This window comes from Miscanthus floridulus, chromosome 8 (genome assembly GCF_019320115.1).
Source record: "Miscanthus floridulus cultivar M001 chromosome 8, ASM1932011v1, whole genome shotgun sequence".
NCBI classification, from domain to species: domain Eukaryota; kingdom Viridiplantae; phylum Streptophyta; class Magnoliopsida; order Poales; family Poaceae; genus Miscanthus; species Miscanthus floridulus.
In genome coordinates, this window is record NC_089587.1 from 206,948,446 (window position 1) to 207,007,214 (window position 58,769).

General features: G+C 49.1%; 4 protein-coding genes across 7 annotated transcripts in view; 2 read left to right on the plus strand and 2 right to left on the minus strand.

The window, feature by feature from the left end:
• LOC136474717 (microtubule-associated protein 70-2-like) overlaps positions 1–111 on the plus strand; it is a 5,926-nt gene extending 5,815 nt beyond the window's left edge. The window contains exon 11 of the mRNA XM_066472279.1: positions 1–111. This exon is cut by the window's left edge and continues 413 nt beyond it. The gene's annotated coding sequence lies outside the window, so the exon portion shown is untranslated.
• A 27,223-nt stretch (positions 112–27,334) lies between these two features.
• LOC136478037 (probable RNA-dependent RNA polymerase 1) lies at positions 27,335–33,284 on the plus strand. 4 transcript variants are annotated; one of them, XM_066476356.1, is made up of 5 exons: positions 27,335–27,437; positions 28,332–28,879; positions 29,568–31,414; positions 31,608–31,758; positions 32,032–33,284. In XM_066476356.1, the coding sequence occupies exons 1-5, from the start codon at positions 27,350–27,352 to the stop codon at positions 32,857–32,859; spliced, it is 3,462 nt and encodes a 1,153-aa protein (XP_066332453.1). In that variant the 5' UTR covers positions 27,335–27,349; the 3' UTR covers positions 32,860–33,284. The 4 variants fall into 4 exon arrangements, with proteins under 4 accessions (XP_066332453.1, XP_066332454.1, XP_066332455.1 ...); XM_066476357.1 differs by having other exon boundaries at positions 27,391–27,523; XM_066476358.1 differs by having other exon boundaries at positions 27,435–27,566.
• Positions 33,285–33,734: 450 nt separating this feature from the next.
• On the minus strand, positions 33,735–47,163 carry LOC136478038 (MACPF domain-containing protein At1g14780-like). Its single transcript, XM_066476360.1, has 8 exons — positions 46,068–47,163; positions 44,994–45,235; positions 38,405–38,603; positions 38,242–38,328; positions 37,958–38,141; positions 37,644–37,813; positions 37,490–37,554; positions 33,735–34,578 (listed from the first exon to the last, which is right to left on the minus strand). Exons 1-8 carry the CDS (start codon positions 46,305–46,307, stop codon positions 33,885–33,887), a joined length of 1,881 nt encoding a protein of 626 aa, XP_066332457.1. The 5' UTR covers positions 46,308–47,163; the 3' UTR covers positions 33,735–33,884.
• A 218-nt stretch (positions 47,164–47,381) lies between these two features.
• On the minus strand, positions 47,382–57,236 carry LOC136478039 (dihydropyrimidine dehydrogenase (NADP(+)), chloroplastic-like). The gene is made up of 7 exons (XM_066476361.1): positions 56,930–57,236; positions 55,701–55,964; positions 55,441–55,611; positions 54,720–54,832; positions 54,459–54,642; positions 54,159–54,268; positions 47,382–47,751 (listed from the first exon to the last, which is right to left on the minus strand). The coding sequence occupies exons 1-7, from the start codon at positions 57,194–57,196 to the stop codon at positions 47,595–47,597; spliced, it is 1,266 nt and encodes a 421-aa protein (XP_066332458.1). The 5' UTR covers positions 57,197–57,236; the 3' UTR covers positions 47,382–47,594.
• Between the last annotated feature and the right edge of the window lie 1,533 nt (positions 57,237–58,769).

Here is a 58,769-nt window from a genome sequence, read left to right on the forward strand (position 1 = left end):
CCTGGTGGTTGGGCTGGACTTGGTTCTTGGGACACCGTGTGTGCTACTGTCTTGTTCAACACCGAGCTGAATCAGAATGGAGTTTCAGTCTGTGCGGTTGGCTGTTTCGTATCGTCGCTGGTTCGTTTACGTGAGAGAGAAGTATTGCGTGCTGGTTTGTGTGAACAGTGTTTATGTGAGAGGGCTATCATTTGACCCGACCATGTGTTACGTACGTATCATTCCTGCCGTGGACGCATTTGTTACTGCAAGCTGTTCGTCAGGCATTTTCTGTGGCTGCAGCTGCAGCTGCAGCTGCAATTGCATCTCACACAGCACTCGTGCTTAGGTTCATGTTTCGGAGGTGGCAGGTTTTGGATGAAATGGTTTGAATATCTTTGAGGTGCAGGCCAGGTTACTGTTGTGCTGGTGATGTCCCAAAGCATAATGGTATTTAGTTCGATCACATGCCTTGCAAAAGCGCGAACTGCAAAATGGATGTGCATCATTTTATCACGTTGACCGCCGATGAGGTCTCCATGGAACCACTCGATTGCACCGTGCCCTGCAAGCATCCTCAAAATATGTCGTCTTTAAGGGAGAATTCCTTGTTATTAAAAGAGATCGTAATGCCATGTGAGTCTTTGAAAAAGTTTAACTTTTTTTTTTGCCTTCCATGCCACTGTCGTTAGTTTAGGCTTTAACAGGATATGAAAAGTCAAAAATACCTTTAAGTCTAAATATGCCATTAATTTTTTTTTAGCATTTTAACGACTTCAAATAAAAAACTCAAAACTAGAAAGTTGCAGATCTCGTCGAGATCTATAATTTTCATATAAAAATTATCTTCATTTAATTCCGCAAAAAAAGATATAATTTTTCTAAGATATATTAATCATATCAAATCATTTTTTAGAATTAAATAAAGATAATTTTTATATGAAAATTATAGATCTCGACGAAATCTACAACTTTCTAGTTTGAGTTTTTTTATTTGAAGTCGTTAAGATGCTAAAAAAAATTAATGACATATTTAGACTTAAGGATATTTTCAATTTTTCACACCTGCAGTTTGACACCGCTAGAGCCCAAACTGACGGCAGTGGCATGGAGGGCACAAAAAAGTTAAAGCAGTGGCGCTGAAGACCGCTGACCTTTTTTAGAAGCTCACAGGGCATTACGATCTTTTTTAATGGCACACAAAGAATTCCCCCAATCTTTAACGCTGGTTCCTTGCGACAAATCTTTGACGATCTTATCACTTGTACAACATATGTGTGTACTCCCTCCGTCTCAAAAGAATGCAATTCTTAATTCCTGAAAAGTCGATTAATTTCAATTTTGATCGAAATTATAAAAAAATACTAACATTTATAATAAAAAATAAGTATCAATAAATTAATGATGAAATATATTTTTGTAATAAATCTTGTTTGAGACATAACTGTTAATATTAATCACTATAAACTTAGTCAAATTTGATCAAATTTAATCAGCACGGATCCTATAACTATGTTCTTTTTTTACAGAGGGAGTAGTATTGTTACAGAGTGTAGTGTAGGGGACGGATGGGGAGCAGGAGGCATCTTCTTCCGTTGAATTTCTTTGTCCAGGTCTCTTTGCGACCATTTTCTCCTCTTTCCCTGGCTTTCCACGGTGGCTTCGTGTCCTTTTCTGCTTTGTTTCCATTATTACACAGCGCACAGAGCGAATCGGCAGCGGTTGCTTCGCATGGAAACCCCAGGGATGTCACGAGCCAAAAGCCACCATACCAAGCCACTCGTACAGTCGTAGTACTAGCATATCATTTCATCTCGCTGAGGTGGGGCTAGGGCCTAGGGGGCGTTAACAATTGCTTCTTTCTGTGGCCCCTTCGTCCCTGCTCTATGCAGAGAGGTTTCGTTGTCGGTCAGGGACTGCTGGGTGCTGACCGTTGCCTTTTCGTTGTCGGTCTTGGATCGGTGGAAACACGCTTAAGCCCTTGTTTTATTTTCACCTTAAAACTTTACGTCCCGTCAGATCAAATATTTACATAAAGTATTAAATATAGATTAAAAATTAACTAATTACATAGATTATAATTAATTTGCGAAACGAATCTTTTAAACCTAACTAGTCCATGATTTGATAAAAAAAAAGTGCTACAGTAACATATATGCTAATGATAGATTAATTAGGCTTAATAAATTCGTCTTGCGGTTTACTGACGGATTCTGTAATTTGTTTTTTTATTAATATCCGAATACCCCATGCGACATCCTCATATAACACCTGATGTGACACTCCAAAACTTTACACCCCAAAACTAAACAAGGCCTAAATAACATGGCAATCAACTCATTGTTCTGTCTTCAGTTGCAAATGGGCGATAAAAGCGTTCCTCTAGTGGGTTGCATTCTCCTTGTTTTCCTTTTGGAATAAGATGCGACTACTTGCCAAGAATTTATGTTTAGTCTACTAAGAATATCTTCCAATGAGAGAATATGTGGGGTAAAATGCTACAATCTTAGGCTATGTTTGTTACAGAGATTAGGATAATCATACTCTATACTTGCACTCTCAGGATGTGTTTCACGACTCCAGTTTCACCATCTTGCCTTAGAGATCTAAAAATGACTCTTTACAAGGAGCCTGAATGAGCCGGAGCCATTTTTGTAACGAAGAGTTGGAGCCACCAAAACATGGCTTCCTCCTTGTTCCTTCTCATAAACTTAACATCTATTATTACTAATTTACCATTGAAGTCATTTTGCTAAAAGATTTCCAAAACAATTTCATCTCCACCAGATAAGCCACTCCACGAGTAGAGCCAAAAGCCGCATCCTAAGAGGGCCGCCAAACTGGCCCTATGAGCACCATCAACTTTGATCAAAATTCTAAAAAAATACTAACACTTATAATACAAAGTAAGTATCAATAGATTAATGATGAAATATATTTTCGTAATAAATCTTGTTTGAGACGTAATTGTTAATACTAATTAATATAAACTTGGTCAAACTTTAGCCGACCGGCACGAATCCCATAATTATGTTTTTTTACGGAGAGAGTAGTATTATTATAGGTCTCGTTTGGCTCGTTGAATCTTGACTGAAATTAACTGAAAAATATTATTCTGACTAAAATATTACGAGAGAAAAACACAATTCTAGCTTAAAAAAAAGTGTAAGTCGGATATAAAGTGCAGTGTAGGGGACGGACGGGGAGCAGGAGGCATCTTCTTCCGTTGCATTTCTCTGTCCAGGTCTGTTTGCGACCATTTTCTCCTCTTTCCCTGGCTTTCCACGGTGGCTTCGTGTCCTTTTCTGCTTTGTTTACATTATTACACAGCGCACAGAGCGAATCGGCAGCGGTTGCTTCGCATGGAAACCCCAGGGATGTCACGAGCCAAAGGCCACCATGCCAAGCTACTCGTACAGTCGTAGTACTAGCATATAATTTCATTTCGCTGAGGTGGGGCTAGGGCCTAGGGGGCGTTAACAATTGCTTCTTTGTGTGGCCCCTTCATCCGTGCTCTATGGAGAGAGGTTTCGGCTTGGGATCAGGGACTGCTGGGTGCTGGCCGTTGCCTTTTCGTTGTCGGTCTTGGATCGGTGGAAACACGCTTAAGCCCTTGTTAAGTTTTCACACTAAAATTTTACATCATGTCATATTGAATATTTAACACATGAACAAAGTATTAAATATAAACTAAAAAATAACTAATTACACATATTGTGACCACTTTGCGAGACAAATCTTTTAAGTCTAATTAGTTCATAATTTAACAATAAAGTGCTACAGTACACACATGTGCTAATGACGAATTAATTAGTCTTAATAAATTCGTCTCGCAGTTTACTGATGGATTCTATAATTTATTTTTTTATTAGTATCCGAACACCACATATGACACCTCCATATAACACCTGATGTGACACCTCAAAACTTTACACCCCGAAACTAAACAAGGCCTACATAACATGGCTATCAACTCATTGTTCTGTCTTCGGTTGCAAATGGGCGATAAAAGCGTTCCTCTAGTGGGTTGCATTCTCCTTGTTTTCCTTTTGGAATAAGATGCGCTACTTGCCAAGAATTTATGTTTAGTCTACTAAGAATATCTTCCAATGAGAGAATATGTGGGGTAAAATGCTACAATCTTAGGCTATGTTTGTTACAGAGATTAGGATAATCATACTCTATACTTGCACTCTTACGATATGTTTCACTACTCCAGTTTCACCATCTTGCCTTAGAGATCTAAAAAACGACTCTTTGCAAGGAGCCTGAATGAGCCGGAGCCATTTTTGTAACAAAGAGTTGGAGCCACGAAAACATGGCTTCCTCCTTGTTTCTTCTCATAAACTTAACACAAATTATTACTAATTTACCATTGAAGTCATTTTGCCAAAAGGTTTCCAAAACAATTTCATCTCCACCAGATAAGCCACTCCACGAGTAGAGCCAAAAGCCGCATCCTAAGAGGGCTGTCAAACTGGCCCTATGAGCTGCGGCGAATCTAGACTAAACTGCTGCCGGGGTCGCACAGATTCATGAACTCAATTTGATGGGGTCATAGCTGGCCGGAATACACGGGGTTCCACTGATTCGTACAAAGTTATCGGGGTCGCATGACCCCGACACATGCACTGTGGCTTCGCCGCTGCCTATGAGCACCATCAACTCAGAAACTAGGATGATTTATATGTTGATTAATTAGGATGCCAACTAAGCAAAACGGTGATGTGATATTTGTCGGGGACCAATATTAGGGTATCCGAAGAGGAGGAGCTAATGACCGTCAATGTTGATTCATCCGCGCGATCAGAGGCGTGACTACACCGCTTGATGGATCACTCCTCGTCCGTCCACCAAGACCATGGGCCCCGCCTCAAGCTGACTCCAGAGGGCTGGCTCCGCCTCATCTGATGTCTAAGGACAGACTTCGTCTCGCCCGACCCTCGGGGGCTGGCTCCGCCTCGCCCGACGTCTGAGAGCAGACTCCACCTCGCCCGACGTTCGGGGGCAGATTCCACCTCGCTCGATGTCCGGGGGGTGGCTCCGCCTCGCGCGACGTCTATGGGTAGACTCCGCCTCGCTCGATGTCTGAGGGCAGATTCTGCCTCGCCCGACGTCCGGGGGCTGACTCCGCCTCTCCCGACGTTCAGGGGTGGCTCTGCCTCGCCCAACGTCTGAGGGCAGACTTCGCCTCACCCGACGTCCGGGGGCTGGCTCCTCCTCATCTGACGTCCGTGGGCAGACTCCGCCTCGCCCGATGTCTGGGGGCTGGCTCCGCCTCGCCCGATGTCTCGGGTAGACTCCGCCTCGCCCGACATCTAAGTGCTGCTCCTTTATAACTATGCGCGCAGATAAGGCAGGACGCTCAAGTCAACCGCAATACCGAGTACCATACCCCACGCGCCTGTAGGAAAGTACCATCAGGATATGACCAGACGGGCGCTTTAAAGCCCTTTTCGGGAATGTTAGAGCCCGAACAGTGTTGTAGGCGCTGACATTTGTCTTATAGTGTTGTGGGTGCCGCTATTTGCCCTCTGTTGCGGATCCTAACGGAAGAATATGACAACCACTAAGGTCCAGGAGGAGACTCGCATCATCTACAACAACGGTCATGCGGTCACTGCGTCGTCTGCTCCCTGTAGGGTCACGGATCAATACCCTGGTCCGTCGCACCGCCCGCCAGGGTAGGATGGGACATGACCACTTGCTGACAAAGCCAGAACATGGCATCATCAGTGGATGGACGCCCAGCGCGGCCCTATCAGGATCAGCGAACATGCGCCCAGCATAAAGTTATCCCTGGCAGTGTTTGCCGTGTTAGGGAGGGCTCACCCAGAGGAAAAGGAAGATCTGGCATCTCTGAAGGACCTCCTAGGCCTCTGGTTTTTCTTCTCTCTCCCATATGTAATCCCTACTTCCCCTTGGTCTATAAAAGGGAAGGCCGAACACCCCACGAGAATCGCACGCTGCTCGAGCATGCGGCGGCACAGCAAGCTGAAAGCTCGTTGTCTCGACGACACGAGTTCGATGCTAGCCAGCGCACGCCCTCAGAGTGTCCCAGTAGGGACGCGTCGGTCCATCAAGAACCACAAGGAAGTAGGCAGCACACCGCGGTCCCATTGCGTCAGTGTCTCGGACGCAACCGTGACGCGCGCAACACCCTCGACGCCCGTAGACGCACCTACGACGACCCGAGAGAGGGAGCCAAACACTGCTATCACCCTCATCATGGTGGACGCTATGATAGTGGTGAGGACTGAAGCCAGAGCCCTAGCCTACCAAGGCCTTAGGCCTTCGGTCGACACATCCTCAACGCTGTCTTCCCGCCAAGGTATCGACCACCAACCAATATCCTAAAGTATTTTGGGGAAACAAACCCTGGACTATGGCTCAAAGACTATCAGCTTGCCTACCAAGCTAGTGGTGCGGATAATGATGACTTCATTATTCGCAACCTTCCACTATTCTTGGCCGATTCGACATGAGCGTGGTTGGAACACCTGCCGTCCAATATAATCCAGAGTTAGGCGGACCTGAAGGAGATCTTTGTGGAGAACTTCTAGGGCACATACAAGTGCCCTAGGAACCCATGGGACCTCAAGAACTATTGATAGAAGGCCGATGAAACCCTCCATGGGTACATCCGATGTTTCTCCCGATAGTGCAACGAGGTACCTAACATCGCCGACGCCGACGTTATAGGAGCTTTCCTGTCCAAGACCATCTGCGAGTCTCTAGTTCATAATCTAGGATGCAAGGGCCCGCGAATCACCAAAGAACTCCTAGACATCGCCACTAGCCACGCTTCTAGAGAAGAAATGGTTGGAGCGATCTTAGGCGGGATGAGGACGCCGACGAAGGCACCTTTAATCGTTCTGCCAAAAGGAAGAACAAGAAGCAACGGCGCGAGGGCTCGCTCATGGCCGCCACTGACCCTAGGGGTGGTCAGAAGCCCACGGAGGGCACTCTAAACCATTTCGAAAAACTACTTGAGGGGCTATGCCCAAACCATACCTTCTCGGTCAAGCATCTGTACAAGGACTGCAGCCTCATAAGGCTCCAACAAAGGGGAGCACGGGAAGGACCCTGACCCCACCACGAACGACACCGAGGGAAAGGACAATGGCTTTCCAACACCGGATGACTGCCTCATGATCTTCGAAGGATCGGCGACCTATGACTCTAAACGCTATCAGAAGGTCGCACACCGCGAGGTCTATACAACCGAATTGGCCACACCTACCTTCCTCCGGTGGTTAGAGTCCACCATAACCTTCGATCAGACTGACCACCCGGAGAGCGTCCCGCATCTGGGGAGATATTCGCTCATGGTCGATCCAATCATTGGCACAAAGTGGCTCACCAAAATACTGATGTATGGAGACAGTGGCCTCAACATCATGTATGCTAAGATGCTCAATGAAATGGGCATCGACCGAACTTGCATCTACCCAACCGGAGCACCTTTCCACGGCGTCGTGCCCGGAAAGCATGTCGCGCCACTTGGGAAGATCGATCTATCCGTTACCTTCAGGGATCTATCCAATTATAGGATGAAAACCCTTACCTTCGAGATGGTCGGGTTTCCTAGAACCTACCATGCTATCTTAGGACGTCCATGCTACACGAAGTTCATGGCTGTCCCCAACTATACCTACCTCAAACTAAAGATATCGGGCCCCGGCAGGGTCATCACCACCGACACCTCCTTCTAGCGCACCTATGAGTCTGAGGTCGAGTGCTACGATCACGCCGCGACAATCGTCACCTCCAAAAAGCTCGCTGCCATCAAGAAGGAGGTCACCGAAGAAGCGCCCGACCCCAAGAAGTCAAACGGGTCTTTTGAGCCTATGGAGGGCTCCAAAGAGGTCCTCATAGATCCCGGTAGCCCCGACGGCAAGGTGGTGCACATTGGCACCACACTTTTCTCTAAATAGGAAAGCGTGCTCATCAACTTCCTCTGCGCCAACAAAGACATCTTTGCGTGGAAACCCTCAGACATGCTGGGCATCCCGTGGGAAGTCATCGAGCACACCTTGAAAATTCGTCCAGGATCCAAGCCAGTGAAACAGCGCCTGTGTCGCTTCGATGAGGGGAAATACAGGACCATCAACGAAGAGATCACAAAGCTTTTGGCGGCTAGATTCATCAAGGAATTATACCACCCAGAGTGGTTAGCCAATTCCGTCCTTGTACGAAAAAGAATGAGAAATGGAGGATGTGTGTTGACTACACAGGTCTCAACAAGGCGTGCCCAAAGGATCCATTTCCTTTGCCACGCATTGACCAAATAGTCGACTCGACCTCAGGGTATGGAACCCTCTGCTTCCTTGATGCGTACTTCGGGTACCATCAGATCGCGATGAAAGAGTCTGACCGGCTCACGACATCTTTCATCACCCCCTTTGGATAGTTCTGCTACATCACAATACCATTTGGTCTGAAGAACATTGGGGCCACATACCAGCTGTAGGGTTGAGATGGCAGACTAGAGGGGGCAGTGAATAGTCCTTTTTAAAAATAATCACATCGGCTAACCAAAACGAGTGTGGAATTAAAACTATCGGTCTAGCCAAGACTACACCCCTCTAACTATGTTCTCTAGCACCTTCTAAAGATACTAATTAAGCAACAAAGGTGCCAAGCTAGCTAGAGCTCACTTAACCAAATCTAGAAGCAAGGTCACACAAACCTATGCCACTAGTACTTCAAGCAACAAGGGAGCTCCTACACATGCTAGTAAGCAAAAGCGCAAAGCCATCTAATGCTCGCTAACAATGCTCAATAACAAGGCAACCAATGCCAAATTAGAGAGCGCAATTACTTAGCTACACAAACTAAGCAATATGACTAACAAGGTTACACATAACCAAATTAGCCACACAAGAGAGCTACTTCTATGCTACACAAGCAAGAAGGTAACTAGTAAGCTACACAAGCTAACTAATTACAAGAGCAACTACACAAGCACAATGTATATAAAAGTAATCACAAGCTTGTGTAAAGGGATTACAAACCAACGGGAAGAATAAGGTTGACACGGTGATTTTCTCCTGAGGTTCACGTGCTTGCCAATACGTTATGTCCCCGTTGTGTGACCGCTCACTTGGTGGTTCGGCGGCTAATTGGCATCACCCGCCAAGCCCGCATGTTGGGCACCGCAAGAACCTACCCCAAAAGTGAGGGTAGCTCAATGACACACTCAACTAGAGTTGCTCTTTGCGGCTCCTATGGGGCGAGCACAATACCTCTCACAAAGCTCTTCTCCAGAGTACCGCACAAGCTTCTTGCAGGCTTCGATGGAGACCACCACTAAGCCATCTAGGAGGTGGCAACCTCCAAGAGTAACAAGCACAACCGGCTTACAACTCAATTACCTAGTGCCCCTCGATGCAACCTCACGATGCAATCGCGCTAGAATCGCTCTCTCACACAATCGAATGATCACTATCAAGCATATGTGAGATGGAGGGCTCCCAAGCACTCTCAAGCATGGACACAAAAGTCCCTCGAGGTGCTCAGCCCCAGCCATGGCTGATACCCCCTTCTATTTATAGCCCCACGGGCTAAACTAGTTGTTACCCCTTCATTGGACGTTTTTTGGGTTGACCAGAATCGCCGGTCATATCGACCAGACGCTGGACCTCAGCGTCCGGTCAATAGATGCTCGCCACGTGTGGCCTCTGTTCAACCTCAGTCGCTTGATCTCAATGGTCAAGTGATGACCGGACGCAATTGCTCAAAGTGACCGGACATAGGACCCCAGCATCCGGTCGTTTCAAGTAAGGTTCCAATTGCGTCTGGTCCTTCTCCAACTTCTCTGCGTCGCCTATGTCACCGTACGTCAGCCTGACCGGATGCACCCTGCCATCGTCCAATCAAAGACTGATGCCTGCGTTCTCTCTGCTGCCACTAATTGAACGCAGGACCCCAGTGTCCGGTCACCACATGACCAGCGTTCGATCCACTCTATGAGACCCTGTCTTCTCTGTATAAGGCGCCGGTGGAGTTTTGAACCCTTGCCTCCGTTCCGTCACCGAGTTGATCCACATCAACTCTAACTTCTTCTCCTTTGCAAATATGCCAACACCACCAAGTGTATACCACCATGTGTATGTGTGTTAGCATTTTCACAATCATTTTCCAAAGGATTAGCCACTCGACTTGCCACGCCACTCAATCCTAGCGATGATGCAAAGTTAGATCACTTGAGTGGCACTATTTAACCGATATGCAAACAAGTTTGCCCCTCTTGATAGTACGGCCATCTATCCTAAACCCGGTCATAAACTTCTCTACACAGCTATAACCGGTAAAATAAAATACCCTATATTATACCTTTGCCTTGCGCATTCTATTCTATCTCCTCTAATGTCGATGCAACACATGCACCAACACAATCAACAATGATATGATCCACTTTATATCATCACGTAATCATATTAGTTCATCGATCTTGACTTCACTTGCTTTTCACTGTTGCCTTCGTCCATGGGCGCCAAGTCTTGCTTAAGCTTCACCACCATGCGGTCCATCGCTCCAAAGCCTCCAACTTGCCCTTCACGCTTGCAACCGGTCCATCAAGTCAAGTCATGTCTTGATCTTCTCCACCTTGATCACATGACTCAATGTCATGTCTCATTTTCAATGTGCTCCTTCATCATCATATGTGTGAGCTTTGCAACATCTCCAAGCCATTTTCACCTTCATGGCATATGTTGCTCACACACATGTACCTGTGGACTAATCACCTATGTATCTCACAAAAACACAATTAGTCCACTTAGGTTGTCACTCAATTACCAAAACCACACAAGTACCTTTCACTAGCATTGTATGCTCAAGTGTTTCAAGGACCTCATCGGATGGACCATTGAGGCCTACATTGATGACATCGTGGTCAAGTCCAAACCGGCTGACCACCTCGTAGCCGATCTTGAGCAGACTTTTGCAAAACTCCGAGCAAATGACATCAAACTCAATCCCGAGAAATGTATTTTCAGGGTTTCGAGGGGCATGCTGCTTGGTTTCATCATTTTCAAGCGTGGCATTGAGGCCAACCCAAAGAAAATCTCAGCCATCACTAGGATGGGCCCAATTCAAAACATAAAAGGAGTACATCGAGTTACAGGGTGATGAGGACATGACACCCATGCATATGACCATGTTTGGCGCATGGTATGGAGGGGTAGGAGGCCAGAAAGGGTGTCCAAGTCAAGAAGGAGGTCTGAGGCTAATTCGGTTTGAGTCCTCGAGGTGGAGGCCCAAAGCAACTCAAGTTCGAGTCTGTCTCGGCCTACAGGACCAGTCTTCCTTAAACTGGTTACCCAGGATGCATCCGGACTCCATTTTCGATGATCCACATATGGATGGAAAGCTAATGGGATAAGGAAGCTAACCCAATTGGTTTCACATCAAAAGACCTTCGGAATCAATAGGAATTGTCGAAACAAGTTAGCGTCTAGAATCTATCAGGGTTCTGCGACACCGTCTTTTGGTCCGTTGGATCGTGTATCGTGTTTGGGCCCATTAGGGGGTGCGTCCAGGGGGGTGACGCCCAAGACTCTATAAATACCAACCGTCGCTCTCCTTAGGGTTTGGGTTTTGTTTAGTTCTTGATTTCTTCATGAAACAGACATCGTTTTGCTACAACTGTCGCCGCCAAGGCCGCTTGCTATGAACCAGGGCCCCAGTTCTTGATCTTGTTCGCCTATGGCGATTAGTTCTTTCGAATAAAGATGTGAACTCTTTCTCATTATCATAAGCCTCATATTTATTTGCAATTTCAGATTGCGTTTATCTCGTTCTTGCTTGTGTTCTCGATTCGCTTGTAGGAAAGCCTTCTCAGCAAGGTCAATCGCGTTCGCGTGATTGATAACCAATGAAGTAGTGGTGTAATGGTTGCGGGGGTCTGAATCAGTCTTGGTTCGAAGCCTAGATCATGAACGTCGAGTCTCTACCAATCAACGCTATCATACCTTTCGGAAGATCGAGCCTTGTCTACATCACAGGGTGCCTTGCCACACTCAGTCGCTTCATCTCACGCCTCGATGAACGAGGTCTCCTTCTTTATCGACTTTTGAAGAAGGTCGACCACTTCAAATGGACGTCTGAGGCCCAGGAGGCACTTGACATGGTCAGGAGGCTTTTGACAAAGGCCCCGATCCTGGTTCCTCCTACTGATGGAAAACCCCTCCTACTCTACATTGCGGCCACCATGTAAGTGGTCAGCGCCGCCCTAGTAGTGGAGCGGGAAGAAGAGGGGCACACCCTCAAAGTACAGTGCCCTATGTACTTCATCAGCGAGGTCCTATCTAACTCAAAGACTCACTACCACCAAATCCTAAAGCTTCTGTACGCTATCCTCATCACCAAGAGGAAGTTACACCACTACTTTGAGTCACATCCGATGACGGTCGTGACGTCCTTCCCCCTCGATGAGGTCGTCCAAAGCCAGGATGCCACTAGAAGGACCACGAAATGGGCACTTGAGCTGATGGGTCAGGGCATTATGTATGCCTCCTGGATGGCCACCAAGTCCCAGGTGTTGGCTGATTTCGTCGTGGAATGGACTGGGGTCCAAATGCCACCAGCGCTCTTCATCCAGAGTGCTGGACGATGTACTTTGATGGATCGCTGATGAAGAAGGGCACTGGCATGGGGCTGGTCTTCATGTCGCTCCTCAGGATATGCATGACGTACATGGTCTGTCTCCATTTCCCCTCCTCCGACAACGTAGCCGAATACGAGGTGCTCATCAATGGCCTATGCATTGCTATCGAATTGGGCATCCGACGCCTCGACGTTCGAGGAGATTTCCAGCTGGTCTTCGACCAAGTCATGAAGGAGTCAAACTACTGTGACACCAAGATGGCAGCATACTACCGAGAAGTCGGTCGGTTGGAGGACAAGTTCGACAGCCTCGAGCTCAAATCATATCCCTAGGCGCCTCAACGAGGCGGCCAACGCGCTTACAAAAGCAGCATTTGGCCAAGAGCCAGTACCAACGGGTGTCTTCGCCAGTGACAAACACAAGCCCTCAATTCACTATAACGGGTTAGAACAAGGTGGTGATGGTCTGTCTAATCCTGTCCCGAGGGCTGACCAACCATCGGCTACATCCAGCGCCAAAGTCATGGAGCTCGAAGAGGACCAACGACAAAGCCTGACCCTCTGGTCGACTGGAGGACGCTCTACCTCGACTACCTCCTCCATGACACACTACCGATGGATAGGATGGAGGCTTGATGTCTCGCACATCATGCCAAGTCCTTTGTTCTTGTGAAGGGCAAACTCTACAAGCAAAGCCACACCGGGGTCCTACAGCGCTACATCCCCTTCGAATAGGGGAAGCATTTGCTGAGCGATATCCACGATGGGGTCTGCTGTCACCATACTATGCCCAGAACCCTGGTCAGAAATACGTTCTGACAGGGCTTCTACTAGCCTACCATGGTAGCCAATGCTGAGCAAATGTACGCACCTATGAAGGGTGCCAGTACTACACTCGGCAGACTCACCTACCAGCCCAAGCACTCCAGACAATCCCCATCACCTGGCCGTTCATAGTCTGGGGACTCGATTTGGTTGGACCACTCAAAAAGGCACCTAGGGGCTACACCCACTTGCTTGTCACCATAGACAAGTTTACAAAGTGGATGGAAGCTCGACCAATTTCCACCATCAAATCCAAGCAGGTCGTACTGTTCTTCCTCAACATCGTTCATCATTTTGGAGTCCCAAACTCCATCATCACGGACAACAGCACATAGTTCACTAGCAAGAAATTCCTCTGATTTTGCAATGAACATCACATTCGTGTCGACTGGGCCTCCGTAGCGCACCCCTAGACGAACGTGCAGGTATAACGCACAAACGACGTGGTCCTATAGGGCCTCAAGCATAGGATCTTTAACCGGTTGAACAAATTCAACGCACGCTGGGTCACTGAACTTCCTTCAGTACTCTAGAGCCTGAGAATGACCCCCAGTCAAGCCACCGGCTACATGCCCTTCTTCATGGTCTACGGTTCTGAGGCCGTCCTCCCAACTGACCTCGACTATGGGGCACCAAGAATCAAGGCATACGATGAACAGGGAGCCGAGGCATCCCACGAGGATGCCATAGACTAGCTAGACAAAGCTCACGACATCACCCTTCTCCACTCAGCCAAGTACCAATAGGCGTTGCAATGGTACCATAGCCAACGAGTGAGGGGCCCAGCCTTCAATGTCGGGGACCTAGTCCTCCGCCTTGTACAGAGCAACAAGGACCGCCACAAGCTTTCCCCACCGTGGGAGGGACCATACGTGGTTGCGGAGGTGCTCCATCCAGGCGCCTACAAGCTCAAGAACATCGATGGTGAAATCTTCACCAATGCCTAGAACATCGAGCAGCTACGTTGCTTTTCCCTTAATAAACACATATTTTCTCTTATCAGTTTTGTTATCCAACTCCTTGATTTTTTCAGTGACATCCGACCCTAGCAACGGTGAGGGGTCGGATCTCACTTAGGGGCTGACATGAGCATATCTATACGGCAAACATTTTTCGTAGGAAAAACTTATCTCAACAGGTAACATGAGTCGATCAGACGGCTTGGCCACTAACGAGAAATGAGTGCGAGCAGGCTAGGTCATGCTCATATCCGATAAACCCATCACACTTACCACCAAGGTAATACCGGTGCCTAGGTTGATCGAACGACTCCAAGCCGCCACCGAGAGACAAGCATCCTTACTTACTTTACGTATTAATTTTGATACCGGGGATACGACCCTAGCAATGATAGGGGATTAGGCATCGCTCGAGGGCTGGCGGGAGTGACTATTCGCTAGACATTTCTCTTTGCCTGACCCCTCCTTACGTTTAAAAACTAGAGGCAAGGTGTGTGGGTGCAAACTTTGAGTAAACCTGGTCAGACCTCTAGGACCCTACGCCCAAGTGGCTACGACGTTTTTACCCACCAGCGCGATCAAAATCTTTGTCACCGCGCTCCAAACCTTAACCTCCACCTTCTTGACCAGGGTATGGAGGGGCATACCTATAGAATCTCCATCAAGGAGAGGCTATCAGGTCACCCAAGTCGATCGAACGGCTCAGGCCGCTACCGAATGACCGATATGGAAGAATGGGAGGCTCGTGCAGGTTACACCGGCTCTGTCACGAACATCAGACCCGAACCCCGCATAGACATATCCAGTAAGAACTCCCAGAACCTATCACTTGTGCCATCAAGGTAACATTACTGACCCCCATAATTTCTTTATATAATCATTCATACACTTATTTCATACATCCAAGCATCGCATATGCGATTGCTATATCACAACGCTTCGTGTCGTGTCACGAAGCGGTAGTCATCTCATTCGATATGAGCGGCAACCAACCGAGGTTCGAAGGCTGACCCACGAAGGGCTCAAGGCCGCCTCATGTCAAACAGAGCCAGGGGAGAAAAACTGAGATGAGCCCCAACAGCCTTTCTCGACCCCGCTCAGAAGCAGACAGGGACATCTCGACCTTTCTTATTCGATTCTAACCTTGAGCCAAGCCCACAAAATCTCCATTGAGGAGAGGCCAATGGGCCACCCGAGCCTATCGAATGGCTCGGGCATCTATCGAGAGGTGGGTTAAGAAGTAGTGGAATGCCACATGAGGGCTCTACCAACCCCATCAGTAGATGATGGACCCGGATTCCACTCGAACATGCCTGTTAGCGAGCCTGCCGAGTGTGACACTTGAGCCATCAAGGCAAGTGTTGTTAGCTCAGCCCCTCTAGTCGAGAAAACCGAGGATGAGGTGATGCATGAATCACGGCCGACCCCTACCAAACCCCACAGGGCTTGGGGGCTCGAGCCGCCCAATCCTAGATTGAAAGATCGAGGGTCAAAGGCCAGAGGGCCCAAGACTGCCTCATGTTGAACAAAGAGCCAGGAGAGAAAACACAAATGAGCCTCAGAGGCTTATGCCCGTCCCACTTAGAAGCGAATAAGGTCATCTCAACCTTCTCGTTTGATCCTAGCCTCTAGCCGAGCCCATAGAATCCCCATTGAGGTGGACTCTGTTGGAAGGTGGGGTAAGGAGCAACAGAATGCCACACAAGGGCTTTGCCAACCCTGTCACAAGTGATGGAACTAGATTTTGTTCGAATGTGCCCGTTAGCGAGCTCACCGAGCATGTCATTGGAGCCACCGATGCAAGTAACGTTAACTAAGCCCTTTTAGTTGCAGAAACCGTGGATGGGGCGACAGTCACAAAAATGAGCCGACCCTTGACCGAATTCCTACCACACATAGGGGCTCAAGGAAGGTTGAACTTGCAAGGATACCTGACGCACGGTCGTAGAATGATAGCTAAGATCCTAGGAAGAGGGTATGTGCGAATACAAGAGACACATTCTCCTAAGTTTTGCTATCCTCCCCTTGATTTTCAGTGACATCCACAACCCCAGCAACAACAAGGGGTCAGATATCACTCAAGGGCTGATAAAAGTATAAGTATACCTTTTCTAAAAGAGTCGCTGCATCAGACCTCTTCTTCATGCTAAGCCTAGTGGCAAGGTTTGTGGAAACAAATAATTGATCATGTCTGGTTGGACTACAAAACACCTCCACCTCAGCGGCTATGGTGTCTTTGTTCACCAGCATGATAGAAGTTCTCCCCTTACACCTCGAGCCCTATGGTCTTAATGAATGGAAGGGTCAGAATACATGAGCCTTCTCTTTTCGCATACAAAAAGGGAAGGAAACAAATTCAATCAAACAAAACAAAATAATGAAGTTACGAATTTGTTCTTGTGATACATAAGGATTGGCAATTGTCCATAGAGTACAATGACGTTCATCCAAATTCACCCAACCTATTTGACTAACTATCCCCCCTGGGGGAGAACTATGTCTTCAACTTTATCTGCCAGGTTCTGCGCGAGAGTAGCCACCGCTGTCTCTATATCATCCAGCTTAGAGGCTTCGTAGCCAAGCGCGAAGCCAAGGCTCATTGTCTCCAAGTCTATACTATCTACATAGTGAGACTGGGCGATGGCGAAGGCTTGGGTGACCCCGGAGCAAAGAGCTTCCCTCTCAAGCTAGCACACCTGCGACGTGATATCTACGGCACGGGCCACAAGCGAGCTAGACCCCTCCGGCCGCGCCATCTCTAGGTCATCATAGACCACTCCGAGGGTAGCACGTAGGAGATTGTGCTTGTCACTCTCCGCCTGAAGGCTCCTTCGCGCCTCGGCGAGCTCTGTGGCCAGCCCGGTGGAGACGCTCTTGGCCTCTAGCCTTCGGGTTGCCATGGTTCCGAGCTTGGCCTAGAAGGAGCCAATTCTCTACAGTGCCTTGTCACACTCGCGGATGGCCTGGTCATGCTCCCTATGGGCCATGCCACGCTCTGAGCAGAGCTTCTCCGTAGTCCGGCGTAGCTCATCTCGCTCCTTGTGCAGCCAAGCAACCGCCTCGGTGTCTAGGTTCGCCCTCTGCTATAGGGATACAAACCTCTCCTCGGCTTCTAGCTTGAGCTCCCACTCCTTCTCCACCTCGGCTAGGAGGTCGAGGATCCGCTGGTGGGCCTCGGCGTCCCTCTAGAGCAGCTCATCCTGCTCCTTCTGGACTCTGGTAGCCTTCTCATCCTATCACACCCTCGCTGATAGTTCCTCAAATGCCTTCTCCACCTCCTCTGCGTCACAATGGGCCTCAGCCTCTCTTAGCCGGAGACTAGCCACCTCCTTAGTCAGGGGAGTCAGCTCGGCCATCCTCTAATGGGCAGTGATGAGCTAGGCGGACACATCCCCATGCAGCCAAGCCTTGTCGATGAGGCAGTCCTAGCTCTCCTTCTACTCGCAAAGGAACCAGGATTTCTCTCGACTGTGGGCGATAAGAGACTGAAAAAAGATGATGGTTAGAACACAAAAATACATGAAGAAATAAGAGGCAGAAAGGCAATATTAAATGATTACCCAGCCAGTGGGAACAACAATGTTGCGTAGGACGCCCCTGGCCTAGTTCAGAGCTTCTAGCACAGCTGAGATCCCCTCATTGAGACTCCCCACTCTATGCTCTCGGTAGCATCATCAAGTGAGAAGAGTGTCGACGTCGGGTCTTGCGGATCTATCCACTGGAGCAGAGGTTCGCCCTACGCTGGCGAGTGGCTGCCTCCCGATGCCAAGGCCAAGGGTGACCCCCTGATGGTCCTCTCCACGACCACCATGACACCCATGAAACCCTTGGCTATGTCTCCCTCCGTCCGGCCCATATCAAGAGCTATCATTTGGGCCACCGGAGGTGCGGGTCCCGCCGCTGCCTCAGGCGCCACCATAGTGGTGTCTGGTTGTGACCCACCTATCATGACCACCACCACTTCTGCCTACCTTGGTAGGGCCTCATCCGGCTGTGTCGCGCCCGATAGGGTCAACACCACGAGCATGGTTGGAAGCTCCGACTAACCCATCATCGGCAGCGGCAGCGGCACCGCCTCCGTCACCGGTTCTTCAGCGACCTCCGAGGGCATCCTGCGAGCCCCAGCATCTACTTGTCCCACCGAGGGCATGGGCACCACCACGGGTGGTGCCTGACCGATCGACGAGGCAGTGACACTAGAGCCACTCCCACCTAAAGTGGGTACGACATCAACCGATGGCTGTCGCCTTGCCTGAATGACGACGCTCTTCTTGGGCGCCAGCGCCAAAGAGTTGCCCCATCTCAGGACGCTGCAATAAACAAAAGGCGTAAGTCACACTGAAAACAGAGAAAAACAGAGAAAGACAAAGGAGTCAATAACCTATATCGGCACTGTTGGGCGGAGGATACATTTGGGGGATGAACCCCCAAGTACTTGCTCCACCTCATCGGGATGGAGCCATTTTGAGCCCACCCCCTTCTCTTGGGCAGAGGGGCTCGCCTCCCTTGCATCTCGGGGCCTGGTGGTAGAGCCACCCCCTCCATCAGGGTCTTGGATGTAGCGGCAGGCTTGCTCACCCCTGTTGTCTATTGGGCATGGCGGCGGAGCCGCTTCCCTCCATCGGCGCCTCGGGCGTGGCAGTAGATCCGCCCGCCCCTATAGACTCTTGAGGCACGACGGCGGGGCCAGCCCCTTCCGCTAGAACCTCGAGCGCGACAGCAGATCTGCCCGCTCCTCCTGGTTCTAAAGACTGTTCGACGATCTGGCCCACCTCCTTCGGCCTCACGGACTCACCTCCCCCTGTATGGAACAGGAAGGGTCTCTACATGGATGAGTGGATACTTGTCAGTGTATCCTCGCTCTCCAGGTCATCCCACTCGATGTCGAAAACTACCTCATTGCCTTCCTCATTGTCGTCGTCATCACTGTCTATGTCCTTCCCTCGCTCCCGTGCCCACAGCTTCTACTGCTTCTTCCTCCTCTTGTCCTCCTTCGCCTTCTGCTATCGCTCAGCCATGGCATGGTTGGCCCCTGTCATGGACGGGTCCTTCGACAGTGGAACTGGGTGATCCATAAGAACGAGTTTCTTTGGCTGGTCCCCCTATCTCAATATCAGTATCAAGGGGTCGGGAGTTCGATTAAAAAGGGGGCACGAGGAAAGAAAACTTATGAAGACGATGCACCCCAGTTCTGACCGCATTGGAAGGTGCCCCGGCACTGGATACACAAAATCAAGGACAACGTCGGTGTCGTCCCATAGAGGCTCCATCGCCACCTTGATGCGCTATGCCACTTTGGAGGGGGAGAGCGCTCCCTCGACGAGCGCTGTCCCGTCGAGCGACGCCCTGGGCACCATCGTGTGCAGGGGAAGCCCGCGCCTCATCAACGGCGTCACCCTCCACGTGTGGTAGGCATCGATGATGCCTGACCCCTCCAAGCCCATCTCCTTTAGGATTTGGATAGCGGTGAGATGGTCTTGGATTCTTTTCTTGTCTTTCTCTAGGACCCCCACTTCCTCCACGAGTCTGGGACCTCTTCGATGAGGCGCTTGGTGAACTCTAGCAAGGGGGTGGCTACGTCGTTCTTGATGTATAACCAATGCGAATGTCACCCCTTGTTGGAGGTCGACAGACGCATTGGCGGGTACTCACCGACCAGGTTGTTGTAGAGCTTAATGCCGGCGCATCCCATTGGCACGTTTAGCTCCTGCTTCTTCTCCCACTTCTTTAGGAGGGTGACGGCGAAGAAGTATTGCCACAGGTCAAAGTAGGGACTAATCCCCAAGAATCCCTCGCATAGGGCGATGAACACTGCAATGTGCTGGATTCCATTAGGATTAAGGTGCTTTAGCTCTACCTTATAGTAATGCAGCAATCCCCAAAAAAACTTGTTGGTGGCGGTGCCGAATCCCTGCTCGTGGAAGTGAGCGAAGGACATGACGTAGTCGTCGGGCGGCGATGGTGCATCCTCATCATCAAGCAGCCACCACTCCTTAGCGGTGGTCCATGCGCAAAGAAGACCACAGCGAATGAGGCCCTCCAGGCACTGGAGGGTGATATTAGAGCGGCACCACGGCTCCATTGGAGGATTGGAGTGGTGGATGCGAATTCGACGTTGGTGGAAATGCGGATGAGGGAGGCTTAGGCGATTGGCGGTGGAGGTTGTAGATGCAAAGGCAAGGCGGCAAAGTATGAAACCCTGGGGGCGAATCCTTTAGTTTTATAGGGGTGACAAATACGAGGAAGACAACTGTCCGCCTAGATCTCTACGCCTGCCACGATCCACCACCACGCCATGTCGTGAGATATGCGATCACAATCTCTATCGTTTCCCTCTGAAGGCGCGTCGGATGTTTTGCCTCCCCGATCAGAGGAATCTTTACCAAGCAGAAGGGATACGGGTCAAAAAGCATTCTTCTAGCCTACCTGGGCCTAGGAGTTCGAGGGCTGGCCCATCAAAGGTTTCAACGGCTGTCCCAAGGCACCCTTACGACAAAGGATGGGCCCACGAGCAGCCAAAACTCAAGCGCACGAGCTTCATGGGAGTCTTGGCCCACGATCGAGTCTCAGCCGGATCCCCACGAATGGGATACTAGGATCCCAATTGAGCTATCTAGCTAAACAACCATCAAATCTCATGACCATACCCGCGAAGGGTCTGACCTCGGTGAAAAAGAAATCGCCATCTTCAGGGCACGTCGTGGGCAATAATAAAGGGCCAGGGCTCTCAGAATCCTCTCTTTCAGAAAATCCTCCGAAGGAGTATCCTACTCCTCCGTAGGCTTGGGGGCAACACCCATTGGGTGCGCTCGCGCGCACCCACTAGCAAGTCAAAAAATCCCCCAGGCAATTCTACTCGAATCGTCCGGGGGCTCAGGGGCTACTGTTGGGGACCAATATTAGGATACCCAAAGAGGAGTTAATGACCATCAATGTTGATTCATCCGCGCGATCACAGGCGTGATTACACCGCTTGCCGTATCACTCCTCTTTCATCCACCAAGACTATGGGCCCCGCCTCAAGCTGGCTCTTGAGGGCTAGCTCCGCCTCACCCGATGTCTAAGGGTAGACTCCATCTTGCTCGACCCCCAGGGGCTAGCTCTGTAACAGAACCGGCCAATTATACGAAATTAAGTAAGAAAATCATCCGCCAGAACAGACGATTTAGCAAACTTAAGCCCGTATAACCCGGTAGTCTGTGAAATCACGAAGGATTTCAAACCAACTTACATACCAGCCAAGATCGTAATAAGTTTAGCGGTCACCATCACATATTACATAAAAGTTTGCATCTCAGATACATCAGAGTTTAAACATAGTTATTACAAAACAAGTTCAAATAGAAGTAGCGGAAGCCATTTGTTCAAAACCACACGCACTCACACGGAGTTCAATACAGTGCCAGCTAATGATCATCTCCAACAAAAGCATCAGACGAGACGTAAGGAATGACCATGCCCATGGTCCTAAGCATCACCCATCATAGGATAAAGGCAGTTGATACAATAGCCGTAATACATCTGCCCATCTACAACAAGTGGGAATAAAACCCTGAGTACGAGAAGGTACTCAGCTAGACTTACCCGACATAACCGAAAATAAGTGACACCAAGGATTATGAAGGCTTTATAGTAGGGTAGCTGACTCATTTGCAAAAAGAAGCATTTTTAGTATTTCAAGAACCTTTCCAAAAACATTATTGTCAAGTTAATTATTATTAACCTGTCGACTAGATTTGCACCTATACTAAAGCAAACATGTGATTAAGCAAATAATGATAACCAATGATCATTAACAACTTCCATATTGTCATATTCATTATAACTGTCCAAGTGTTCCATTAACATTACTACGATGAAGTAACTCAAGTCAAGTGCTCACTATCCAGGAGCGATGGCGATTCGAATCGATTCCTAACCAGCTGGTGATTTATTCCTTACACAAACCTCACTCACCCGCTAAAGTGAGATTATGATCACCGAGTCAACTATCCAGGAATCTCAAGTTTGCTAGGAACCACATGTACCTGGGGGCCGACCGACTGCACTTTGGTCTTATCATCTCGCCCCCGTGTCCTACCACACCTGCTCCGGCACAGTGCGCTGCGGGCAATCTACTCGGCCCAAATAATCTCCCAGCTTTGCGGTCGAAAGGTACTCTATCCGGCCAGCTAAATGTAAGGCATGCGTTCAACATGACTCGAGGCCCAACAACGGTCAGTCCTTAATCGACACAGACGGAAAGCACTACAGTCCAAAACTCTATAAGTCTCCGTCCGGTCTCAACTTCATTTAACACTTAGTTATACCATGACTACATAGTCATCCAAGCAGATCCAGGTAACCACCTATAGCTCGCAGGTGATAAGAAATCACCTGACTTCTATCGGTCTAAGCTAGCTAAGCATTCACTCGACTGCGGATACCAGGGTAACAAGGATGTAGTATAACAAAGGTAGACAAGGTATAATGCAGCAACGGTTGCAAACAACTCCTAAACATAATGCATCAATTAAAGTAAAGCATTGAATTAATGATTGCAATCCGGGGAGAAAATGCTCCGGGGCTTGCCTCTCTCAAAGGAGCTCGGGCGGTGATCGGGGCACTTCGGAAGTTCCTCAACGTCCTCTTCGTTGGCTTCGGGCACTTTCTGTGGCTGCACCTCGAGCTGCTCCTCGGGTATGACGACTGGGTTCTCGGTTTGCGATCCTGTATGATGCAATGTGCGTAAGTGCTTATGCAATCGGTGCATCGGATGAGATGAATACAATGGATATACTTGAATGCAAGGTAGTCAACATCACCCAAGAACATATACTACAAGCACATGTCATCTACTGCATTCTCTTCTACTACTAATATGCTAAGTCAATACATCTTATTAAATGCTTCAAAGATACACCAAAGCTTCACTAATTTCTTAATCACACATAAAGCCACACTTAATTAAACCCTAATTAATAATAGGTTTGAATAGCAACATCTATTTTTATTGCTTAGAAAAATCTTAGAAAATTACCATAGCACAGTACTACCCTGAGTAGTCTACCATCAGATTTTCATGGTATTTGAATGAGTGGATTAGCCTACACAAAAATAACAAGCTATGGCATGATTATGAACATGAAAATACTTTGTACTGTGAAAAGTGTCAAACAACAGAGAAAATATTTTTTCTATGTTCTACACAGCAAATAATCACTGTACAAAAATTATCACATGCATGTTTTATACAATCTTTGCTCTCTAGCAAAAATAACAAAAATCAGCCATTAAAGGTACTTGAACTACACCTCAAAATTTTTCTACAACACATGCATGACACATATTTTTCCTAGGAAGTACATTACATAAGAAGATTAACAAACTTGGAAATCATATTTTTCTGAAGCCTATAGGTTTTTCTACACATTTTTCAAGTTATCAGCAATATCAAGGATTAAATAAAGCTCTATAGAAAAGTATCTTAAAAATGACATGCAATAATTTTCTCATGTAGATCTGGTGACAAGGAACCTAGCAAAATTTGTTTCAATAGATTTGGAGCAAATTTGAGTATACAAACATTTTCCAAATTATTTCTCTTTCCAAATAATAAAAGAAAAACTGAAAACGAAAACTTCCTATTACTACTGGGCCGGCCCGTGGAAACCAGCTGGCCCACGGCCACACTCGGCCTGCTCAGACCGAGCGAAGGGGCGGGCGGCGGCCTGGCATGGGGCTTCGGCCCAAGCCAGCCTGGCCCAGCTCGGCCGAGGCAAGGAGCCACGCTGGCATCGAGACGCCACGGCGGCGCGGGCTCTGCCAGCGGGCCGGCGGCCGTTGCCGGCCGAGTCAGGGCAAGCGAGCGAGCGCGTGGGGTTCGCAAGGAGGTGGCAAACCCGAGCAGGCAACTAGGAAGGGTGGAGGAGGGGAGGAAGGATGCGTTCCACGATGGCCGAGCACGGCGGCGCCATGGCTGACGGCGGCGAAGTGCGAAGAATGCGCTACCTTGGCTCAAAAGGCTTCACAGCCGCGAGCACCAAGTGCCGGAGAGCGAGGCGGAGCTGCTGGCGGGCAAAATCGAGGAATGAGGCGCGGGAGGAGGAGCAAGTCGCCGGCGGAGCGACTGCGGCGCTCGGTGGCAGAGCTCGCTGCGCGCGGGAGCTGAGGCTGCTGCGGCTGGCTGAGTGGGGAGGCGAGCAGAGTGGAGAGCGCAGCGCTGCTCGGCAGGTGTAGGCGCGCGCTTGGAGGGTGAGGCAGACCGGCTACGACATGCGGCGGGCATCGCTGGCGCATGGTCGCCACGCGGCGGGCGTGCTCTGTCGCTGGTCGGAACGGCGAGCGGGAACGGGCGCGGCGCAGCGCTGGGGCAGGCTGTGCGCGCGAGCTGGGCTGGGCCAAGGCGAGCGCAGCGTGGGACGGCGTGGCATGGCGCGTGGGCCGGCTTCGGCTGGCGGGCCAGAAAGGAGGCGACGACCCGCGAAAGAAGAAAAGCATTTTTTAATTTTTGATTTTCAAGGAAATTTCAAATAACAGTTTTCAAATACCCCTTTGAGCAAGAAAATGACTTATTTTGAAAATGGCCCAAAAATAAAAGTTGTTTAGAATTTAATCCTCTATAACTTTGATTTTATGACCAAAGTCCAATTCTTGCTAGATTTTGAATTATAAAATTAAAGTAAATTTTAACTCAAAACCCTAATTTTGGAGAATTATTTTTAAAGCAAAACTTGGCAATAATTTGAATACAAACTTTGCTCCAAAAATTGTGCTAAATAATTCTAGATGATTTACAATAATAGCCAAACATGTTTTACTAACCTAGCAAGCATAACTAGGGCAAAAAAACTCTAAACAAGTGTATACAACATTCATGTTTCACGAGCATGTTTCGTATGTTTTGAAACAGGGTTTCAGTTATTATTTACATGATTAGGCATGTATGATTAGGATGCTTGATGATGCATGATATGCATGATTTGCAGTGCCTAAATGCTGGCATAACACCGGGGTGTTACAGGCTCCGCCTCGCCCGACGTCTAAGAGCAGACTCCGCCTCGCCCGACGTCTGGGGGTGGCTCCGCCTCGCCCAATGTCTGTGGGCAGACTCTGCCTCGTCGGACGTCTAAGGGCAGATTCTGCTTCGCCCGACGTCCGGGGGCTGACTCCACCTCACCCGATGTCCGTGGGGTGGCTCCGCCTCGCCCGATGTTCGGGGGCTGGCTCCGCCTCGCCTGACGTCCATGGGCAGACTCTGCCTCGCCCAACATCCGAGGGCTGGCTCCGCCTCGCCCGATGTCTAGGGGCTGGCTCCATCTCACCCGACATCCGGGGCAGACTCCGCCTCGCCCGACGTCTGAGCGTTGCTCCTTTATAACTACGCGCATAGATAAGGCAATGCACTCAAGTCAACTGCAATACCTTGGATCATACCATGTGCGCCTGCAGGAAAGTACCATCAGGATATGACAAGTCGGACGCTTTAAAGCCCTTCCGGGCATGTCAGAGCTCGAACAGTATTATAGGTGCCGACATTTGTCTTACAGTATTGTGGGCGTCGCCATTTGCTCTCGGACGTGGATCCTGACGGAAGAATACGATAACAACTACGGTTTAAGAGGAGACTCGTATCATCTACAGCAACGGACATGCGGTCACTACGCCGTCTGCTCCCCCTAGGGTCATGGATCAACACCCTGGTCCGTCACGCCACCCATCGGGGTGGGATGGGACGACCACTTGCTGACAAAGCTAGAACATGGTGTCATCAGCGGACAGACGCCCAGCGCGGCCCTATTAGGATCAGCGGACATGCATCCAACATAGAGTTATCCCTAGCATTGTCTGTCATGTTAGGGAGGGCTCACCTAGAGAAAAAAGAAGACCCGATATCTCTGAAGGGTCTTCTTGGCCTTTGTTTTTTCTTCTCTCTACCATCTGTAATCACTGCTTCCCCTTGGTCTATAAAAGGGAAGGTCGAACACTCCACTAGGAGGGGGGATCGATTGAACACACCACGCATCACATCACACATAACTGAGCAACGACGAAACTCTCAGCACCCATTCGACATTTTTATCATAGACTTGGGATCCGTCCCTCTCTTGCCCGTTTGTAACCCCTGCTACGAATTTTTCGGTGTAAATAACACGAGCAACAGCCACGAACTAGACGTAGGGATATTCTGCCCGAACCAATATAAACCTTGTGTCTTTTTAGCACATCATCTGGACCAGACGCGCAATAACATAAATTTACTCATTAGTGTGTACTCGAAACACCGATAATATTGAAATTAATAAAGAAGAGAAAAGATGAAATTATTTTTTAAATAAAAAAAAGTACATGAGAACCAAGATATGTAGAAAGAGGATATGTAGATGAAGAAAACAAAAAATATAATTTTTATATAATTTAGCAAGTATAGAAATATCCCATCTTCTGCATTGCCCTCGAGATTGTTGCTATACTTCGTATATGATCATTGAGCTCTTCCAATTTCCAAACTTCCACTCCTTTTAGATTAGCCACAGCGTCGTCGGTGCTCAAAAAATTCTCTCTCTGCCACCTCTATCGATGCCACAATTCTTTCTATCCTCACAGCGTCGGCACCGGTGCCTTCTGCTAGGCGGACCCCACATCACAAAACCAGCTCCAGGAGAAAGAGCGTGATTTGGCATCGATGCTTGGACATGATCCGGTGCCGAATATTTTTCCCAACTCGGCATCGGCCGCAGTGATGGACACCGGGGCTTGCACCTTCTCTCTTTTTCGAGCACCGATAAAACCATACATTGTGGCCAGTCTTATACCAGTTCCGGCCTTTTATCTTCCGTGGCAAGGGGCAAGGGCCCACCACACGATCACCACCGCACGCAACCCATCGGGATCCTCCCAGCACGACTCCCAGAACAAAATCGACGGCGCTGCATCTCTCTCCAACCCCATCCTATTCCTGAACCTCTGGACCCACCATCTCGTCACAGTTTAAAATGTTACGTGCACATTGCCTCCGCACTCGCCATCTCCGCCAGAAACCATCGCACTCTCGTCGCCGAGCCGCGAGCGGCGCAAAAGAAGGTGCGATCTCTTGCTCCAGTTCCCCACTTCCCGTCTCCGCTCCCCGCCGGCTCGCCGTCGAGCGCACGTGTCTCCTCCTCTTCGTGGTGCGTGCGATCGTTGCCTTCGCGTGCTGCTGCAGATTGTTAGGTTGCCCCTTTTTTGCCTCTCTGGTTTTATTGCGGAGTTCCAGGCTTCTTCCGCACTTCCCGGCTGCGTGAGGATGGTTGATTTATTGGTAATGCTTCGTTGTTTTGTGGACGTTTACTGAGCTGATGGAAGGGTTTTGGGGAGGTTTAAGTGGGGGTGGCTGTTGGAGAGTTACTAATAATAGATGCGATGACCTTTCTCGTTTTTTTTAATTTTTTTTGTTTATTTCTGAGTTGGAATTAAAGCGATGTGAAGTTCGGGTTAATGCTCGTGTCCTATGATGATTGATGATCGTTTTTTTTTGTGAAAGTTTTCTTGCTGTCAACGAAATTTGTTTTCCTGATCTGTTCATGATTTTACCTGACTGGCGTCTGTTTGTTAATGCTTGCTAAGAGGGACGTTTCATGTTTCATTTCTAGTCATGTTTCTGCTACTGCGTTGTCGTACAATGCCGTGATTTAGGTTCATCGAGGGAGAAATGAGATGCTTTTATTTTTTACATTATAATTCTGTATGAATCAAGGTATCAAATCAGATGCTCCATTATTTAAAAAAGATCGATTCCTAGTATAATAAAATTCCGGTGAACTAGTGAGGGTTGAGTGATTTGTGCGATCTTTCTCCTCTTTTATATGCTCTTTTTTTGCTTCTTTTTGTGTAAAATGTAACAGTAATATGAGAAAAATGTGTGTGTCTGCCTTTATATCTCGAGCTTTGTATCCTTCCTAATGACTAATTGACTTTGTTACGATATTGTTGTTGTAGTTGTGATATGCACCATGGTTGGCAGAACTATTCAGGTCCATGGATTTGATCTAACTGACAGTGCGGAGTCTGTCAAAGATATTTTGGAGAGAATTGCTGGCACTGGAACCATCTGTGCTGTCAAGCTCAGGCCTCCAAGGAACATCTCTGCCAACTCAAGGGCGTTTGCTATAGTTCAGTTCCAAACACAGGAAAGTGCTTCATTGGTAGAAGATGCGGCTCGAAGAAATGCTCTCCGGATTGGACGATTTTATCTGAAAGCCAGACCTGCAGAGCGGGACATTATTCCAAGACCAAGAATTCCAATGTTTTCTCTGGAGGACACTGTGCTGCATTTGGGATGTTTGGTTGAGGAAAATATTCTATCTGTTTTTTTTCGTGCAAGTAATGTTTCGGTTCAATTTGGATTTGATATGAAAAAGATTTACTTCTACCTCTCCTACAACCGTACTAAATATAAACTTGAACTTTCTTATGAAAGTATCTGGGAGATGCAGCTTCAACGTCCACCTGCTTATAGGTCACGGACAAAGTTCCTTTTGATTCAGGTTGGTTTCTCATATAATTTACCCTCCTTGGGCATTTTAGCAGATTTTTTCGATTCTACATTTTTAATCCTCTGAAAGATACAGAAGTAGATGATTTAAGCTACAAGAATGAGTTATTTCTTATCTTATTAGTCTAGTCTTCGCATCTTCCTATTTTATTTGTATAAGTCTATGAATTGTACACCTTTTCATTCCGGCTACCTTTTCCTTTTCATGGCTATATCCTTTCAAGTATACAGTACACTGTCAATCCAGTCACACAAGATTTCTTAATCATCTGAAAGATAAATTAATTGATGTAAACATTATTGACTACAAGAACGAGTTCTTTCTTATGTTTTTCTTGTCTTCACATGTTCCTATTTTCTTTGTACTATTGACTTCTTGTTATGAATTGTATGCCTTTTCATTTAGGCAACCTTTTTTATATCCTTTCTAGCTTAGAGGAAGGTTGAGTCAGATGATTCTGTTAAATAAATTTTAGCATATTTTTGAGTTTTGGTGTAATGGAAATGACATGTGTTGGGTATAAATAATTTCTTATATTTCCTGAAAATTCAGTATACCCATCCAAGATCCACCAGTAGCCAGTTACTAATATTTTCAGTTACTTAGAAATGTTGCTATTTGCTAAGAGTCTTTTGAGCTTTAGAGTTCATATAGACTAAAAAAACATGTCATGTTTCAGGTTCAAGCAGCTCCTAAAATTTATGAACCGCTCCCACGCCGCCCAGGTATTATGTTTGAGGATCCTTTCTTCAACTGGTTGAGGGATGACACAGATGAACAATGGACCAGGACGATTGACTTTACTCCACCAGCTAGCATCGGGCAATCATCTATTTTCTGTCTGGAGGTGCCACAACAATGTGAGCTCCCAAGAATTGGCGACTATTTTGTTTACTATAAAGAGCAAAATCTTGACTTTGAATGTCGGAATGGGTATTCATATTCCTGTGGTACCTGCCTTGTTCCAATTGTGAAATCTCCTGATTACATAGAGGTCCCTTATGAGATACTCTTCAAAATCAACCATTTGGTTCAGAATGGGACACTCAGTGGGCCAACAGTTGATCACAGTTTCTTCTATCATGTTAGCCCAAAATTTGAACCTATTGATCATATAAAGCGGGCACTTTTAAAGATGTCATATTTGAAAAGCACCTGCTTGAATCCAACAAATTGGTTATCTGTACAATATTCAAGAATACGGAAATCACGCCATGCATCCCAAAGATCATCTAATATATCTCTGGATGATGGCTTGGTCTATGTCCACAGGGTGCAAGTTACCCCTGCTAAAGTGTATTTTTATGGACCTGAGATAAATGTCTCCAATCGTGTTGTGCGGCATTTCTCTGCTGACATAGATAACTTCCTTCGGATTTCATTTGTTGATGAGGACTGCGAGAAGCTCCGTTCAGTTGATTTGTCACCTCGTTCTACTTCTGGAAATGATGCAAGGAGAACTGCTCTGTATAATAGAGTTTTGTCAGTCCTTTCAAATGGCATCAATATTGGTGACAAGCACTTTCAGTTTCTTGCCTTCTCTTCAAGCCAGCTTCGAGATAACTCTGCATGGATGTTTGCTTCTCGGCAGGGATTGACTGCAAGTGACATAAGGAAGTGGATGGGGGACTTTCGAGAGATCAGAAATGTGGCAAAATATGCTGCAAGACTTGGGCAATCTTTTAGTTCCTCAACAGAAACTTTAAAAGTACACAAGTATGAGGTGGAACAAATTCCTGATATTAAAAATGGCACAGAATACATATTCTCTGATGGAGTTGGAAAGATCTCAGCTAATTTTGCAATGGAGGTGGCTATGAAGTGCAAATTGAAACGCTTTGCTCCATCTGTTTTTCAGATAAGGTATGGTGGTTACAAAGGTGTTGTAGCTGTAGATCCAAGATCAAACCGTAAGCTTTCTTTGAGAAAAAGCATGTTAAAGTTCCAGTCAGAAAATATCACTCTTGATGTCCTTGCATACAGCAAGTACCAACCGTGCTTCCTGAATCGGCAGTTGATTACTCTTCTCTCAACACTTGGGGTTGGCGATAGTGTCTTTGAACTAAAGCAGAAGGAAGTCGTAAGGCAGTTGAACAGAATGGTAACCGAACCACAGGCTGCTCGTGAAGCGGTTGAACTTATGCCCATGGGAGAAGTAACCAATGTAGTTAAAGAATTGTTATCATGTGGCTACCAGCCTGATCATGAGCCGTATCTTTCCATGCTGCTACAAACTTTTAGAGCATCCAAGCTTCTAGAATTGAAAACAAAGTCAAGGATATTCATCCCACAAGGGCGAGCAATGATGGGTTGCCTGGATGAAACCTGCACACTAAAGTATGGCCAGGTATTCATCCAAGCTTCTTACTGTGCAGATGATCATCGCAAGTTCGTTGTAACTGGAAAAGTAGTTGTTGCCAAAAATCCTTGTCTCCACCCTGGTGACATACGGGTTCTCCAGGCTGTTGATATTCCTGCTCTGCACCACTTGTTTGACTGTGTTGTCTTTCCACAGAAGGGACCAAGGCAAGTATTTAACAATATATTGTCATATGTTTTCTAGTAAATTTCAACAAGCTCTTTTCTTGGAACATGTAATTTCTTGGTTTGATATGTCAAATGGAAATCCGTTGTCCATTTTGCCTTATGTGATGCTAATCCTTTTATTGTGACCTTTCATCTCTAAACCAGTTTCAAATTATGGTATTCATGAATGCAGGCCGCACCCTAATGAGTGTTCAGGGAGTGATCTTGATGGGGACATATATTTTGTTTCTTGGGATTCACATCTTATTCCAGGTCGTTTGGTGGATCCTATGGACTATACTCCAGCTCCAGCAGAAACATTAGATCATGATGTTACTATTGAGGTATTTTCTAATTGAAACAGACAAACAGTTCATCTTCCATGCCATTGATGCTAGCAGTTATTCTGTTGGCATCAATGCTGTCATTAAGTTTGTGTTGGTCTATGCGTTGTTTTCTCATTGGCTTGATTCTCGTTTTTCTGAACAACGAAGTATAAAGTTGTATTTCTCGTAGTGGCAGCAGTTATATGTGAATTAAACAGATAGAATCATCTTCAACTTATGAACAAATCTCATACCATGCTTTGAAATGATCAATCTTGTTATTTTGTGCAGGAAATAGAGGAGTACTTCACAAACTACATAGTTAATGAGAGTCTTGGGATTATCGCCAATGCGCATGTGGTCTTTGCAGATAAGGAATGTCTGAAGGCTGAAAGTCCGTCGTGCATTGAACTGGCCAAGCTCTTCTCTATAGCTGTTGATTTCCCAAAGACTGGAGTGCCGGCTCTGATTCCACCTGAGCTACATGTCAAGGAGTATCCTGATTTTATGGAGAAGCTCGACAAGGTCACCTATGTATCAGAGGGTGTGATCGGGAAGCTCTACAGGGAAATAAAGAAGCACACACCTCACATAAAGCCCTTTACGAGGGAAGTGGCAAGGCGTTCTTATGACACTGATTTGATCGTTGATGGCTATGAAGATTACATTAATGAGGCTATAGAGTTCAAGGAAGAGTACGATTTCAGGTTGGGTAATCTTATGGACCACTATGGCATAAAAAGTGAAGCTGAGATAATAAGTGGATGTATTCTAAAGATGGCAAAGAATTTCACCAAGAGTAGTGATGCTGATGCAATTAGAATGGCGGTGAGATCTTTGAGGAAAGAAGCTAGGTCATGGTTCAATGAGATGAGCACAGGCGAGGATGGCCAAGATGCCATAGAGGCCAAGGCCTCTGCTTGGTACCATGTTACTTATCATGCACAGTACTGGGGCAGCTACAATGAAGGATATGATCGGCCGCATCTTATTAGCTTCCCATGGTGCGTATATGACAAGCTTTTGACCATCAAGCAGAGGAGGAATTTCTTCACGCAGATGGATCCTAATCTGGTGTCTCTCATGAATAACATGAATCAAAACTTGAGATTGCATTGAGCATTGTCAGCAGGTTTGCTTTTGTACATATCCTTGATCGTTTGGAATCAGCACTGCCAGCAAATGTGCATGAATGATATGATGAATTAAGACAGGCAAACTGCCACAAGCTGACGTCTGGCGTACGTTGGTCTTAAAACTTTCTGATGCTGCTGTTTAACTAAATGCATTACCACGATTTCCACTGGAACCTTGAGTTATTGAAGTGTGTAAATTTTCTATATTTTGCTTAGTACGAGTACCCAGAAATATGCTGCTTATGGTGTTTTTAATATTGGACCTCTATCATGGGGGCAACTGCCGTTCCCGTCGGTCCAGTAACAACAGTGTATGTGTATCTGTGCTCTCTGGTTTCTGCAACATTGTTTGGTTGGCAGTTATGCCATTCATCCTGTTCACTGTTCAGTTAGGGCGCGTTTGGTTCTCTTCTCTGGATAGGCCGCATTGCATCTGGTAGCCAGGCTGGAGCTGGCCAGGCTCTAGACATTACAGCACACTGGCGTTTGGTTGTCTTCCTCCACAGCGCCTGGATCCCAAGAACAACTGTTTGGTTGCTCGTTTTTCGGCTTGTCGCTGCATCCCCGTCTCACAGACGAGCCACGAGGCGTCAGCGCTCGCGCCCGCAGGAGCAAGGCTCCCAAGAAACCAAAACAAAATTCGTTTCCCGGGAACCAGGGTGAGCGGCGCCGTTTGCATGCGGGCAGCCAGGCTCCGGCGCTTGCGCAGGCAACCAATCGAGGCGCGCCTGCATCCGACCAGCCACGGCCGCGGAGAAACAGGTAACCAAACGCGCCCTTATGGATTTACAAGGTTTGCGCTGAGCTCCTGTCTCCTTTGCCTAATTGCATTGATGCATTCACCTCTTTTTTTTTCCCCTTTCAGAAACGCATTCGCCTTGCACCAGCATTCATTGGCACTCCAACGAGAATGGAAACATGAAAGAATGATCGGAAACAGAAGTGCAAACAAGACGTTAGTTTTGAGCATCAGAAAGCTGTACAACTCTGGATGAAATGAACGACTTGTCAGGAAGCCGGGGCAAGCAGGGAAAACTTGACGTGCAGCGAGATCCTCCCGTTGTCGACGTCGAGCCTTGCACCGGTGACGAGCCAGTACCCGGGGCTGTCCTGGGGCCCCATGGTCACCTGCGAGGTGTCCACGAGCCTGAGCATCTTCTGCGCGGCGACTGGCACAGGCGGCCCGCCGGCGAGCACTCCGGAGTTGATGTTGACGATGCCCTCCGGCGGCTTACCCGGCTGCTGTCTCTTCTTCTGCGATCCGCCACTGCCACTGCCACGACCGGAAGACCCCGCGGAGGAGGCGGCCGACAGGAAGCTGCTGGACTTCCCGGACAGCCTCGCCGCGCCATGCGCCCACCTGGACTGCACGACGGAGCAGCCGGGGAGCTCCGCGTAGAGGAGCCTGAGGTGCAGCACGTCGGTGGCGTCGTGCGCCGCGACGTGGAGCTGCGCGCCCGTGACGACGCAGGCCGCGCTCCGGTCGAGGTCGCGGTCGCGGTCGCCGGCGCCGCGCCACCCTGTGTCGTACTTGACCGGCGCGGTGCACACGCGCGCGAACATCCGCCACTGGACCGGCTCGTAGTACCTGTCGTCGGAGCCGGAGGCCGCGTCCGAACCTCGCCACACCGGCGGTTTGTCGTGCCGCGCGGCGGCGATGAACGTCGGGGTGGTCGATAGGTGCTGCAGGTGGACGGCTAACCTGATGCACAAGCACAGACGCAATGTAAGCAAGTCGCGAAAGGCGAGGGGCGCGGAAGAGGATATTCTATCCGCCGCGACGGCGCGACGAGGCGGCCCTCGCCGTCGCCGGGGGAAAGGAATCGCCACGAGGGAAGGGGCCCGACCGCGCGAAGCCGCGAAGCATACCAGGTGCTCGAGGGTCCATTTGGGAAATAAATATGGGGTTTATTAAAATATTTGGATCACGATCAACTTAGGAGAATGTATGGAAATAGTTAGACTGTGTGCCATTGTGGTTGATAACTCGATCAATATTTGGGGTATCGATTGCCGCAATCTATTAGAAGGAGTTATAAGTAAAGAATATTTGATTCATGTCCAAACGGGAAGGTATATGTTTTTTTTTTTTGACCACATACCCAGTGGTGATGCCCATTTTAGACCTGAGCATTTTGTGGGCCGGGTCGGGTTCGAGCCAGGCTGAAAAAAAAGATTGGTTATTTCGGGCCGAAAAAGTCCTGCCCATGAACGTCCCACTGGGTAGCTCAGGCCCAGGCCTGGGCGAGCCGCCCGCACATTCTATAGTGTAAAATAGCAAAAAAAGTATTTCGGGCCAGTCTTAGGCTAAATTTTTTTTTCTAGGCAGCGAGATCTATGCCCAAGCCCTATCCAATAAGGTTTGTGGGCGGGCTAAAACCCATCGGGCTAGGTCCGGGCTCAATTTGCTTAGGTCTAGCCCGTTTGGATACGAACTTGCCCACCACGCGGTGCAGCACCAGAAACACTATCAGAAGCCACGGTACGTAAAATCGAAGTCTCCGTTGAAGCTCGCGGTGGACGAGTCACAGGCGGTAGAAATAATCGTCAGCACTGTGAACCGTTTATCGTGATTCTGCTCAATTCTCATGGCCACCCACCGGTAATCGGACTATAAATAATTGTATCCAAACAGGGCCTATCTACGTATATGTAAATTCATAGAAGAGAGGGTCTAAATCATCTTCAACCTCTAGAGTCTTACCTTTTTCACATTTCTCTCTTTCGTGTCTATAAAACAATATGAGAGGCTAAAGAAGGGGGCTTGAGCCACCTCCTCACCCAACACTAGATTTGTCCCTGCCACATATCACAATCAACTTTGGAACACATCTTTATAGTTACTTTCGATTGAGCGGTAATGGAACCGCCACAACCCACTTTAACGATGGGCTCACCCTTAGGTCTACTAGTCTTACATATTGTTCGCATCGCTTTATCGTTGTGATGGACAACTTACTACCATATGAACATTTTTTTTAGTTGCCATCATGAATTCATTTCTCGAGGTGGTTCTTCAACCATAACTACCCTAGGGTATGAACAAATAAGGTATATGGAGGGACAATTAGCTGTTTTTACAACCACCTCTAATCAAAAGATATGTAGAAGTAAGATGGATTTGCGTGGTGTTTTTTTAAGGTCAAAGGTGATTGGCCTTATGGTCCGCTATTAAAAATGCTTTCTAGAAATCACACAAAAAAACGAACATTTTCATGCCCAAACGATTATCGCGCGGTCCTAAGTCACAAGCAAAACATTTTGATCTTTATGCACAAGAGTTCTCAAAGATTCAAATTCGTTGACCTCAAGCCTCGCACGAAGCTTCAATACTACCACACCACGTAGTCCACTTATGACTCTGAGATGCTATTATTTTGTTTCTTTGATTTTTTTTTTAAATTTACTCCCTAAATAATCTCAAATAAAAAATTGCTAACTAGAATTTTTTTAGATCTCTAGTGTCTCTCCATCCATGGCCGGTTGATAAAGTCAAATATTTTAATTTAAAAATTTTAGAACTCATAATGAATATTTTGGGCTCCTGAACGATCTCAAACAAAAAAATATCAATTACACAGTTCTAAATCTTACCAAGCTCTATAATTTTAATATAAAGTTTGTGTTCATCAACTTCAATTGAAAAAGTTGTTTGCACGAAGCTATTTGAGACTAAGCATTGTCCATAAAAATCATTCTTTATGGACGGTTCATATGGTGAATCCCCTTCTCCTATTTTTAGGTATGGTTCACCTTCACAACCTTGCGTAGAAAAATGAGTACGCGTATATAAATCGTTTTGCGGCAACATATAAGGTGGCCTTGTTTCTTCTCCATAATCCCCAACCTTGGAACATATAAGTCGTTGTTTTTTCAGTGGTAGATAAGACCGTCGATAGGTAGATGCTTGTGCTGACTTCATCAATTTTGAGATTTGCTCAAAAGCACTTTATAGAGATATAGTGTGTGCATATGTTCATATGGATGAATGCATGTTCTTATATGAGTGTGATTCATAAAAAAATTCTCATAATTTAAAAAACATTTCCAAAGTATCGTGTCATGTTCTCGCCCCATCTATCCAGACCATGGTTGCTAAGCACCTACTCCCTCCGTTCCTAAATTACCATCGTTTTTGTTTCCGTACCGTAAGTTTGACTAGATTTGCAAAAACTACGTGCAACATTTATATCTCTAAATAAATTTATTATGAAAATAGATTCAACGATCTATGTAATGATATTAATTTTGTATCATAAATATTATTATTTTTAGTCAAAGTTGTTTCTTGGAAAGCAAAAACAACGGTTATTTAGTGACGGAGGGAGTAAGCATCCATCTCTTTTTTTTATAACGAAGCTCCCTGCACTCCAACTCTTCCAAGCCTCGGTGGCCAGTGGCCACCCAACCACCGGCAGAGGCACTCGCAAACTAGCAGGGATTTCTCCCCTCCCATAATCCTGTTTATACCATGACTTGGGTGTGGTGTGGTCGTGTGGACTTGTGGAGACGACGACAGATTCACGATTCAAATCTCCAGTCACTCTGTCTCTCTGAGTAAATATTAAAAATCAAGTACTGTAGTATTTCTGCGGTCAGCAAACCAGTCTTACCGGTTGTGTTTCTTGCCCTCCAGGTGCAGCCGCATCCCAGTGACTGGCAATTGAGGGACAATCACCTGTATTTATTTTGTCAGAAGACAGCAATCATGTCATTTCTGAAAGAAACAAGTGGTACTAGCATTTGGGTACAGAGATTCTTCCTCACCTGACTTGGGCTGACATAGAGCTTAGAACTCAACGGGCTGAAATGAAGCGCCGGGCTGGAGCCCTGCCGGTTGGAGCATGGGCCGAGGGGCAGCTCGCCGAACGCCGGCGCCCACATCTTGTGATGCTGGAAATCCAGGAAGTACTTGAGGTCAGCTACAGGAGGCTTATCTGTAAGTAACAATCATTCTGCTTGTTACCATGTATATATTGCTTGCTTATGACAAAAACTACATCAAGTACTTAACAGATGGTCATTTTATTAACTGTCTGAGCCAAATGCGTGTAGCAATAATGCCGTTATTAATTACTTACATCTGAGGTAGAAGTTGATGGCGTGAGAAAGGTAGCCGGCGCCAGGAACGCCCTTGACAAGGGAGGTGATGGGCACGGCCTTGACGTTGATCACGTCGGGCGTCGCCGGCACGGTGAGCAGCCACTCCGAGTGGCTGCCCACCGTCGTGTTGCCGCCCCTCTTGGAGTATATCACCGTCACGCCCTGCAAAAGGAAAACCTCAGTAGAGTTAATTCTGCATGCAACCGAAATAGCTCAGGGTTCTGTTAACCACGAGATGACGACAGTCACAGTTGTTTGTTACCTCTTTGGAGGAGACCAGCGTGGTGATCCCTGCTTGAAGCCGCTGCTGTGCTACCTGGGCATCGAACACGTTGAAGGCCTCTGGCATCTGTCACCCATTTCAGCATTTCAGAAATTCTACAGCGGTAGCTAATGCTACTAACTACACCGTAACTAGTTTTAACCTTGAGCTTGTCCTTGGACTTGCAGCGGAGGGGAGGCATGGCGCAGGCGCCGGTGAAGAGCTGGTCGCCGAGCCTGTCCAGATGCTCCTTGATCTCCGACGGCGGCAGCGCCGACGACCCGTCCTGCTTCACGTACACCACGTCCTGCCCGCCCATGCTCAGCCCCACCACCACATGCGTCCCGTACTTCTCGATGAACCTGCGCGCCCAGTCCGCCCACCGGATCGATCGTATCATGTCAGCAACGTCTGTAAAGTAACGTGCTACTCTCTCGTATGTACGCGCGGCAGGGACAGACGTTGAAAGGGCTCCTCTACTGTTGCACTGTAGCCGTGACAGAGGCAGGTGTCGAAAGGCTCCCTCGCTGTAGTATAGCCACAGTAGGAGCAGACGTCAAAGTCAGCCCTGCTGTCACATCTAGTCACCGCAGCAGCATGACAGCATGACATGTCTGTGTACTAAGATTAGATGGGTAGAGTTATATATATAGCTTTCTACTGCAACTCAGTGAAGTTGAGCGAGTTCAGTTTTGCCATCTCCTCTGTAGAACTCCGGTCAACGCTGGTGCTTATGGTGTGTGTGTGCACGCGCTCTGTTCTCCCTCCCTTCTTCTACCTCCAACCGTAGTGTGTGGTCGAAAACGACGGTGAGCGGTCGGCACACCTGTGCCGGAGATCTCGGGATCAACAGGTGGTATCGGAACCGTACAAGCGTCGTCGCAGGACTAACCGCTGGCGATGACGGACGGTTTGGAGATGGACGACAGCAGCGGCGCTGCTGTGGCTGCCCAACCATGACAGGAGGTTGTCATGCGCACGATGTGGAAGGTCAGCGGCACCAGTTGGACGACGCTGACTCGCACCAACTATAGCGAGTGGACGGTGGCCATGAAGGTCAAGCTCAGAGCCCGATGGCTCTAGAATGCCATTGACAAGGGCACCGACAACGAAGAAGACGACATATCAGCGTTGGAGGCTTTCCTCGCTGCTGTGCCAGCGGAGTACAGAGAGTCGTTGGGTGCGAAGAACTATGCTAAGTAGGCGTTGGAGGCCATTGCAGCGATGCACGTCGGCTCCGACTGTGCAAAGAAGGCGACGGACCAGCTGCTGAAGCGGGAGTACGCCACCCTCAAGTTCAAGGATGGTGAGTCGGTGAAGGACTTCTCCCTCTGCCTGCAGTCGCTCATCAGCAAGCTGAGTAGCCACGGCGTCACCATTGACGAAGAAGAGACGGTCTTCAAGTACCTCCACTCCGTGCCGGTGAAGTACATCCAGATCGCTCTCTCCATAAAGACGATGCTAGACTTGTCCCTCCGCATGGAGCAGGCCACAGCAACGACGGACAGCGGCAAGCCGCTGCTGATAGAGAGGAGTGGGCTGCCCGGAAGAAGTCCAGGGAAGCCTCCTCCAGCTACGGTGGCGATGGCAAGCGCCGCGGCAAGGCTTCTTTAGAGAAGAAGAAGAAGAAGGTCGACCCCAACGCCTGCAGGCGTCGCGGGAAGACGGGCCATTAGGCAAAGGAGTGCCTAAATCGTAAGTAGAAGAAGAAGGCGGAGGCTCATTTAGCGTAGGCTGATAAGGATGATGAGGCCACTCTCCTCATGGCGACGTTCTGTGCACTGCACGATGTTAAGGCCAAGGAGAAGGGAGATGTGATGACGGTGAGAGGGCACGCCAAGGCTCTGAAGGCTGTCAATCTCGACGAACCGCGCACCCAAGTCCACCTTGGACGTGTGGGCAGGCGAATAGGAGCAGCGGTGGTACCTGGACTCCGGTGTCAGCAACCAGATGACGGGCTTCAAGGAAGCCTTTTCCGAGCTCGACGGTAACGTGACCGGCACGGTGAAGTTCGGTGATGGCTCAAGGGTGGCGATCCGAGGGCGCGACACCATCATCTTTAGGTGCCAGAACGGTGAGCACCACGCGATGACGGATATGTACTACATCCCGCAGTTGCGTTCATGCATCGTTAGCATCGGGCAGCTGGACGAGCGCGGATGCGAGGTACTGATCGAGAGCGGAATCCTAAAGATTCGGAATCGGGAGCGACGTCTTTTCGCGAAGGTAAAACGCTCACGTAATCAATTGTACCTGCTTAACTTGAAGGTGGAGCAGCCGGTGTGCCTGGCAGCATGGCACACCAAGGAGTCGTGGCTGTGACATGCCCGGTTCGGCCATCTCAGCTTCGACGTGCTCGGTCGGCTAGAGAAGATGGTCCGAGGGCTGTCCCACATCAAGCACGAAGGCGAGCTGTGTGACAGCTGCCTGGTCGGAAAGCAGAGAAGGCTGCCATTCCCAAAGACGACCAAGTATCGCATAGCGGACGCTCTCGAGTTTGTCCACGACAATCTCTATGGGCCAATCACACCAGCCACAAACGGTGGTCGGCGGTACTTACTCCTGCTCGTGGATGATTGCAGTCGCTATATATGGCTGCAATTCCTGACGAGCAAGGATGAGGCGGCGAAGGCGATCAAGAAGTTCAAGGATCGCGCGGAGGTAGAGAGCGGCAAGAAGCTACGCGTGCTGTAGACTGAGCACGGCGGTGAATTCACTTCGGTGGAGTTCGATGCATACTGCGCGGATCAGGGTGTGGTGCGACACCACACCGTGCCGTACTTGCCACAACAGAATAGCGTGGTGGAGCGACAGAAATAGACGGTGGTCGGCATGGCTCGATCTATGATGATGGCCAAGAGCATGTCGGTAAGGTTCTGGGGTGACGCGGTGACCATGGCGGTGTTCATCCTTAACCGCGCTCCCAAGGCCCTGAAGGGTAAGACGCCGTTCGAAGCTTGGTATGGGCGCAAGCCGAGCGTGTCCTTTCTCCGGACATTCGGCTGCATCGGCCACGTCAGAACACGAAGCTAGTCCTCACCAAGCTAAAGGACAGGAGCACACCGATGGTGCTCCTAGGCTACGAGGAAGGTACCAAGGTGTACCGGCTCTACAACCCACACGGAGGCAAGGTGGTTGTCTCGCGCGACGTCGTGTTCGACTATAAGACGGCCTAGGACTGGGACAGTCCAGGCACGGGGGAAGCTGGCAGCTTCACTAGCACCTTCGTTGTCGAGTACTTGGTCATCCACGGTGGTGGAGACGCTGGAGAGAAGGTGCTGACCACTCCAGCAATAGTGCCGAGCACTCCAGGAGTGGTGCCGAGCGGTCCTGCAATGGTGCCGACCACTCCAGGACAGGTGCCGAACGCTCCCGTAGCAGAGTTGAGAGGTCTTGTAGTGGTGCCAACCACTCCAAGACTTGTGCTGAGCACTCCTGCAATGGTGCCAACCATTCCAGGAGTGGTAACAAGCGGTCCAGGAGTAGTGTCGAGCACTGCAGCGGGGGGTGCCGAGCACTCTAGGTGCTATGCCGACCACTCCGGCAGAAACAGGGGACTCTATCGAAGCTGATCGAGTTCGCCTCACCTCCAAGCGATATCACTGAGTTCGTGGATGCCTTCCACGATGGTGAAGAGGTACGATTCCGCAGGCTGGAAGACATCATTGACGACACAGGGTCCTCAGGCCTAGCGGGTTAGCTGCTTAAGGACCCAGAGCTGCTTCTCGTCAGTGCAGAGGAACCACCCACGTTCGTGCTGCCCGAGTGCGATGCAAATTGGCGACGGGCGATGCTGGAAAAGATGAAGGCGATCGAGGAAAACATGACTTGGGAGCTCGTCGATCCACCTCCAGGATGTCGTCCTATCGGTCTAAAGTGGATGTATAAGGTCAAGCGAGACAAGCGCGGCGCCATTGTCAAGCACAAGGCGCGCCTCGTCGCTCGAGGCTTTGTCCAGTACGAGGGCATCGACTTTGAGAAAGTCTTTGCACCGGTAGCGCGCATGGAGTCTATCCGACTGCTGCTGGCTTTGGCAGCAGCGAAGGACTGGCGCGTCCATCACTTGGACGTAAAATCGGCCTTCCTCAACGGCAAGCTGGTGGAGACGGTCTTCGTCAGACAACCTCCGGGTTTCGCCGTCAAGGAAGCGGAGCACAGGGTGCTATGACTGCGTAAGGCGCTCTACGGGCCGCGGAAGACCCCGCGAGCGTGGAATGCCAAGCTTGATGCCACGCTGGGCAAGCTTGGGTTCACGCGATGCGTAACCGAGCACGTGCTCTACACACGGTGATGGGGAAGGAGGAGCTCATCGTTGGTTTGTATGTGGACGACTTGATCATCACCGGCGCGCGTGCAGAGGACATCGACAGCTTTAAGCGCGAGATGGCGGCTTGTTTTCGAATGAGCAATCTCGGCGCGCTCTCCTACTACCTCGGCATTGAGGTAAGACAGGAGAAGGAGGCGCTTATGCTCGGTCAGAGCGTGTACGCCTCAAAGCTGTTGGAGCGGAGAGGCATAGCTGAGTGCAAGCCGTGCGTGACTCCGATGGAGGAGCAGCTAAAGCTGACGAAGGCCAGTATCGCGGCGAAGGTAGATGCAACACTCTATCAGAGCATCGTCGACGGTCTGCGCTACTTAGTCCACACCAGACCGGACATTGCGTTTGTCATGGGCTACGTCAGCCGCTTCATGGAGGATCCCCGAGAGGATCACTGGGCCACAGTGAAGCGACTGCTGCGCTACGTCAAGGGGACGATGGATCAAGTGATCGTCTTCCCCAAGACCGAGAGAATGTGGGTTGCAGCGCACTGTGTTTGACGATGTAGACATAGCGTGGGACATCGACGGACGGTGGAGCATCTCTGACGTGCTCGTCTTCCTCAGGTCGGCTCTAATCTCATGGCTATCGCTGAAACAGAAGGTGGTGGCGCTGTCCACGTGCGAGGCAGAGTACGTGGCGGTGGCCACAGCAGCGTGCCAAGTTGTGTGGCTGCGCCGGCTGCTGGACGAGCTGACCTGTGTGGAAGCTCACCCACCAGCACTGATGGTGGACAACTAGCCCGCCATCGCCCTCGCGAAGAATTCGGTTCTCCACGACCGGAGCAAGCACATCAACGTCAAGTTCCACTTTCTTAGGGACTGTGTCGATGGAGGGCAGATCGTCATCGAGTTCGTCGAAACTGGTCGGCAACTCGCGGACATCCTCACCAAGCTGCTCGGTCGTCTTCGGTTCACGGAGCTGAAGAAGATGATCGGCATGGTGGAGGTTCTAGGGTTAGCAACAGGATTAAGGGATAAATTATAAAGTAATCTGCTGCTCCTTCGCCTGTACACGTGGCAGGGGCAGACGTCGAAAGGCTCCCCTGCCGTATTGTAGCCACAGCAGGGGCAGGCGCCAAAGTCAAGTCTGCTGTCACATCTAGTTACTGTAGTAGCATGACAGCCTGACATGTTTGCGTACTAAGATTAGATGGGTAGAGTTGTATATATAGCTTTCCACTGTAACTCAGTAAAGTTGAGCGAGTTCAGTTTTACCATCTCCTCTGCTGAGCTTCGGCCAACACTGGTGCTTGTGTTGTGTGTGTGCGCTCTATTCTCTCTTCCTTCTTCTACCTCCCGTCATAGCGTGTGTGGTCGACTCCCCCGTGCCGGAGATGCCGGGACCACCAACGTCAACAAGATAAGTGTCAGTGTCAGTGTTAGCGTCAGTTGAGAGTCTGAAAGCTACGCGTCTGCCTGATAATACAATTCAGGCAGTATGTGTCGTCCTTGCTTCCGCTAGTTAATGCCGAACCTGTCGGCACGTTGGATCGACGGGAGTTCAGACTAGTTCAGATTCAACAATGACGGACGAGCTAAACAAATGCAAGGGAAGGAAAAATGCGTGTGGACAGGTCAGAACACGGCGCATATGATATCCAATCAGCTGTCCGGAGGCTAAAGCAATCAGAGGCAGTGAGGATTCCCTGTCCCAGTTCGTTGCAGCGGATCTTGGACATCTCAACTGCTTGGTGCTTGCGGTTAATTACTGACTCGCTCAACTTCTCCAGATCAGTCCAGACCTGGAACGAGTCCAGGACTCCTCCAAGTCCTGCGAGTGCTCTGCCTCTCTCTCGCTTTGCAGTTGTAGCGTGGTCGGAAGGTTTTGGAAAGGCGAAGACACTTGTTACTGAAGGGGCCAGAGAAGTCAAAGTCGTCGTTCCGCAGGCATCCAGAGCCTTTTTTCAAGCTCTGTCCATGTCAGCACCACACGGCACAGCTCTGTCCTTGGCGTACTCGCATGGTGACGCACTGACGCCAACGTTCCTGGACGGCCGGCACCGCGAGAGCCGCTGCCTCCGTGCATTGTGATTTGTGAACAGGGTTCCGTGGTTCAGTGGTTGGATTCTCCCGGAACAGAAGTCTCGATCCGTTCGGGAGATTTATTCTGTTTTTTGGTGTGAACTTACTATTGGTTTGGTAGTGATGCCGCGTCCTTGCCTGCTGTCGGAATCATGCACACCCAGCATGAAGTTGCGCTGCCGTCGCAGCAGAACAGGACTATTTCAGCCGGCAAGTTAGCCATTGCCACTCACATTCTCCTTCGTGCTATGATATTTCCGTACCGTCTCGTGGAAAAAAAAATGAGGCTCGATGGTGAAAACTCCAAGGACTATGCACAAAGAAAGAGCTCACAAAAAACTACAGTGATTACTTCGCCGCGGCGGCGTTAATTCCTTGTAGCGTTGTACGAAACGAGGGAACGAACGAACCTGGCGATGGCGGCGGGGTCCCAGGCGGCCGGGACGTCGCGGTGGACGTGGTCGGCGAGCGCGAGCGGGCGGCGGTCCAGGCGGAGGTCGAAGAGGGAGATGAAGTAGCCGTCCATGGCGAGGCACTTGGTGGCGCCCGCGTCCTGCGCCCAGGAGCCGCTGTCCAGGTCGAAGCAGGCGTTGAACAGCCCCGACGGGATCTTCCCCTCCACCGAGCTCCGCTGGTTGAACAGCTCCGACATCTGAAACACACCGTAGCAGCATGCATGCATGCCTCGAGATCAGTGATTTTTTTCACCTTAGAGAACTCCACAATCATTTCATTTGTACAGTATATTTATATCCTCCACGAGTATATATGTACAGCTAGTGTGCTCTCAATGCAAGCAGGAATCAGCTGAAAAAAAAAACTGCACGATCTCTACAGTCAAAGTCAAACGAGGCACCGTCCAATTCGACGTGCGATAGTTTATGGAAGGACTACTAACTTCCACGAAATTTGATTCGATCACGGATAGTTTACGATCAGGGACCACTTGGCCCAGATGTTTTGAAATAAGAAGATTATGTTTGAATCTCCCATAAGATTAAGATATTTTTCTCTAATATGCCAATGATCTGCAGCATACTTGACGTACGGTTGACATGGACAGTTGCACCCCAAATTTTTTTTAGATAACGGAACGAGGTTCCATGTTGCACCAAAATATGGAAAAAAATGTTTATTCTTCGTCCAAATTGCTCAAGATAAGATATGTTGTTGATTGCTTATGTACGTGAGATCACGTAGTTTCTCTCACACAGACCACAATTGTTTTGTGCTACCATGTTGAAATTGATACTTTCTACATTTTGGTGAATTAACTTGTCATCTGAATTCTGTAAAAGAAGAATTAGCTCTCATCATATAGTTTATATATACCTATATTGGCTTTCTGTATAAATTGGGTTATTATTTAAAAAAAATAGTTTATATACCTTGTATTCAGGCTATAAAAAATGAAGTTTCTATATGCTAATCTCTGCTCTCTGATGATGGCAAGCTTTTCATGCATGGTGGTTCGTATCGCTAACCTTGTTGAACTCGAGCACGCCGGACTTGAGCCGGACACGGTCGCCCTTGCCGCACTTAACGTCGATGGGCACGCCGGCGATGGTCCCGACGCCGGGCACGGCGAGCGGCGCCGTCTCGACGCCGCTCCTCTCGACGAGGCACCCGCCGGTGCCCTTGCAGTACTTGAGCCTCATGTCGCACGTCATGTCGAAGCCCCGGCCGAGGCACCTCACGGCCTTCTCGGCCGCCGCCACGGCCATCTGGCGCGCGACTTTTGCCGGGCCGGTCGAGCTCTCTGCCCGGCCTGGTGTGCTATATATGCTATGCCGCCGCAGCCATGTCCTGTTGGTAGTAGGCTGCTACTAGTAGTAGTTGACTATATATACAATTGCTTGTGCCAAGAAGCATCATGCTGTCGTAGAAATAGAAACTCAACTGCCCTGTGGCTATTACATGCTGTGAGGATGGATGTCAAGGATTTGCTCTTGCTGTCAAACTACTGGGATCTCTCTCTCATCAAACAAGGACGTTTCTTGTCTTTCCCCTACTTTTTTGGGGGTTGAAATGAATGAGGTTGCTTATTCTTGTTGTGTGAATCATGGGTCATGAGTGAGTAGTGGTTGTTATATATATGGGCAGGGAAATGGGTATGGAGAGGAGACATGAGTGGCGATGCTAGTGGGAACTAATGAAGTTCCTCGCGCTTGCAAAAGGGTTAAGTTGACCGATGGCGTGTTGTGTACCTTAGGATAGCTTTCAATTGAGTTTAAAGCCTTGTTAACGGGCTACTCAGAAACCACCACCACCATGCTAGGGTTTATGTTCATGGCCTAGTATGAAATGGGAATTTCTGAAGGAAAGATCCCACTGGCCCCATTTCCTTCATGAATAGGAAGACACATGGTTGAGCTCAAAGTTCCTACAAACCTGCTGAAATGAGCACGCACTTCCAGATATTGATGTGAACCTGACTTCTTAGAGAAGACTGAATCTGAATACCCGTCCAGCGACCAACAGAGCAACACCGTGTCGCTCGCAATAGCAGCATGTTCGTTAGCTACGCATGCAACAGCCAACCATTGCTGCCCTGCCCTGAACGGGATGAGCTTTTTGGCGAAGACTTGAAGTTGGACCTGACTTGAAGCTGAGGGCAGCATGTCCTTACACACCACTCACCTACAAACTCCAGAGACCCCGTACGAGACTTAAGTCAACAAGCTTTACCAGGTCAACTCCAGATATTCCTCAGCTCAGTGCTACAAATTCATGTTCACATGGCAAATATATCGCACAATGTTACCCGTTGTCACGAACTATCAGATGCTGGAAACGACTTGCGGATTCATGACTTGTTCTATAGACTGAAGCCCCAAGGTTCAGAACCATGTACAGATGAGGATTACATGCTTGGTGTATGGCATCCTGGTGCAGCGCGCTTATTTAAAAGGATGAAACAAATGTTTCACACTGTCTCTCCTCGAACATGATTTAGTCACAAGTTGAAGCATGGTGGAAGGAATGGCCGGATGGGGGGTGGCAGAGATGCATCAGTTGGATACCATGCTTTCGGTCTCCTTGACGAACCCATCGCCTGTCCAGTCCTTGTCTGATTGAAGGCCCTTCTTGATGGCCTTCCTTTGCTTGATCGCCTCTTGTTGCCGGTGAACCAAATCTGTGTGCGTCGTGAAGTACGGAAGCGAGGCCCTGAGATGATGAGAAGACAGCTTTTAGTTTGTGTGATTCAACAAAAACAGAAAAAGCAGAAAATAAAGCATGTTTATCTTAAATTTGGAAAGGGGCAGCCCAGGTATTTTCTAGTGGTGTGCATATCTAGCACTGAACTAATGATGCTTCTGAGAAACTTCCCGGTAACAGAGTAAGACGAGGTCAAAGTGTCAAGGAATCAATCATCACACTGTACACAAGACTTTTGGTAACAGAGTAAGACGAGGTCAAAGTGTCAAGGAATCAATCATCACACTGTACACAAGACTTTGTTCTGTTGGCCCCTGGATGTTCGGAACGGGTGAGCCGACCACTCACCGGCGTTGCCGACCACACACTATGACTAGAGATAGAAGAAGAGAGGGAGAACAAAGTACACATACAACATAAGCACCAGCGTTGACCAGAGCTCTACAGAGGAGATGGCAAAACTGAACCAGAGCTCTACAGAGGAGATGGCAAAACTGAACTCACTCTCTTTACTGAGTTGCAGTGAAAAACTATACATACAACTCTACCCATATAATCCTAGTACACAGACATGTCAGGCTGCTATTCTGCTACAGTGACTAGATGTGACAGCAGGACTGACTTTAGCGCCTGCCCCTGCTGTGGCTACAGTACGGCAGGGGAGTCGTTCGACGCTTGCCCCTGCAGCGGCTACAGTGCAGCAGCAAGGAGCCCTTTTCGGAGCCTGCCCCCTGCAGCGCGTTCACACAGGGGAGCAACAGATTACTTAACAATTCTTTCCCTAATCCTGCTGCTAATCCTTGAACCCCCTCTATGCCGATCATCTTCTTCAGCTCCGTGAGCCGAAGACGGCCGCGGCTTGGTGAGGACATCCGCGAGTTGCCGACCAGTTTCGACGAACTCGATGAAGATCTGCCCTCCATTGACACAGTACCTGAGGAAGTGGAACTTGACTGTCGATGTGCTTGCTCCGGTCGTGGAGAACCGGATTCTTCGCGAGGGCGATGGCGGGCTAGTTGTCCACCATCAGTGCTGGTGGGTGAGCTTCCACACCGGTCAACTCGTCCAGCAGCCGGCGCAACCATACAGCTTGGCACGCCGCTGTGGTCGACGCCACGTACTCTGTCTCGCACGTAGACAGCGTCACCACCTTCTGTTTCAGCGACAGCCATGAGATTGGAGCCGACCCGAGGAAGACGAGCACGCCAGAGGTGCTCCGCCATCCGTTGATGTCCCCCGCCATGTCTGCATCGCTGAACACAGTGAGCTGCAGCCCACTTCCGTCGGTCTTGGGGAAGATGATCCCATGATCCACCCTCCACCGTCCCCTTGACGTAGCGTAGCAGCCGCTTTACTACAGCCTAGTGATCCTGTCGAGGATCCTCCATGAAGAGGTTGACATAGCCCACGGCGAACGCAATGTCTGGTCTCGTGTGGACTAGGTAGCGTAGACCACCAACGATGCTCCAGGTAGAGTGTTGCATCTATCTTCGCCACGGTACTGGCCTTCGTCAGCTTCAGCCGCTCCTCCATCGGAGTCACGCACGGCTTGCACTCAGTCAAGCTGCCCCGCTTCAACTAGCTTCGAGGCGTACGCACTCTGACCGAGCGTGAGCGCCTCCTTCCCCTGTCTCACCTCGATGCCGAGGTAGTAGGAGAGCGCGCCGAGATCGCTCATTCGAAAACGAGCCACCATCCGCGCTTGAGCTGTCGATGTCCTCCGCACGCGCGCCGGTGACGATCAAGTCGTCCACATACACGTCGACGACGAGCTCCTCCTTCCCCCGTCGCCGAGTGTAGAGCGCGTGCTCGGTTGCGCACCGTGTGAACCCAAGCTCGCCCAGCGTGGCGTCAAGCTTGGCGTTCCACGCTCGCGGGGCCTGTCGTAGCCCGTAGAGCGTCTTGCGCAATCGGAGCACCCTGTGCTCCGCTCCCTTGACGGCGAAACCTGGAGGTTGCCTGACGAAGACTGTCTCCGCTAGCTCGCCGTTGAGGAAGGCCGATTTTACGTCCAGATAATGGACGCACAAGTCCTTCCCTGCTGCCAAAGGCAGAAGCAGTCGAACAGACTCCATGCGCGTTACCGGCGCAAAGACTTCCTCGAAGTCGATGCCCTCGCGCTGGACAAAGCCTCGAGCGACGAGGCACGTCTTGTGCTTGACAATGGCGTCGCGCTCATCCCGCTTGACCTTGTACACCCACTTCAGGCCGATCGGACGGCATCCTGGAGGTGGATCGACGAGCTCCCAAGTCTCGTTTTCCTCGATCGCCTTCATCTCTTCTAGCATCGCCCGTCGCCAATTTCCATCGCGCTCGCCCAGCGCGAACGTGGGTGGTTCCTCTACACTGACGAGAAGCAGCTCTGAGTCATTGAGCAGCCGACCCGACAGGCCTGAGGACCCTGTGCCGTCGACGATGTCATCCAGCCTACGGAACCGCACCTCCTCACCGTCGTGGAAAGCATCCACGAACTCAGTAATGTCGCTTGGAGGTGAGGCGAACTCGATCGACGTCGATAGAGTTCCCTGTTCCGCCGGAGTGGTCGGCACTGCACCTGCAGTGCTCGGCATTCCGGCTGCAGTGCTCGGCACTACTCCTGGACTGCTGGTCACCACTCCTGGAGTGGTTTGCACCACTGCAGGAGTGCTCGACACCAGTCTTGGAGTGGTCGGCATCACTGCGAGACCTCTCGGCTCCGCTACGGGAGCGTTTGGCACCCGTCCTGGAGTGGCCGGCACCACTGCAGGATCGCTCGGCAACACTCCTGGAGTGCTTGGCACCGCCCCAGGAGTGCTCGGCTTTGTTGCTGGAGTGGTCGGCACCTCCTCTCCAGCGTCTCCACCACCGTGGATGACCAAGTGCTCGACGACGAAGGTGCTTGTGAAGCCGCTAGCTTCCCCCGTGCCCGTACTGTCCCAGTCCCAGGCCGCCTTCTCGTCGAACACGACGTCACGCGAGACAGCCACCTTGTCTCCGCAGTGGGTCGTAGAGCCGGTACGCCTTGGTACCTTCCGCGTAGCCCAGGAGCACCATCGGTGTGCTCCTGTCCTCCAGCTTGGTGAGGACCGACTTCGTCTTCCTGACGTGGCCGATGCAGCCGAATGTCCGGAGAAAGGACACGCTTGGCTTGCGCCCATACTAAGCTTCGAACGACGTCTTACCCTTCAGGGCCTTAGTGAGTGCGCGGTTGAGGATGAACACCGCCGTGGTCACCGCCTCACCCCAGAACCTTGCCGGCATGCCCTTGGCCTTCATCATGGATCGAGCCATGCCGACCACCGTTTGGTTCTGCCGCTCCACCACGCCATTCTGCTGTGACGAGTACGACGCGGTGTGGTGTCGCACCACACCCTGATCCGCGCAGTACGCAACGAACTCCACCGAAGTGAATTCACTGTCGCGATCAGTTCTCAGCACGCACAGCTTCTTGCCGCTCTCTGTCTCTGGTCTTGCTCGTCAGGAGTTGCAGCCACATGTAGCGACTGTAATCATCCATGAGCAGGAGGAAGTACCGCCAACCACCGTTTATGGCTGACGTGATTGGCGAGCAGAGATCGCCGTGGACGAGGTCGAGAGCGTCCGACGCGCGATACTTGGCCGCCTTTGGGAACGACAGCCTCCTCTGCTTCCCGGACCAGGCAGCTATCACACAGCTTGCCTGCTTGCTTGATGCGAGGCAGCCCTCGGACCATCTTCTCCAGCCGACCGAGCGCGTCGAAGCTGAGATGGCCGAACCAGGCATGCCACAGCCATGGCTCCTTAGTGTGCCGTGCTGCCAGGCACACCGGCTGCTCCACCTTCAAATCGAACAGGTACAATCGATTACGCGAGCGTTTTACCTTCGCGAGAAGACGCCGCTCCCGATCCCGAATCTTCAGGATCCCGCTCTCGATCAGTACCTCGCATCCGCGCTCGTCCAGCTGTCCCGATGCTGACGATGCTAGAACGTAGCTGCGGGATGTAGTACACATCCGTCAGCGCGAGATGCTCACCATTCTGGCACCTGAAGATGATGGTGCCGCGCCCTTGGATCGCCACCCTTGAGCCGTCACCGAACTTCACCGTGCTGGTCACGTTGCCGTCGAGCTAGGAGAAGGCTTTCTTGGAGCCCGTCATGTGGTTGCTGGCGCCAGAGTCCAGGATACCACCGCTGCTCCTGTCCACCGCCCACACAGTCCGAGATGGACTTGGGCGCGTGGTTCGTCGAGGTGGACAACCTTCAAAGCCTTGCCAGGACCCTTCCACCGCCATCCCCTCTCCCTTCTCTTTGGCCTCAACGTCGTGTAGTGCACAGAACGTCGCCATCAGGAGAGTGGCCTCATCATCATCATCAGCCCTGCGCCAAATGAGCCTCAGCCTTCTTCTGCTGCTTGCGATTTGGGCACTCCTTTGCCCAATGGCCCGTCTTCCCGCAACGCTGGCAGCGTTGGGGTCGATCCTTCTTCTTCTCCGAAGAAGCCTTGTCGCGGCGCTTGCCATCGTCACCGCGGCTGGAAGAGGCTTCCCCGGAGTTCCTCCGAGCAGCCCACTCTCCTCTGTCAGCAACAACTTGCCGTTGTCCGTCATTGTTGTGGCCTGCTCCATGCGCTCGTCCACCGCCCGCAGACGGCCTGTCACATCCTCAATGGTGAGGGTGGACAAGTCCAGCATCGTCTCTATGGAAAGGGCGATCTGGATGCACTTCATCGGCATGAAGTAGAGGTACTTGGAGACCGCCTCTTCTTCGTCGATGGTGACGCCGTGGCTCCTCAGCTTGCTGATGAGCGTCTGCAGGCGGAGGGAGAAGTCCTCCACCGATTCACCATCCTTGAACTTGAGGTTGACGTACTCCTGCTTCAACAGCTGGGCCGTCGCCTTCTTTGCGCGGTCAGAACCGACGCGCATCGCTACAATGGCCTCCCACGCCTCCTTAGCGAGTTCTTCGCCCCCAACGGCTCCCTGTACTTCCGCTGGCACAGCAGCGAGGATAGCCTCCAACGTTGACATGTCATCTTCTTCGTTGTCGGTGCCCTTGTCAACAATATTCTAGAGCCGTCGGGCTCTGAGCTTGATCTTCATGGTCACCGTCCACTCGCCATAGTTGGTGCGAGTCAACGTCGGCCAACTAGTGTCGCTGACCTCCCGCACTGTGCGCACAACGACCTCCTGTCGTGGATGGGATAGCCACAGCAGCGCCGCTGCTGTCGTCCCATCTCAAAACCGTCCGTCATCGCCAGCGGTTAGTCCGACGACGACGCTTGTACGGCTCCGATACCACTTGTTGTTGGCCCTAGATCTTCAAAACGGGTGAGCTGACCACTCACCGACGTTGCCGACCACACACTATGGCTAGAGGTAGAAGAAGAGAGGGAAGAATAGAGCACACACACAGCACAAGCACCAGCGTTGGCCGGAAGCTCTGCAGAGGAGATGTCAAAACTGAACTCGCTCTCTTTACTGATTTGCAGTGGGAAACTATATATACAACTCTACCCATCTAATCCTAGTACACAGACATGTCAGGCTACCATGTTGCTACAGTGACTAGATGTGACAGCAGGGCTGACTTTGGCGCCTGCCCCTGCTGTGGCTCTGCAACGGCTAGAGTGCAGCAGCAGGGAGCCCTTTTTGGCGCCTACCCCCTGCTACGCATTCACACAGGGGAGCAGCAAATTACTTAACATGTTCCACTTCCACATCATTCACACAGAGTAGGGCCAGGCGTGCAAAGAAGGGCACAAGGAATGTTTCTATAGGACACATACTTAATTATGACTTGATTGTTACCAAGTCCTCATTTTAATGATTATGTTCAACCCATTTACACCGTCTTCGTTAGATAACTCACCTAGTCACCTTCCACTTAGTAATAACATGTGGCCACAAAGATTACAAAAGAAAGAAAAGAAGCATAGCCAATAATCCCAGCAATTATTTTTTACTCCCTTCGTTCCAAACCGTAAGTCATTTTGGCTTTTTTAGATACATACTTCCTTCGTTTTAAATTATAAGACGTTTTGACTTTTCTAGTTATATTGATTCAATATACAGTATCTAAGTACACAGCAAAAGCTATGTATCTAGAAAAGCCAAAGCATCTTATAATTTGGAATGGAGGGAGTAGTTTTTACTATGTATCTAGAAATAGTGTTTATGTAGGTGCATAGCAAAATATATGTACCTAGAAAAGACAAAACGATTTATAATTTGGAATGGAGTACTAGGGAAGGCCCTGAGATCTCATGTTAATGATTTACTGCCAAAGCTTATTATGTTTCTATGCTTTAGTAATGAAACGGTCCTTGCAAGATTGGGGCAAAGAGTTGAACTTTGAAATGTAGAAGTACCATAGAAGATGTATTCTAGAGTAATTCCTCAAGTTGGATTTAAATGCCATATCAAACACTGCAATCATGGTAGGGGGAGTGGTTGCATACCCTCGGAACTCTTCAATCGATGAAAAGTTGTGTTCTCTCATGAAACCCTGTAACTCAGCACAAAGCTTCTTCACAAGAGGATAACCATGCATCATTACACCGGTACATACCTGTGAGTTAAGCTTGTTAGTCATGGTTAGACAATTTCCAAGATACGCAAAGTGATAACTGTGAAAGTGATGTTTGGAAAAAAAACAATACAGCTCAGCACAACTATATGCTAAACGAAGACATGAGTATGCGCAGTAAAAGGCCTCGCTATATGGCTACCCGGATTAATTAGCAAATACGCTGTTTCACCTGTACTGTATCAGCACCAAGAAGAATAAACTCAGCAGCATCATTGCCAGTCTCCACACCACCAATGGCAGAGAGAGACTGTCCATCAGCAAATTCTTCTTTCATCATCCTTGCTATCTGCATGACTTTAGCAAGTGCTATAGGGTGCACAGCTCTTGCAGAATAACCCCCAGGTGTAGAATACCTGCAAAACACAATGTTTCAACTTTGTAACAGATAAATGAGCATGTTACAGAAATAACTCAGGGAATTGAATCTAACCCTTCCACGCAAGGTTCCGGACGCAACGTTTTGAGATTAATCCCCATTACGCTCATAATTGTGTTAATTGCAGAAACTCCTTCACATCCAGACTTAAGAGATACTCTTGCAGGCTGCAAAATGTCAAGTCAAGATAGGGGGAAATGAAATCTAATACAAGAAGAAAGGAAAGAAAAAGAAAAATGTTACTCAGCAATCTAATGCAAAAAAAAAGCAGTATTACAATTCAGTAAAATACTACAGTACCATTGGGAAACCGGTAAGCCTATTGATGTGAAATTTGTATTGAATAATTGATATGATGTAAGGGGCTCAGGCCATTGTGTAATGTCCAAAAGAAAGGTAAGATTATTTCAAGGGAGTATAAGTTAGTTGCTACATATCTGATTGCATTTACAGAACATGGAATTAGCTGCTACAGAACTGATTGCATTTACAGAACATGGCCAGATCTCACATCTTGATATCATCAAAAAACCATAAAAAGATGCAATGGGAAAATAGTGCAGATAAAGTACGTTACTTATTTTCTAATCTGACTTATTCTGGTCTTCTGGAGGATCAGCAAAAGTTAAATCAGAGAATCAAGCTACTTAAATAATGGAAAACAAGGACAAAGACATGCAAACAATTTAGAGAGTAAAAATCTTAGGAATTCATTAGTTGTTGACACAGGTCAACACAGGTAGTATGAAGTACTGCATATCTATACTCAACTAACCTGTGTAATATCTGTAATGTTAGGAGTCATCTTTGCCCAAACAGGGACAGTGGCCTTCTCATTAATCCAACCACAAACTTCCTCTAGCAAATCACAGTCTTGCCCCACAGCAGCACCCATTTTTCTCTCTGGCATGCCATGTGGACATGAGAAATTAATCTCAAGAGCATCCTAACAAAAACAGATATCAGTTGCATTCCATTATGTTCAAGTACAAGTAAGCCGATGCACCAAAATAAACATGTGAGAAAGAAAGGTACCACTCCAGACTCTTCAACACGTTCGATAAGCTCATGCCATGCAGCTTTGTTGTACTCCTCCATAATTGAGCCGATGAGTATCCTGTCAGGATACTCTTTCTTCAACTGCTTGAACTCATTCAGCATGGTCTCCAGAGGCCTGTCACTGATGAGTTCAATGTTCTGCCATCCAATGATGCGCCCCATGGCAGCCCCATTTGGTTCTGCCCGAAGCTTTGCATAACGAGGAGTAACGTTGATAACTTTTTCAGCATCCAAAGACACCTAGATGTCATGTCAAAGCAGCAGTAATTAGCCACAATGTTAAGGGAGTAAAGGAACCTATTGGGGATAAAGTGATGACTACACAGGTCCAATGCATAGTGGGCGTACCCAGTGCAGAGAGCTCCCGCTCTGTGCGGGGTCTGGGGAAGGGTGTCAGTGGCAAGCCTTACCCTCGCCTGTGCAATGCGAGGAGACCACCGCTTGCCCCAGGCCCGTCCAATGCATAGTGGGACCAACAAAATTAAAGTCATGCTGAGAAGGTCCATTGCAGAACTGCAGACTCCTTGTAACTAGTGACGATACAAACGCTCGTCTGAAAAACTGGGCTATCCAACTCTATCAGCAGATCAACAACTTAGCACTAGGACAAGTGAGGTTTGCCAACAATGTACAAATGGTCAAACAGAAAAAAAAATAAAAACTTAGCCACTAGGACAAGTGATCAACATTACTAGTCCAGTGCGGCAAAAATGAACAAAATATTTCGACTGTAGCCAATCCTCTTATGATATGCAGATATCAATTTCTTAACCAGTCAAATCGTTGCCAATTCTTACTTGGGTACGCACATAGGATCTGTCCCGAAACCAATGAAAGTAACGTGATCAGCACGTCCATGGTTCCAAGATTCGATTTCACGAACCAAATACATACCACTACAGCCGCTTGTTGGACATCAACATAAGAGCTAGTAGTTCTCAACAACCTCAAATCGGTCCCCCCCACGGCCCCACTGCATCTTCTAAGTTCCAGCCCAAATCTGAATCATGAGACCGAAAGGCAATGGCGTCAACTATTTACGTGATCGAAGTGAATTAACACTCATCCCACAGATCGTACACAAGTGCACCGTAACGACGACGGATTCAGAGAAAAAAATGGGTGCCAACTTTATGGCGCAACCACGCAAGCAAGACCACGGGAGACACCGCCACACCGGTAAGGGGCGAGGGGGAGCGACTCACAGTCTTGGCGATGACGCCGCCCCAGCCCTCGTCGAAGGCGCGCTTCATGACGGTGTAGTTGGTGCCCGGTGGCCCCGACCCGATCACGAACGGGTTGGGCATCTGCAGCCCGTTCACGCGCACCGAGAGGTCCGGCTCGCCGGCGGCGGACGCGGAGGCCATGGCGCGGACGTACGTCGCGCGCTGCCGCCCGGGGAGCCGGCGTTGCTGCAGCGGAGAGGCGGCCGCCGCCGCCGCAATCGAGGCGCGAAGCGTCAGCGATTCCATGGTGCGGTGGTTTTGTTTTTTTTTTTGTGTGTGTGTGTGGGTGGGGGGTGGGGTGGGGGGGGGGGGGGGGGGGGGTTCATCTGTTTTGATAAGAATCTGTGGGAGTATCACGGATGAGGACGAAAGGCACGCCCTTTTGTGTAAGTGTGTTTTGGATTTGCATGGACTGATGGACCGGCCTATGTTCGTTTGGCTTATAGGTCATATTGTTTTAGTTAGTAAATAGTATTTTTTTCTCGCAATAAATTAGTCAATGGTACTTTCAGTCATAACTTATTAGCCAAACGAACGGGACAGCTTACGGTAACTGTAAAAGGAAAACTCTAATCGATACACATTATCCGATTTATAATAGTTTATTAAATTGAACTACCCAACTAATAAAAAAAGTATTAGCTGGCTCCTCAAGCTAAATGCAACTAGGGATCCAAACAATCTCATCTATTAAAAAGTTATTACTAGCTTAGTTGCATGGATCCCAACAGATTTTAAATAAGGAGCTTTGCATACACATAATTATAATTTCAGTTACCTAAATAAGAGGCCATGTGATGTATGAACATGTTATTATCGTGACTCAGCTTGCCGTGTCATGTCTGATCGAACAGATGTTGTCTCACCAGAGCACCTTTTCATGAACAAAGAGAGAGGCGACTAGTAACATTTCTTTTATAAAAATAGAGAGATAAATGCTAGCCTTGTTTCCATGGACTTCATAGAGTTTCTATGGATTGGTCCAATTTAAATCCGTTCTTGATATCAACTTGCACAAACATATGTACAGTATAGTACAATGAAATGCAGGCTCATGAAACATAACAGCTCGCAAAATATTCCACACGACCTAAACACACGAGCGTTGATTATTTAGGCTCGGTGGTACCGCTACGGCACCTTTTTCTAGTTGGTGTCACGATACACATTGACACGCATCCAGCTGACCTTTTTGGTGCACACACGCTACTGATCTGCTGAGAGTTCCTAACTCTGTAGCCTGTGCTCTGTACAGGATAATCACGAGTTGGTGACATTGTAAGTGAAAAGGTAGCTTGATTTGGCAAGTAAAAAATGCTGCTGCCGTGTGAATCAGAAACGACGTTAACAGCAACACAGATTCTCCACCGTGGTTGCTAACCTCACTTTTGTGAGCCTGATGATGATTAGAATAATTCTGGTGTGACGTGTGATCGAGCATGCCCAAAACAGGGTGATAGAAGAGGCTGGTGGGCGGTGGCCTCGTTGTCCTGCGCTGGCGCCGTTACAAACAACGCTGCGACCGCGAGAGGAATCTCCCATTCTCCCCTCCCATCTGTCGCTTGTTCCTGGCGGGATCTGTGCCGCGCGTCGCGATACATGCAGTAGTGGACTCCAGTAGTTAAAAGTTCGAAACGACTGCGTGCGAAACGAGCACTTCGCAGTTCTCATGCAGCAGAACTGCAGAAGCACAAGGTATCATCTTCCCAAGATGGCTCGGCAAGTAGACTAAGTCTAAGATGGTGTTTGAATCATGTAACTAAAATTTAAGAGGTGTGTCGAAAGAATGTTGCATGGGATGTTCGGATACTAATAAAAA

What these genes read in the sequence shown, in the direction of transcription:
- LOC136478038 (XM_066476360.1), bottom strand. Translation starts at nt 46,307, where the DNA reads ATGGCCGTGGCGGCGGCCGAGAAGGCCGTGAGGTGCCTCGGCCGGGGC. An exon ending in GCGTGCTCGAGTTCAACAAG is followed by an intron (nt 45,236 to 46,067) that starts GTTAGCGATACG and finishes GGTGTGTTTCAG; the next exon opens with ATGTCGGAGCTGTTCAACCA. An exon ending in AGTCCAAGGACAAGCTCAAG is followed by an intron (nt 38,329 to 38,404) that starts GTTAAAACTAGT and finishes AATGGGTGACAG; the next exon opens with ATGCCAGAGGCCTTCAACGT.
- LOC136478039 (XM_066476361.1), bottom strand. Translation starts at nt 57,196, where the DNA reads ATGGAATCGCTGACGCTTCGCGCCTCGATTGCGGCGGCGGCGGCCGCC. An exon ending in CCGGAACCTTGCGTGGAAGG is followed by an intron (nt 54,643 to 54,719) that starts GTTAGATTCAAT and finishes TGTGTTTTGCAG; the next exon opens with GTATTCTACACCTGGGGGTT. An exon ending in TTGGTGCTGATACAGTACAG is followed by an intron (nt 54,269 to 54,458) that starts GTGAAACAGCGT and finishes CTTAACTCACAG; the next exon opens with GTATGTACCGGTGTAATGAT.
- LOC136478037 (XM_066476356.1), top strand. Translation starts at nt 27,350, where the DNA reads ATGTTACGTGCACATTGCCTCCGCACTCGCCATCTCCGCCAGAAACCA. An exon ending in CGCGAGCGGCGCAAAAGAAG is followed by an intron (nt 27,438 to 28,331) that starts GTGCGATCTCTT and finishes TTGTTGTTGTAG; the next exon opens with TTGTGATATGCACCATGGTT. An exon ending in CAAAGTTCCTTTTGATTCAG is followed by an intron (nt 28,880 to 29,567) that starts GTTGGTTTCTCA and finishes GTCATGTTTCAG; the next exon opens with GTTCAAGCAGCTCCTAAAAT.